The sequence below is a fragment of the Aegilops tauschii genome, chromosome 3 (assembly GCF_002575655.3).
Source record: "Aegilops tauschii subsp. strangulata cultivar AL8/78 chromosome 3, Aet v6.0, whole genome shotgun sequence".
Lineage (NCBI taxonomy): Eukaryota > Viridiplantae > Streptophyta > Magnoliopsida > Poales > Poaceae > Aegilops > Aegilops tauschii.
Window position 1 is genome coordinate 610,531,583 of NC_053037.3, and position 72,089 is coordinate 610,603,671.

Genomic DNA, 72,089 nt, shown 5'->3' on the forward strand with positions numbered 1-72,089 from the left:
TGCCACGACCGGTTTATATACCCGCATCGTCGCCGTCTCACAAGCTCACTGCAGACAACTTCAATGAATGCCGTGTTGTGCGCCGTGTACTCCCCGCTCGCCAGCCGAAAGGCCTTCCCAAAGGCGTTCTAGTAAACTGTCCATGCGCGCGCCCATCCACGGCTGGGCCATTTTTTTAATATGTTTTTTTCACATAGATTAATTTTTTTAAATGTTAAACAGTCGAGAAAGTCATGACAGCAGTAACACATATTTCACACATAACAATTAAATGCCATGTCTCATAACCTTGAACAAGGTGGCATAAGGAATAAACTGAAATTGCCATAGCTCATATCCTTTAACAAAGTAGGATAACAAATAAACTGAAAGTGCCATGTCACATTACAATCGAACAAAGTACCCAACAACGGCAAGGAAACCTTCTACGGGACTAAAACCCTACCGATGCTAATACCTATTCCTTCTCCATGATTTTAACAATTTTCATCTTGACCTTCTCTAATTTGTTCACCTCTGAAAAAATAATTTCCGCGACAATACGTGGCCTTGACGCATTAATCTCTTCCTGGTCAAATTCATATGTCCAGCGATCTCCGTCCTAGTGTTTTATGCACCACATCACAAAAAGTCCACAAGACACTCTGCAATAAACACGTGCGATCAGCTTAGGACGTAGCATGCACTTGCTTGTACTAGTTGTATGCAGTATTAACTTACCCATCTTTTTGTCTCGGCATTTCATACTCATTTATTGGCCATGAAAAGTAGAGTTGGCCTCCATAATATCCTTAGAAATTTCAGCTCTCTGAAATAAATTAACGAAACCAGAAGTTAATGTATGAGCACCCAATATTTTTCTTAATGCGAGTGCGAAAATTATAGCGTACCAGGGTGGCAATCATATTGTGAATTCTTTGGCTAATTGCGCCATTAGAATTTGAGTCAAGAACTTGAAACTCCTCCTTGACCGTGTGCATCACTATGGTTATCCAATGAATCTCGTTAACGTGCATAGGAAAATACGCCTACATAGCAACCAAATTATGTTAGTGCAATTAAACACTGCACTCCTCTAAACACTATTGACTAAGAAAAACTAATACATATGAAAGCAATACCTTGTCCCGTCTGAAATACTCATCCATTACTCTCGTGAGCACTTTTGTTTTCTTTGTAAGGTTCTCTGAGTTTAGATTATTTACTGACTTGGTCTTTCCCCTTTCCCTATTCAACATAAATTTGGGGAACCACGTTGTTGATATGTAACGATCAACAAAATCACAGTGTTGTAGGTGTTTGCAATATGCATTGATGATCTGCATACATAAACAACAAAATTCTGTCAACTTCTGAAGTACAAATAAGGGTTTTGTTAAAAACAAATTCGTACTTACAGCGCCATTCAACCATTTAAACGTCAGGACATCATGAAGCATAGCTGGCGTGCACGTGTCCCCATCCGGTGGCGGCACATCAACCATGGTTCGGTCCGCATGCTTCTTTGACGATGCAAGAGTCTCAACAAAAACTTTGGCTGCCTCTATGTGATCCGGAGTATTATTAAGAGAACTTGCTAGAATTGAATGTGGTGACGATGCAAACAGATCTAAAGCAATGTAGTTACGGTCAGTTAAATAATAAAAAATTACATAACGCGTGAATGAATAATAAGTAGTATTTGACTTACTTTTTTTAACACGTTTCTTGCGGGTAATGAGAAGGTCGTAGGGGGATTGGCAATATTTTGATGGATTTCGTTTGCGTTTACCTTCATTGTCCTGACTGCCTTCACCATTACCTATGTTGCTCTTTGCCGGGAAACTCTCAAACGTTTCTTCGGACTTTGTTGGTGACAAACCACCTATAGACTCACCAGAAATATAAGCAATCTGCGGGGTTCGGGACATAGACGGAAAGTCTTTTGTCCGTACAGTTGATGCCGAAGATGGAGAGTTTCCATTATCGTCTATAATGAAAGGATCAGTAGCTTCACCTTTACCGGGTGTCGTCGCCGGAGCACCCGTGTCATCAACGGGCACGGAGGTATCATTCATACCCGTGAAAGATGTTCCTATCTTTACATCCGTAGGTGATTCAATATCTGGCCAATATTTTGATGACTTGTACTGGCCATTCTCCATTCCAACTCCTTCACCTACATCATCAAATTCGTCAACGTTGTCCCTCTTATTGGGTTTGTAAATCACACCTTCCGTGTTCAACCTTTCCATTACCATCTACAAACACAAATGAAACACGATAAGTAGTTGAACAATTAAAACACATTCAATACAACTTCTAAATTACCTGTCCACATCTTACGGGTATATTGAGAACCTCCTTGTGAAGCAGCTTTATGTATGTCATCACACGGTCCATACTATAATTCATGTTCGATGAAACCGCCGACGTGCTTGGCTTTCTACTCCTGCCACCACCTTTCCGTTTAGTTTTCTTCGTTTCTTCCTCTGGGACAGTCCCTTCACGTGCAACCTTAGCACGTCTGTACTCTTCGCTAATGCAGTTTTCAATCTGTACGACAAACAATAAAATGAATTAAATAACGAATATACTTATTCACACGTGAGCCCACGGTTCGTGAGCCCGGTTCGACCCACGAGGCCCCGGCCGGCCCCCTTGGCTCACGAACTGGGTCGAATGCCGCCATGGGTCCCGGTTCGTGGCCGAACCGGGACTAACGGGTTGGCCAGGCCCGAACGAAAGCCCTATTTTCTACTAGTGTTAATTACTATGTGGAACCAATAAGGACTATACTTATTGACTTACATTGCCGGTACCCCGCCCGTGTATGTTGTCATAGTCGTCTCGCTTTTTTCCTTCCGTTTCTGGCCAGTTAAGCATTAGTGGGTATTCACGAGACAAAGGATCAATTGCATCCACACCAGTTGGCTCAAGTTTTTTCCAGTATATATACTGCATGATAGTAAACACAATTAGTCAGATACATACATCACATAAAAAATAAATGTACATACAACTATTACGAAATGACTTTTACCTGAAGAAGAGCCAAGTTCCCAATAGGCCACTTGAATTTTTCAAGATCTTCGACCTTTTTTTAATAGCATCCATGCACACCCCCAACGTGAAACCGTTCCAATTGTATGACTTGATAGCATTGACGTCCTCCACCATTTTGTAATAACGATAAGGAACAAACTTGGTGGATTGTGGTGCTAAGACTGTACCCATAAGAACCAGTACGGCCCTTCTCACAAAATCATCATCATATGACTGACTATCAACAATATTTTTTATCAAGTCGTCGATGAGGATTAGGCCTGTTCTTTTGTCTAGAAACCGATTCGGAACAATTTTTTTGGCGTCTAGTTGTACTGTTGCTATCATGCTATTGACATCATCACACTCGTTACGTAGCCCGAATATGTCATAAACATCTTCATTAAGCACATTGATGCCGTCAGTATTTGGCCGAATAATAAATCGCTTTCTACTACTATCATACGTTGTAATCATAAATTCCAATAAATTTTTCCTCATTTTCACTGAAGGAATTCTCAACATACTGTCCAAATTTGTGCCACGTAGCATCATGCGTTGTCCACATGCACAGTGCGCCATTAGTGTCCATATTGGCTCCAGCTGTTTTTGTAGTAGTGTCTAGCCTATGTGAATATGGTAATGAATCTGTTCTATCCAGACTATGCTCTCCGGTTTATATAGACACCGGAGAGATGTAGGGTTACATGAGGTCAGTTACATAGGAGGAAATCTTCATAATAGGTCGCCTAGCTTGCCTTCCACGCCAAGTAGAGTCCAATCCGGACACGGGTATTGTCTTCGGCCTTCGTATCTTCACAGCCCATCGGTCCGGCCCACGGATAACAGGCCGGACGCCCGAGGACCCTTAGTCCAGGACTCCCTCACCCGCCGCGAGCCTCAACATTCATTAGACCACATACATCAGTATGTATGATTTCCAACAAATCTGTTGCTCTCTCCATTGTTCCGGAGAACGGCGTTCTAGTCATCTTGCCCATGAGGCATGGTTCGCAAGTACCAAGTGATTCATAATCAAGTGATTCCAAAAGTCCATCAGAATGGAGTTTCTTCATGCGCTTTACACCAATATGACCTAAACAGCAGGGCCACAAATAAGTTGTACTATCATTATCAACTCTGCATCTTTTGGCTTCAATATTATGAATATGTGTATCACTACTATCGAGATTCATCTAAAATAGACCACTCTTCAAGGGTGCATGACCATAAAAGATATTACTCATATAAATAGAACAACAATTATTCTCAGGTTTAAATGAATAACCCTCTCGCATCAAACAAGATCCAGATATAATGTTCATGCTCAACGCTGACACCAAATAACAATTATTCATGTCTAAAACTAATCCCGAAGGTAGATGTAGAGGTAGCGTGCCAACCGCGATCACATCGACTTTGAACCATTTCCCACGCGCATCGTCACCTCGTCCTTAGCCAATCTTCGCTTAATCTGTAGTCCCTATTTCGAGTTGCAAATATTAGCAACAGAACCAGTATCAAATACCCAGGTGCTACTGCGAGCATTAGTAAGGTACACATCAATAACATGTATATCACATATACCTTTGTTCACCTTGCCATCCTTCTTATCTGCCAAATACTTGGGGCAGTTCCGCTTCCAGTGACCAGTCCCTTGGCAGTAGAAGCCCTCAGTCTCAGGCTTAGGTCCAGACTTGGGCTTCTTCACTTGAACAGCAACTTGCTTGCCATTCTTCTTGAAGTTCCCCTTCTTCCCTTTACCCTTTTTCTTGAAACTAGTGGTCTTGTTGACCATCAACAATTGATGCTCCTTCTTGATTTCTACCTCCGTAGCGTTTAGCATCGCGAAGAGCTCGGAGGACCAAAATTGTCTTATCCATCCCTTGCATATTATAGTTCATCACAAAGCTCTTGTAGCTTGGTGGCAGTGATTGAAGAATTCTGTCAATGACACTATCATCCGGAAGACTAACTCCTAGTTGAATCAAGTGATTGTTATACCCAGACATTTTGAGCATATGCTCACTGACAGAACTATTCTCCTCCATCTTGCAGCTGTAGAACTTATTGGAGACTTCATATCTCTCAATCCGGCCATTTGCTTGAAATATTAACATGAACTCCTGGAACATCTCATATGCTCCATGACGTTCGAAACGTCGTTGAAGTCCCAGCTCTAAGCCCTAAAGCATGGCACACTGAACTATCGAGTGGTCATCAGCTTTGCTCTGCCAGATGTTCATAACATCTGGCGTTGCTCCTGCAGCGGGTTTGGCACCTAGCGGTGCTTCCAGGACGTAATTCTTCCCTGCAACAATGAGGATAATCCTCAAGTTACGGACCCGGTCCGTGTAATTGCTACCGTCATCTTTCAACTTTGCTTTCTCAATGAACGCATTAAAATTCAACGGAACAACAGCACGGGCCATCTATCTACAACAACATAGACATGCAAAATACTATCAGGTACTAAGTTCATTATAGATTAAAGTTCAATTAATCAAATTACTAAAGAACTCCCACTTAGACAGACATCCCTCTAATCATCTAAGTGATCACGTGATCCATATAAACTAAACCATGTCCGATCATCACGTGTGATACGTCTTCAACGTATCTATAATTTTTGATTGCTCCATGCTATATTATCTTCTGTTTTGGACATTATTGGGCTTTATTATTCACTTTTATATTATTTTTGGGACTAACGTATTAACCGGAGGGCCAACCCAGAATTGCTGTTTTTTGCCCATTTTAGAGTTTCGCGGAAAAATAATATCAAACGGAGTCCAAACGGAATGAAACCTTCGGGAACGTGATTTTCAGAACGAACATGATCCAGGAGACTTGGACCCTACGTCAAGGAAGCTTCCAGGAAGCCACGAGGTAGGGGGCGCGCCTACCCCCCCCCCCCCCGAGGCGCGCCCTCCACCCTCGTGGGCCCTACGTTGCTCCACCGACGTACTCCTTCCTCCTATATATACCTACGTACCCACAAATGATCAGATACGGAGCCAAAAACCTAATTCCACCGCCACAACCTTCTGTACCCACGAGATCCCATCTTGGGGCCTGTTCCGGAGCTCCGCCGGAGGGGGCATCGATCACGGAGGGCTCCTACATCAACACCATAGCCTCTCCGATGATGTGTGAGTAGTTTACCTCAGACCTTCGGGTCCATAGTTATTAGCTAGATGGCTTCTTCTCTCTTTTTGGATCTCAATACAATGTTCTCTCCCTCTCTCGTGGAGATCTATTCGATGTAATCTTCTTTTGCGGTGTGTTTGTTGAGACCGATGAATTGTGGGTTTATGATCAAGTTTATCTATGAACAATATTTGAATCTTCTGAATTCTTTTATGTATGATTGGTTATCTTTGCAAGTCTCTTCGAATTATCAGTTTGGTTTGGCCTACTAGATTGATCTTTCTTGCAATGGAAGAAGTGCTTAGCTTTGGGTTCAGTCTCGCGGTGTCTTTTCCCAGTGACAGTAGGGGCAGCAAGGCATGTATTGTATTGTTGCCATCGAGGATAACAAGATGGGGTTTTATCATATTGCATGAATTTATCCCTCTATATCAAGTCATCTTGCTTAAGGCGTTACTCTGTTCTTATGAACTTAATACTCTAGATGCATGCTGGATAGCGGTCGATGTGTGGAGTAATAGTAGTAGATGCAAGCAGGAGTCGGTCTACTTGTCTCGGACGTGATGCCTATATACATGATCATACCTAGATATTCTCATAACTATGCTCAATTCTGTCAATTGCTCAACAGTAATTTGTTCACCCACCGTAAAATACTTATGCTCTTGAGAGAAGCCACTAGTGAAACCTATGGCCCCCGGGTCTATCTTCATCATATTAATCTTCCAACACTTAGTTATTTCCGTTGCCTTTTATTTTACTTTGCATCTTTATCATAAAAATACCAAAAATATTATCCTATCATATCTATCAGATCTCACTCTCGTAAGTGACCGTGTAGGGATTAACAACCCCTTATCGCGTTGGTTGCGAGGATTTATTTGTTTTGTGTAGGTGCGAGGGACTCGCGCGTAGCCTCCTACTGGGTTGATACCTTGGTTCTCAACAACTGAGGGAAATACTTACGCTACTTTGCTGCATCACCCTTTCCTCTTCAAGGGAAAACCAACGCAATGCTCAAGAGGTAGAGACATGGAGTAGTTTTCAACGGTGAACATCACTATGTTGATCATATCTACTATATGATTTACGCTCGACCTTTCGGTCTCGGTGTTCCGAGGCCATATCTGCATATACTAGGCTCATTAGGTTTAACCCGCGTATTGTGCGTGTGCAAAACATGCTTGCACCCGTTGTATGTGAACGTAGAGCTTATCACACCCGATCATCACGTGGTGTCTCGGTACGACGAACTTTCGCAACGGTGCATACTCAGGGAGAACACTTATACCTTGAAATTTAGTGAGAGATCATCTTATAATGCTACCATCGATCTAAGCAAAATAAGATGCATAAAATATAAACATCACATGCAATCAATATAAGTGATATGATATGGCCATCATCATCTTGTGCCTTTGATCTCCATCTCCAAAGCACCGTCATGATCACCATCGTCACCGGCGCGACACCTTGATCTCCATCATAGCATCGTTGTCGTCTCGCCAACTATTGCTTCATACAATAAAGTAAAGCAATTACATGGCGAATGCATTTCATACAATAAAGCGACAACCATATGGCTCCTGCCAGTTGCCGATAACTCTGTTACAAAACATGATCATCTCATACAATAAAATTTAGCATCATGTCTTGACCATATCACATCACAACATGCCCTGCAAAAACAAGTTAGACGTCCTCTACTTTGTTGTTGCAAGTTTTACGTGGCTGCTACGGGCTGAGCAATAACCGTTCTTACCTACCCATCAAAACCACTACGATATTTCGGCAAGTATGTGATGTTTTAACCTTCATAAGGACCGGGTGTAGCCACACTCGATTCAACTAAAGTTGGAGAAACAGACACTCCCCAGCCACCTATGTGCGAAGCACGTTGGTAGAACCAGTCTCGCGTAAGCGTACGTGTAATGTCGGTCCGGGCCGCTTCAGCCAACAATACCGCCGAATCAAAGTATGACATGCACTAGTAGAAAACAGGGCTTTGGTTCGGCCAGAAAAGAGCATTAATCCCGGTTGCATTACGAACCGGGACCATTAGTCCCGGTACGAGCGGCTAGGGCACCGTACATGCATTAGTCCCGGTTCAAATGGGACCTTTAGTCCCGGTTGGTGCCACGAACCGGGACTAAAGGATGTGATGCCCATTAGTACCGGTTCGTGGCACCAACCGGTACTAAAGGTTAGACCTTTAGTCCCGGTTCGAGCCACCAACCGGTACTAATGGGGTTTGAGGCATTAGTACCGGTTCATGGCACGAACCGGTACTAAAGGTCCCATTTTCAAACTCTAACCCCCCCCCCCCCCGGGTGGATCGCCTTTTCAGTTTTGTAAAAAGCAAAAGAAAATGATAAAAACTTATGCTCAAATTTCATGGAGGGCCTTTAGTCCCGGTTCGTGTAAGAACCGGGACTAAAGGGGGATGCTTTAGTAACGACCCTTTAGTCCCGGTTCCAGAACCGGGACTAAAGGCCCTTATGAACCGGGACTAAAGGCCCGTTTTCTACTAGTGATGCTGGTAAGCAGTATGACTTGTATCGTCCACAACTCACTTGTGCTCTACTCATGCATATAACATCTACGCATAAACCTGACTCGGATGCCACTGGTGGGGAACGTAGTAATTTCAAAAAAAATCCTACGCACACGCAAGATCATGGTGATGCATAGCAACGAGAGGGGAGAGTGTCGTCCACGTACCCTCGTAGACCGTAAGCGGAAGCGTTGTGACAACGCAGTTGATGTAGTCGTACGTATTCACGATCGACCGATCCTAGTACCGAACGTACGGCACCTCCGCGATCTGCACACGTTCAGCTCGGTGACGTCCCACGAACTCACGATCCAGTAGAGCTTCGAGGGAGAGTTCCGTCAGCACGACGGCGTGATGACGGTGTTGATGAAGCTACCAACGCAGGGCTTCGCCTAAGCACCGCTACGATATGACCGAGGTGGATTATGGTGGAGGGAGCACCGCACACGGCTAAAAGATGAATTATCAACTTGTGTGTCTATGGGGTGCCCCCTCCCCCGTATATAAAGGAGTGGAGGAGGGGGAAGAGGTCGGGCTCCTAGGCGCGCCCCAAGGGGAGTCCTACTCCCACCGGGAGTAGGATTCCCCCCTTCCAAGATTAGGAGTAGGAGGGAAGGAAGGAGGAGAGAAGGGGAAGGAAAAAGGGGGGGCGCCGCCCCCCTTCCTTGTCCAATTAGGACTAGATGGGGAGGGGGCGCGCGGCCTTCCCTGGACGCCCCTTCCTCTCTCCACCAAGGCCCATGAGGCCCATTACACTCCCCGGGGGGTTCCGGTAACCCCCCGGTACTCCGGTATTTGTCCGAACTCATCCGGAACCCTTCCAAAGTCCAAACATAGTCATCCAATATATCGATCTTTATGTCTCGACCATTTAGAGACTCCTCTTCATGTCCGTGATCATATACGGGACTCCGAACTACCTTCGGTACATCAAAATACGTAAACTCATATTACCGATCGTCACCGAACGTTAAGCGTGCGGACCCTACGGGTTCGAGAACTATGTAGACATGACCGAGACACGTCTCCGGTCAATAACCAATAGCGGAACCTGGATGCTCATATTGGTTCCAACATATTCTACGAAGATCTTTATCGGTCAAACCGCATAACAACATGCGTTGTTCCCTTTGTCATCGGTATGTTACTTGACCGAGATTTGATCGTCGGTATCTCAATACCTAGTTCAATCTCATTATCGGCAAGTCTCTTAACTCGTTCCGTAATACATCATCCCGCAACTAACTCATTAGTTACACTGCTTGCAAGGCTTATAGTGATGTGCATTACCGAGAGGGCCCAGAGATACCTCTCCGACAATCGCAGTGACAAATCCTAGTCTTGATCTATGCCAACTCAACAAGTACCATCGGAGACACCTGTAGAGCACCTTTATAATCACCCAGTTACCTTGTGATGTTTGGTAGCACACAAAGTGTTCCTCCGGTATTCGGGAGTTGCATAATCTCATAGTCATAGGAACATGTATAAGTCATGAAGAAAGCAATAGCAATATACTAAACGATCAAATGCTAAGCTAACGGAATGGGTTAAAACAATCACATCATTCCCTAATGATCTGATCCCGTTAATCAAATGACAACTCATGTCTATGGCTAGGAAACTTAACCATCTTTGATTCAACGAGCTAGTCAAGTAGAGGCATACCAGTGACACTTTGTTTGTCTATGTATTCACACATGTACTAAGTTTCCGGTTAATACAATTCTACCATGAATAATAAACATTTATCATGATATAAGGAAATATAAATAATAACTTTACTAAGGTTTATCAATCCGTGGGAGGCGTAGGATGAAGATGGTCTCTCTCAAACAACCCTGCAACCAAATAACAAAGAGTCTCTTGTGTCCCCAACACACCCAATACAATGGTAAATTGTATAGGTGCACTAGTTCGGCCAAGAGATGGTGATACAAGTGCAATATGGATGGTAGATATAGGTTTTTGTAATCTGAAAATATAAAAACAGCAAGGTAGCAAGCCATAAAAGTGAGGGTAAACGGTATTGCAATGCTAGGAAACAAGGCCTAGGGTTCATACTTTCACTAGTGCAAGTTCTCTCAATAATAATAACATAATTGGATCATATAACTATCCCTCAACATGCAGCAAAGAGTCACTCCAAAGTCACTAATAGCAGAGAACAAACGAAGAGATTATTGTAGGGTACGAAACCACCTCAAAGTTATCCTTTCTGATCGATCTATTCAAGACTCCGTAGTAAAATAACACGAAGCTATTCTTTCCGTTCGATCTATCCTAGAGTTCGTAGTAGAATAACACCTTAAGACACAAATCAACCAAAACCCTAATGTCACCTAGATACTCCAATGTCACCTCAAGTATCTGTGGGTATGATTATACGATATGCATCACACAATCTCAGATTCATCTATTCAACCAACATAAAAAACTTCAAAGAGTGCCCCAAAGTTTCTACCGGAGAGTCGAGACGAAAACGTGTGCCAACCGCTATGCAGAAGTTCACAAGATCACTGAACCCGCAAGTTGATCACCAAAACATACTTAAAGTAGATCGCGTGAATATCCCATTGTCACCACAGATAAGCACATGCAAGACATACATCAAGTGTTCTCAAATCCTTAAAGACTCAATCCGATAAGATAACTTCAAAAGGAAAACTCAATCCATTACAAGAGAGTAGAGGGGGAGAAACATCATAAGGTCCAACTATAATAGTAAAGCTCGCGATACATCAAGATCGTGCCACATCAAGAACACGAAAGAGAGATCAAACACATAGCTACTTGTACATACCCTCAGCCCCGAGGGTTAACTACTCCCTCCTCATCATGGAGAGCGCCGGGATGATGAAGATGGCCACCGGTGAAGGATTCCCCCTTCGGCACGGTGCCGGAACATGGTCACGATTGGTTTTTGGTGGCTAGAGAGGCTTGCGGCGGCAGAACTCCCGATCTAGGTTTCTTTCTGGGGGTTTCTGTATTTATAGGAATTTTTGGCGTAGGTCTGATGTCAGGGGGGTCTCCGAGTCGTCTACGAGGCAGGGGGCGCGCCCAGGGAGGTTGGCCGCGCCCTCCACCCTCGTGGACGGCCCGGGACTCATCTGGCCCAACTCTTTTACTCCGGGGGCTTCTTTTGGTCCATAAAATATCATAAAAAATTGGCACGTCAATTGGACTCCGTTTGGTATTCCTTTTCTGCGATACTCAAAAACAAGGAAAAACAGAAACTGGCACTGGGCTCTAGGTTAATAGGTTAGTCCCAAAAATCATATAAAATAGCATATAAATGCATATAAAACATTCTAGATGGATAATATGATAGCATGGAACAATAAAAAATTATAGATACGTTGGAGACGTATCAGAGACTTTGCTGCACCTCGCCGCCGAGATTCCACAACGTCGATGCGTCATAGGGAATGCCGCTCCACCGCCGAAGCAGTCCACTTGGTCTTTCGAGCCTATGCACACCTCCAAGAATGACGCCCTCAAGAGGGGCACGACACATGAGAGCCGCCATCATCCAATCGAGTGATCTAGGGTTTCCCCCAGAGGTAGCGGATAGCGGTCTAGAGCTTCTCAACGACGATGCCTTCAAGAAGGGGACGACGCAGAAAAACGCTGCCATCACCGACCATGGCAACGTGCCAAGAGTAGGGTTTTAACACGGATCCGCTCGCGGACCCTCCATCTAGGATCGTGTGCACGGGACTGCCATCGATCGCCGCCGCAGCACTTGGAATAGGCCGTACCGACCGAAGAAGGCCCAGCGTGTCGCCGCCGTAGTTCCGAAGTCAGATCTGATCTGACACGCCGCCGCCGCGGGCACGCAGCTAGCGTACAAGGGCCGCCCAAAGAGGACGCATGCCAAAGAGGACGCAGCCGCCGTGAGCCGCCGCCGCTGCGCCACCAATCCTCGCGCCCGCCCGACTTTGCCGCCTGGCGAGACCGCCCACACCGTTCCTCCCGAAACGCGAAGAACAGGGCCCCACCGCCGGCCATTGCAAAGGGCTTTGCCCTGGCGGACCCTGGCCGGTGGCGAGGGTGGAGGAAGGTAGTGAGGAGGCTAGGGGAAGGAGATGGGTGCCGCCGCCCGAGTCGTCTACTGCAACTATGAAAGAAGCGGGGGAGTGTGGATACTTGTCACTGTTGTCAAGTACAATACACATTTTTGAATTGGAATACATATATATTTATGTTTTGTGGCAACACACGTTTCATCATCTACTCCCTCTGACCCATAATATAAAACCATTTTGCAAGATATGGGACATAGGGAGTAGTATTGTATCCCTAGTGCAAAAAAGCCTAGTTGTGGCGTTGCAAAAAGACGACATCGGTGGCGTTTGCACCGAACACCATCATATGGCGCTAGTGTTAAAAATTAGTGGCGTTAGATGCCCACGTCAATAGTATCATATATACTGACGGTGTTGGACCTACCTGGATGACAGCAATGTCATATGTATAGCTGGCATTCGACATACTTTGACACCACAAACTACGCAAAAATTTAGAGGCATCGTATTTTCTCCACACACGATTACCTAGTTTGAAGGTAGCAAAAAAATGCTGCCATGACATCGTTTTTTATTATCTTTTTTTTGAACATCAGTACAAACGCAAGAGCTCATACATACACGCATACACCCATCCCTATGAACGCACACACACCCTACCCCTATGAGCACCTCTGAGAGACTGAGCCGGCATATCATCTTGAGATTTACAAAGTCACTGAAGGCGCCTCATCATCGACGGGAACGTCTCCTCCCACTTAAAGCGGATCGCCGAAAATTCTGAAATAAATCCAGGAACAATTCGAGCACCAGGACTTGAACCCTGATGGGCTGGGGATACCAATGTAAAAAGACGCTTGCATGCCTTAATTAGGAAATTGGTAAAGTTAACTAAAAGACATCGACAATAATTATGAAATATGTAGAGTACTTAGTTAAGATAGCTAGCTAGGCAAGTTTTGAAACAGAACGATACTAGTTGAGTACTGACTAGAGAACCACAATAGCATAGTTAGCTGCTACTCTCCTTTTATAATGCATCATCGTAAACAGAACGATACAAAAGCATTTTGGAGATTTGATTATTATTTTTTTGGCACGCTGAGCCATGGTCGGAACCATGTGTTTCTCGCATTTCCATTGAAATAGGTTTCAACTCTTGCAGCTCTTATGCCGTAACCCCTCCATCAGCCGAGGGAAGACTTCCATCAGACTCCAACTCCATCAATCTTCAATATGACTCCGTAGAGCTGGTCATGCTACTCGGCGCCATGTCGATTTCAAGCTCCCATATGTGCACCATATCGAATCAGCCCCGCGCCATCACCATGTTGAAGCACACAAGTCCTCATACCTGTGGCACGTGTTTCCACCTTACGCCGTATCAGCCCATCGTATCACAATGCATTGCTTGATGCCCTATAGAACATGATCCTCTGCGGCGTGTTCCAGACTCCATCGAAACGTGCATGCACGTCGCAATGCCGCCACGGATGTCTGAATACACACTTGTTAAGAACTATAACTTCAACCACAAGTATCCGAACCCACATATCATCATCGTGTGCAACTTGATGAACCATCAACATTGATAAAAAAACTGGCCACATTGATGCTCATACCATGCACCAGAAGCTCCCTGGTTTGCTACTGGCCCTTAAGCACCGTACGAACCTCTTATTGGGACCTCTTTTTTTTCATCCAAACAAATCTGACTTGCATTTGCAGCTTTTTCCTTCGGCCTAGGCCTTAGCTCACGCAGCCAGCTTTTCCAGGAGCCTCTCGGGAAATTCCTATAGGCCAATTATTGCGGCACCTAGCAGCGGCTTCGCACAGGGAGCAGCTCACACTGGGCCGGCCCATTCGTGTTTCGCTTCGCGAGATAAAAATATCTCATAAACAGCACGTGCCAGGTATCGAACAACCAACCTCCTGTTGATATGTACAGGCCGCACTAACAACCAAGACTAGCGCATCCAAGTGAGTGAGAGAAAAGCAACACGATACTTAAAGAGGTTCGCGAGCGAGGGATGATGTGGGCCGGCCCACCCACCGATTTTACGATCCCGGTTTTGGGAACCTTCCAAGAGGTTTCTGAACCGGTTTTTTTGGGTTTTGGGAACTTTCTTTGAAGTTCCTGAACCGGTTTTTTTGCTATTTCAATTTTTTTCTGTTTCTTTTTTCCTTTCTCTCCTTTTCCTGTTTCTTTTTCTTTTCTTTTTTATTTTCGTTTTTATTTCTAAAAATATTCATGTATCTTGAAAATTCTTCACATATTTATAAAAAAATTGCATTTTACAAAAATTTGCGAGTTTCAAAATGTTCTTGTTTTTCAAAAAATGCTTGGGTTTACAAAAATTGTTCTCGGTTTCAAATTTTTTCCGTAGTTTCAAAAATTGTGCGTGTTAAAAAAAACCTTTCCTTTTCGTATTTCTGTTTCTTCAGTTCATTTTTTTTCTATTTCTTTGTAATTCCTTTTTCTTCTCTTTCTTCTTCTTGAGAATTTTACATTTTGATCAAAAATTCAAAAGTTCAAAAATGCTCCTGTTATTATCTTTGTTCAAAAATTCAAAAAAAAATCTCCATTTTTTATGAAAATGTTCGCATATTTAGAGAAAATGTTCACCTTTCAAATATTGTTCATAATATCAAAAAAATATTCACGTTTTCGAATTTTATTCTGGAGTTTGAAAAAATGTTTACATTTCAAAAAAAATCGCAATTTTCAAAAATGTGTCTGTTTCTTATTTTGTTTGGTAGTTTCAAAAATTGTTTGAAAATTTTTATAAATGTTTACATTTTCCAATTTTGTACAGGAGTTTCCATTTTTTTAAATGGTCAGGTATCAAAAAAAAATCTTGTAATTTGAAAAATGTTCATCTTCTTTTATCGATTTTTCTTCTTATTTTCTTCTTTTCCCTTTTCGTTTTTAAGAATATTTTCATAGTTTTTTCGATTTCATAAAAACTGTCCATTTTTTCGAAAAATGTCCAAATTTTTTTCAAATTGTTCACGGATTCCAAAAAGAATGTGTTAATTTCTTATTTTGTTTGGTAGTTTCATAAAATGTTCCCTTTAATAAAAATTTGTTCACATATTAAAAAATGTTCATCATTTTCAAAAAAGTGTTCAGTTTATAAAAACATTGTTCACATATCCAAAAAATGTTCGAGCTTTTTAGTTTCTCTTCTCAAATTTGAAAAGTGGTCGCTTAAAAAAACACTTTTTCAAAACAATGTTCACGTTCGGAATTTGAGAAAATGTTCGGATCTACATTACCTTTAGCTTTGCGCGCCATAGTAAACTAAGAGAGCTTATCTATCGCGTTGGCTAGGCTCGTGCGTAAGTAACAGGAGATTCCTGGTGCGATCCCTCCCTCGACCAGACTTTTTTAGTTTTTCCATTGTGTTGTGCTGATGGGCCGGCCCAGCTGGAGTCGTGCCTGTGCGTTCGCTCGGCAATTCGCCGCAACGAGCGGCGCATAGGAGCTCCCTAGCCTCCCGCGCCTGCTGGCCTGCCCGCGCCCCCGCGCCTTGCGGCCGGCCCAGCTGCACAGCCCGTTGAACAAGGACTTCAAGCACACACAGGCCCGACTGGCAATGGGCCGTCTGCGAGCCGCTCGCTTAAATCGACGCACGCTTGCCTCTAATCAGATCGCCGCTGCACATTCGCGGCCTCCCCTGCTGCTTGCTTGCCTGCACTCCACTGCTCCTGATCAGTTTTTTTAGCATGCTCCTGATCACTTTTCGCACGACAATCTCCAACTGCTGCCGAGGTCCTTTCGGTAAAAGTATTCATTAGTGAATGGAGAATTGTATGTCCACCTACTACCTACAGAACAAAGAACAAAATTAGACATAAAAAAATATATCTCCCCTAATAATAAAGTCGGAGTGTTTCTGATCGCCCGCCATAAGATTTGCCCCTGAAGTTACCTTAAATTACCCACGATGCCACCTAAAGTTAAAACACGATTCAGTTTTTTCCTTCAAAAATCGCATTGGCTTTGGTTCATTAAAAAAAACGTAACTGTCACACAGGGATAAGTAGTGCAGTGGCTAGGGCGTACAGGATGTTCCTTGGAGATCCAGGTTTGATCCCCTTTTGTGCCTACTTTTCTCTTTTTCTCTCCTTTTCTCTCTGGTGATGCTGGTGGGCGTAGTATATAACTGCTCGCCCAAGCATCACTTGGCAGATGGGCTGCACGCAATTTCGGGCCGGCTACTCTATGTTTAGTCTTTCTGTTTTTAGCAGGTTCAAATATTTTTCAAAAAATCTTAACTTTCAAACCCTACCTCCAAATCTAACATGTTTTATATGAAAGTCGCTCAAAAATGTGTAGATTTTACATATACTATTATATTGCATGTTAATCATTTCTAAATTGCTTTAGGATGTAAATTTAATTAATATCTTCTCTATGTGGGGTATTTAATAAATGTCTATTATATATGTTTTCTACCCTATTCAAATTTAGTAGATATGACAGTTTGATGCTCGCACATAATCTATTATTGACACTCTAGGGGATGTTGATTCCTGTCAACTACCGTATTCTAAAGGTTAAAACAGGTACATGATCATCTTCTCTGTTTCGCACAATGCACTACCAACCCCTATACGATGATGCACCTTAAACTGTTGATACAAATTTTATGTAAACCAGTGGCTTAAAGTTGATTTTCTTATTGTTTGAAATTGTGTCAATAAAGACTTTTTTTAAGAATATTGTTTCCTGATGTGGTCGGATGTGTGTATGAGATATGCTTTTTTTCCTCCCTTTTTTTTGGAAGCTAATCATATTCTCTGCTTTAATGTTCGTGCATTATAAAAATAAAATCCTCCAATTTCAGAAAAAAAATGTCGTCTATTCTAGATTGTTCGCCGAGTCAAAAGAAAATGCTTAAAAACCATTCCCAATGTAAAAATATGTTTACAATTTCTAAAAATGTTTGCAAATAGTAAAAAATGTTCCCAAATTTGTAAAAATGTTCACAAATGATCGAAGGTATGTAGTTAAAAAATAATGCTTCTGAGTCTTTATGACTACATACCCGCATGAATTTTGAAGAATTAACTGCCAATGTGGATTGAAAAATTATAGTACATTTCAAAAAAATTCTTGAAATTCAGAATAATTCTTTGAATTACCAAGTTTTTTGACAACCATGATATTGTTTCAAAATTGTGAACATTGCTTCAATTTGTGAATAAAATTTAAAAAAGAAACAATTTCTTGCATTTGTGAAGAAATTTTCAAAATCATGCGATGAGATGTGAACAAAATGTGGCCATCGCAATTGGAGATTATGAGTTTTTTCTCCCGTTGCAACGCCCGGGCTCTTTTGGTAGTCTACCCCTAATAATAAAGGGCTATAGTTTCTGGTCGTACGTGATATAATTTACTCTATAAATTTGAAAAAAATTACCCCCCAATGCCACTACAAAGTCTTCCACGTGCGAAGTTGTTTTATAGATAAGATACCCAACATATTTCACAAACACGCGAGCAGTGCAGTGGCCGGCGGATGTCGCTTCCGCTTTGCAGGTCAGGGTTATACATTCGCCCTGGTTAGTCACGTTCTCGATGCCCCTTCCACCGAGGCGATGGCATTGAAAAATGGTACGATGCTTGTAGACCAACTTAGATGTTCCAATATCACTTTTGAATCAGTCTGCCTCGAAATTACCTTAGCATGCAAGGGGCAAGTGGACATTCTGTGTCCTTATTTGGCGAGTTTGAGTGACTGCTTTATATTAGCTCAAAGAATTGGGTCAGTATCTTATGCTCATTGCCAAGAGGGGCAAACCAAGTGGCACACAAGTTAGCTAGATGTTGTTGCGATTCTAATTCTGTAATCTCGTGGGATAATGATCCTCCACAGTTTATTCTAGCTGAACTTGTTTCTGATGTATACCTTATTTGAGTTGAATAAAGAGTGCCACAAAATAAAAATAAATACGTGATCAGTGCAGTGGTTGGGGCATGTCGCTTCCACTGCGCAGGCCAGGGTTCTATCCCCAGGATTTGCTAAATTTCCTTCTCCTATTTGTCGCACAGTGCGCATTCATGGGCCGGCCCACAGGGCGTAACCCCTCAGTCTTTTTTCATTTCGCCTTTTTTATTTCCCATCTTTTCTGATTTCTTTGTTGTTTTTTGTCCTTTAAATTAATTCGAGATTTCCATTTTGTAATTTTTTACAAATTTGGAAAAACCTGTTTGAGAAATTATAAAATGTTTGTGGATTCAAAAATGTGTGGGAAATCATAAAATTTTTACGCTTTCAAAAAATATTAGTGATTTCAAAAAACTGTTCACAAATTATTAAAAAATACAATTTGGAATAAAATGTTGGGAAATAAAACCATGTTCATTATTTTGAAAAAATAATTGTGTATTCAAAACAAATTCCTGAATCTGACAAAAATGTCCATGAAATTTAGAAAATACTCAAAAAACTCAACAAAATGCGAGTTTGTGGTCGAGAGATTTGTTTTAAAAGTTTAAGAAATACAAAAAGATAAGTGGCAACATGACGAGTCACCATGTTAAAAATAGATGACGCTAATATATCAGGGTATTGAGGCATACTTATTTGGCTAGCTTGTATTTTTCTCTCCCTTCTTTTGCAATGCACGGGCATGTTTGCTAGTATTAATAAAATAAAGCATTGTATATCTTTGTAGTACATAATAAATCAAGAAAAACATCCATGACACTAATTAGGTTGATCAGCAGAAAATAGTGTGGCAGAAAGCAAATCTATATCATTAAATGAGATCCACCTGGTCACATAGTTCTTTAGATTTTTTATATACGTAATTCTTTATTGATAATACTTATCATTTATAAATGCAGGATTGTATTTCCAGCTATCTATCTGCAGAATAAAGACAAAAGATTTCGTTAATAAGTGGAGCATTGTATATATGCCCACCTATGCATATAGTAAATTGATCAAATAAAAAAAATCTATAACACTAATGAGGCTTATTTACAGAAAATAGTGTTGCTGGAAGAGCCAAACCTATAACTTTAAATGAGGTCCACCTGCAATCACATATTTCTTTAGATTTTTTATATACATAATCCTTGCTTGATAAAACTTACCATTAATAAACGGAGGATTGCATATTCAACTATCTATCCACAGAATAAAGACAAAAGATTTTATTATTAAATGGAGCAATGTATATCTGCCTACCTATGCATGTAAAACAAAGGTTTTGGGGGAACTGGCTCAACCCTCTATGGGGTGGCCTATCACATATATATATATATATATAATGGTGGCATACAAGTCCTATACCAATATGGTATGGATTACACAGTAAGACTACAATACGAAGTTTAACACCCTCCCTCAATCTCAACTCACTCCTGAAGCATCTAGGAGGTTGAGATTGCGCCTACAGACCTCAAACATGGGAGAAGGTAGAGGCTTGGTGAAGATGTCTGCAAGTTGATCTTTTGAAGAGATAAACCTGACTTGTAGTAGCTTCTGTGCGACACGTTCCCTCACAAAATGATAGTCAATCTCAATATGCTTGGTCCATGCATGGAACACCGGGTTTGATGACAGAAATGTAGCACCGATGTTGTCACACCAAAGAACCGAAGGATGTGGCTGAGCAACTCCTAACTCTCGAAGTAAGGACTCGATCCATATGAGTTCGGCAGTGGCATTGGCAACTGACTTGTACTCAGTTTCTGTGCTGCTGCGGGAAACAGTGGCTTGCTTGCGTGCACTCCAGGCGATCAGATTAGGCCCCAAGAACACAGCATGTCCCCCCGTAGATCGCCTGTCATCTGGACACCCAGCCCAATTAGCATCTGAGAATGCAGAAAGAACTCCGGAGGAACTGGGGCGCAGGTGAAGACCGAAGGAGACAGTGAGACGCACATATCGCAGGATGCGCTTCACAGCAGACCAGTGCACATCAGTAGGCGCATGAAGATACTGGCACACTCTGTTGACCGCAAAGGAAAGATCAGGGCGCGTGATCGTCAGATACTGCAGGCCACCAACGATACTCCTGTACTCAGTAGCATCCTCAGGAGATAGAAGAGTACCATCCGCAGCTGAAAGTTTATCAGTGGAGGACATGGGCGTGGGCGAAGTCTTGCCCTTGAGCATACCAGCACGGCGCAAGAGATCAAGAGAGTACTTCTTCTGAGTGAGAGCCAAACTGCCACGAGACTGATGAGCGACTTCAATACCGAAGAAGAAATGAAGTTGTCCCAAATCCTTAACTGCAAAATCACGACCAAGCGCGGTCACAAGAGCATCAGCTGCCGTCGGAGAGGAGCTAACCAGGACAATATCATCCACGTACACAAGAAGGTACATGGTCAAACTCGGTCGCTGAAACAGAAAGAGCGAAGTATCAGCCGTCGAAGGAAGGAATCCATGAGTGCGTAGAGCTGAAGCCAGACGAGCATGCCAGACACGAGGCACCTGTTTCAGTCCATAGAGAGCCTTGGTCAGATGACAGAGATGATGAGGCTGAGTGTGATCAACAAATCCAGGAGGCTGCCTCATGTAAACTTCCTCTTCAAGCAATCCATGAAGAAAAGCGTTCTGCACATCAAGCTGGCGGAGAGACCATCCACGAGACACTGCCAGAGACAGAAGAAGTCGAATAGTGGTAGGCTTGACAACTGGGCTGAATGTATCCTCGTAATCCAGACCCTAACGCTGTTTAAAACCCTTAGCCAAAAGATGCGCTTTGTAGCGCTCGATGGAGCCATCTGCATGTTTCTTCACCTTGAAAACCCACTTCAAATCGATGATGTTGACACGAGGTGGAGGGGGAACAAGTGTCCAGGTCTTATTCTGCAAAAGAGCATGATATTCTTGTTCCATAGCAGCCCTCCAGTGTGGGATACTCATAGCGGCTTGATAGCTGCGTGGTTCAGCGGTTGGATTAGCCACAGCATGAGCCAGGCAAGCAGCCAGATATGTGGCCGTGCCATCAGTGCTTTCCTTGGGATGAACAATGCCACTGCGATTGCGTGTATGTGGACGTCGCGGAGCAGCAAACACCGGGGCAGGCGGGACATCTGGAGCAGGCGAGACCGAACCAGGGGACGCCGCCGCGGGCGAGGCCGGCCCAGAGGACGCCGACCAAGATGGACCGGGTGATGGCAGGCCAGGCGATGTTGGCCCGGGCGGCGTGGGAGTCGCTGCAGGCCCAGGCGAAGGAGGCGGCAGCGATGCCTGCGCAGATGGCGGGGGTGACGATGGAGGAGAAGCCAGGCGAGGAGACGGCGACGAGGGCCGCTCTGGTGCGGGCTCTGACCCAGCCACCACAGTGTCCGACGCAGGCTCCGACCCCGTCGGAGGGGTAGACAGGGCACCCGAGACGGAGTCAAGGACGGGAGGCGGTGCAGACGTATGCACCGACCGATCGTCGTGCGCCACGGGCGGCGTAGGGGGTCCGTCAGGTAGAAGTTCAAGGCGAGCTCCACGTCCAGTTCCTGCACCATGATTAGGTAACAACACAGGCGAATATGCAACATCTTCAAATTGGCCAGGCATGAGAGGAGATGAATGCAAAGATGGTGCTGTGATAGATGACTGAGGCATGGCAGAAAATGGGAAGACGTTCTCATCGAAAACAACATCCCGAGATATGTAGACTCGATTTGTTGGGACATGGAGACATTTGTAGCCTTTGTGGAGAGAACTATACCCTAAGAACACACACTTCTTGGAGCGAAACTCAAGTTTGCGATCATTATAAGGACGAAGATGAGGCCAGCAGGCACACCCAAACACCTTGAAAAAGGTATAGTCAGGAATTTCACCTAAGAGAAGCTCAACACGAGTTTTCATATTAAGAACATGCGTAGGTAATCTGTTAATAATAAAACACGCGGTGGCAAAAGCATCACTCCAAAAGCGAAAAGGTACAGAAGCATGAGCAAGAAGTGTGAGGCCGGTTTCAATGATATGGCGATGTTTGCGCTCAACAGCGCCATTCTGCTGATGTGTATGTGGGCATGACAAACGATGAGAGATCCCAAGCTTATTAAAGAAGGTGTTGAGGTTGCGATATTCGCCCCCCCAATCTGACTGAACATGGATAATTTTATGCTTGAGTAAACGTTCAACATGCAATTGAAACTGAATGAATATATCAAACACATCAGATTTGCGCTTAAGAAGATAAAGCCATGTGAAACGACTATAGGCATCAACAACACTGACATAGTAGTTGTGACCACTAATAGATGTTTGTGCAGGACCCCACACATCAGAAAACACAATTTCAAGAGGACTCTTTACTTCTCTAGTAGATGAAACAAAAGGTAGTTGATGACTTTTGCCTTGTTGACAGGCATCACACACAGACATCTCTTTATTGCTAGACTCTAAAGGCAGCTCATGGCGGTGGAGTATGTGGCGAACGATGGATGTGGCGGGATGACCAAAGCGAGAGTGCCACTGGGAAGGCGACACACGAACACCGGTGAAGACGCACGGGGCGGATGGATCCTCCAAACGGTACAAGCCTTGGCTCAAGCGGCCACTAAGCAGAACGTCCCGGGTTGCTCGGTCCTTAACAAAAAGATTAAACGGGTGAAATTCACATAGAACATGATTATCAAGGGTGAGCTTAGGGACAGATAAAAGATTACGAGTCACCGAGGGAACCCGCAAAACATTACGAAGATGAAGCTGCCTAGAAGGATGACTAGTTAAAAGAGATACTTGGCCAATGTGAGAGATGGGCATACCTACACCATTGGCGGTGTGAACCTGATCGTGCCCATACTAGGGCTGGTAGGTGGAGAGTTTATTGAGCTCGTTCGTCATGTGATCCGTGGCGCTGGTGTCCATGTACCAGGCTGGATCAACAGGATAGGACGGTGTGAAACCCTGGTCGACGCGCGGGTCCTTGCCCTTGGCGGCAATGTGGGCAGCCGGGGCGGTAGCGAGGTGGGCAGCCGGAGCGGCGGCGGGGGGCCCAAAGTCTGCCATGGCAAACTGGCGCTCATTGCCCTTGCCGTCGTTGCCGATGCCAAGGAAGCTTCTCTGAAAGCGACATTGACACTTAGAGGCGACATGGCGTTCACGCCCACATAGCTGGCACACCACCCGAGAGTTTGCACCCCCACTCACGGTTAATGCAGGGGTGGGGCGGCCTTGCCCGAGGACGGGGCGGGGGAGCGCTGGCCGCGAGAGGCCTAGAAGGCCGCCGGCTGCGCGGTGATGGTGGCGGAGGTGCGACGAGCCTCAACACGTTGCTTGGTGAAGAGGAGGCATGAGTAGAGCTCGTGCGGGGGCATCGCTGGCTTGGCGTTGTGAACAGCCTCGGCGAGATTGTCGTAGTCGGCGTCGAGACCTTTGATGACAAAGCCAGCGAACTCCTCGTCACTGAGCGGCCGATCGATGGAGGTGAGAGTGTCTGCTAACACCTTCATCTTGTTGAAGTAGGTCGTGGAGGAGTAGTCCAGCTTCTTGATGTCGGCGAGCTCGCTGCGAAGGGCCACCGAGCGGGAGGTAGAGACCTGGCCAAAGGCATGCTCCAGTGTCGTCCAAGCGTCCATAGAGGTGGCGGCGAAGAGGCAGAGGCCGGCGAACCCGTCGCCGAGGGAACCCTGGATGGCAGAAAGAATCGCCTGATCCTGCTGCACCCACATACGGTGTTCCGGGTTGATGGTCGGACCGTGGACGGTAGGGATGACCTGCGGAGGACACGGTAGAGAACCATCGACAAACCCTAGCAGAGACCGGCTGCGGAGCAGCGGTAAGACCTGCGCGCCAGAACAAGTAGTTGTCTAGCGTGAGGCGGATGGCTATCAAATTGTCGAAGTGGAACGGCCCGGTGGGCGTAATGACGCCAGCAGCAGGGGCGATGGGCGGCGGAACCGCGACAGGAACCACGACAGCGACCGACGCCGCGGGTGACGACGAGGCCGCGGGTGGCACCGCGGAAAGTACCTCCCCCAAGGCCGCCGGGATGATGGCGAGTGTCGGGGAGGAGCCGGTGGAGCCCGCGGGTGGCGCGGAAACACCCGTCGACGCGGCACCGGAGGTTGCGGGCGGCGGCGGCGGGATCGGCGCCGAAAACTTGGAGCCAACAGCAGTGGCGCCGAAGAACAGGGGCACCGACGGAGCCAGGGGATGGGGTGGTAGGTTCAGGAGGGCGGCAAGCGACGCGGGGATCGACCCGGAGCTGGCGGCGCCCGAGGCGGAAGCAGTCATGGCACCGGCGGCGCGGCCCTAGGGTTTAGGTATTCGGCGGCGGTGGCGGTGGGGTGGGGTGGAGGACCTAGGTTAGACTCGATACCATGTAAAACAAAGGTTTTGGGGGGGAACTGGCTCAACCCTCTATGGGGTGGCCTATCACACATATATATATAATGGTATGGATTACACAGTAAGACTATAATATGAGGCCTAACAATCAATGAAAAAAATAGCGTGCTACAAAATATAGCGAGCCCCTTCTCAAAATGCTACACAAGTTATAGCGCGCTAATAGCATGCTATATTTCAAAATAGCGTTTGCACAAAATGCTAAATATATCCACAAATAAAGTATTCCAGTACCTTAAGACACCATCGTAGATAGACATAATCTAGCCAAATAGGAAGCACAAATTTTAAACTGAATGTCAAACTATAGTCAATCTATTTAACATATATTAAGTCTGAACACCGAGCACCTAGCCTACATCTACCGTGCAATAACCACAAAATAAACCTGTCCTTCCCTATTTTCTGATATTTTTCATCATTTGAACGCTATAACGCTACACGCTACAACGTTATAACGCCCTGTAGCGCGCTAATTACGTGAATAGCGCCATAGCGGCTGAATTTGCCAAAATATAGCGTTTCCTTCTGAATACGCTATAACGGCGCTATAGCGTCGTTATAGCGCGCTATTTTTTTCGTTGCTAACAATGCACACAAAACAAATTGATCCAAGAATAAAAAATCTATTACACCAATGACTCTTATGACAGAAAACATTGTGGCAGAAAGAACCGAACCTGGGACATTGAATCAGGTCCATCTACAATCACATAATTCTTTTGATTCTCTATATACATAAATATTTCTACACAAAACCTATCATTAATAAGTGGAGGATTGTACTGTATATCGAACTATCTATCCGAGGAATAAAGAAGAAGAAAATCATTATTAAGAAGCATTGTATATCTCCCTACCTATGCACACACAATAAACTGATCGAAGAGAAAAAAACTATGACACTAATGAGGCTTGTATATAGTAATTGTTGCGGCAGAAAGAACCGAACCTTGGACATTGAATGAGATCTAACTACAATCTCGAAATACTATGCATATCTATCCGTTTTAAATGCTAGAAATTACTTGTTCCTCGCCACGCAATCTATATAATCCTACTCTCTGGATGCCGCTGAGCAGAACAACACAATCAACTTAATTACAAGTTTTTACTTTCATAGCAATGGAACACTTCTGTTTCACTCTCTGGCTTGGCCATGGCCTTGCAGCTGACCACCCCATGCAACGCTGCGCAAGCTCAGCCGCAGCCGATCTTCGACATAGATGGCCATGAGCTAACAGGCCACAACACGTACAACATCATGCCGGTGGGCCGCAATTTGAGCGACCAATGCATCTATGTTAGCTCATTACGGGACCCCAGATGTCGTATGCGTGCGATTCTGACACCGTGCAAGCAGTTTGGCGGGAATCCGGACGGGTATGTTTCGATCAAGCTGACGGAGGCGACCTCCGGCTCCGGCAAGGAGGCGTCACCCCGCCTCTCGACCGACGTCGTGATCGAGTTTCGCGGCATAATCACCTGGTGCATGCATCATCTCCAGTGGTACGTCCATGGAGGGATCACGAACCAGACGCACGTGACCGTCGGCCGCCCCGGAGGGGTGGAGGAGTGCCAAGCGCCGGCAGGCACATGCAAGAAGAGTTTCTTGTTTCGCGTCGAGAAGCACGGCACCGGGTACAAGCTGACGTCGTGCTTCCATGCGCCGTGCCGCGATCTGGTGTTGTTCGACTACAATGGACACAGGTGGCTGACCGTAGAGAAAGATGGGCGTGAGCCTCTAGTGGTTGTGTTCAAGAAGTTCCATCTCGGCAGCTTGCCTCCTGCAAATCCTCCCCAACTAGGCTAGTGCCGATGCTACTATGTATGTGTACTTGCTTAACCGTTTGATGCAAGGAATAAATTTCTAGTAGAAGCATGAAACAGTCCTATTTTGCTGGTCGTCCGGTATTGCTTTCTTTTATAGGGTCCTTCTAGTGCACCATGTATCAAAGTGTTTTGAGACCTTGATCGGAACATCATGTGCTCACGAGCCCATCATCAGCTGACCTAAAGGATAGCCAGAGAAATACACGAGCCCATCAGCAAAAGCAGAAAATTAAGCGATGTTTGCATCAGTCTATGCAGAGACCGAGGGATATACCCTTTTTTCAAAAAAAAAAAAATAGTGATGCCGGAGTAGGGAGATCGGCAACCATATCTTGAATATCAAGAAGTGGGGCTATCAAGAGGTTGACCGGTTGTTACAGTCATTCAGAGTATCAGGGTGCTCTCTTTTGCACTCATTCCGTGAACTTGTGAACTGCATGCATGCGAGCGAAACCATTTTTCTTATCATTTTTGCAAAATTTCAGTTGACTGATTTTGGATTGGCGTTCAGTCAAATTTTGGATTGTACGCTCGTGTTTGCAAGATTCATACATGAGCACTCGTTTTGTCAGGACCGGTTTGCCTCACTGGGTCTACCCGGACCCGTTTTTTCTTGGGAAACGTCCCAAAACGGGCGACCAGCGTGCGTGTTTGCATCGGTCACGCGCTGTCCACATGAGTTCCACTAGCACAAATGCCCGTGCGTTGCAACGGGGCATGCATATTCTACTGCACAATACCAATTTTGTGTGACAAATCTTTAGGATACATATTCTACGGTTCGATATCAATTGTGTCTATCACATATATTTCTTACTATCACGTACATCAGGCGACAATGCCGACCTTTTTTTTTTTTGGAAAAGGGGGGACTCCCCGGCCTCTGCATCAGAACGATGCATACGGTCACTTAGATAAATAAAATTGGTTCAACAATGTCGAAGAGTCGTAAAACAAAAGAAAGTCGAGCTCACATAGACCTCGACGCGAAAACAGAAAAAGGCCATAAAGCCACAACCGGCTGGCAGAAATAAAGATAGGAAAACTAATTGCCTATCCTATTACATGACCGCCATCCAAACCGGTTGAAGATATCCCGCGCTACCATCTCTCACCGGACAGATCCAGTAACCAAACGTTCCCTGGCCTCCGTCGGAGTGGGTAGGGACCACATACGGATCAACGCCGTAACACGGAATACAACCTGCAAAAAATGAATAGTAGTTATTCTGTTAAAAGCCAAATCATTTCTGCAGTTCCAAATTGCCCATAACAACGCACAAACTCCTACACGAATGTGTCTAGCTGTAACGGACTCTATCCCATCCAGCCACGTTCCAAATAACGACCCGACCGAACTCGGAAGAGTAATGTTAAAAGCAATTTGCACGGAGTGCCACAAAATTCTTGCCAACGGGCACTCAAAGAAGAGATGCTTGATGGTTTCATCCCGATCACAGAAACTACACCTAGTAGATCCTATCCAATTGCGCTTAACCAAGTTGTCCTTTGTTAGAATGACCTGTTTATGGACAAACCACATAAACACTTTAATTTTCAAAGGAACTTTGACTTTCCAAACATGTTTGGAGCTAGGAATGACACTCGAGTTAATAACATCGGTGTACATCGACTTAACGGTAAATTGTCCAGACCTAGTAAGTTTCCAACACAACTGATCGGGCTGTTGATGTAGCTAAACCTCCATCAGTCTACGCACCAGATGAAGCCAAGCTTCCCATCTATTACCAACAAGCACCCTCCTAAACTGAATATTAAGGGGGGTGGCCTGCATAATCGTTGCCACAAGCGCATCACGGCGATGTACAATACGATACAGAGTTGGGTACTGTAATGCCAAAGGTGTATCACCAAGCCAAGTGTCCTCCCAGAAGCGAGTATCGTTGCCATCTCCGACAATAAACTTTGTTCTATTAAAGAAGGCTGCCTTAACTCTCATAAGCCCCTTCCAAAATGGCGAATCAGTTGGTCTCACTGTCACCTGTGACAAAGTTTTGGATTGCAGATACTTGTTACGAAGAATCTGTGCCCAAGTCGCATCAGTCTCAACTGATAGCTTATATAGCCACTTACTAAGCAGGCATCTGTTCTTGACCTCAAGATTCTCGATACCCGGCCCCCCCTGATCCTTAGGACGACAAATAATATCCCACTTGGCAAGTCTATACTTTCTCTTAAGATCATCACTCTGCCAAAAAAATCTTGACCGATAGAAGTCCAGCCTTTTCCTAACCCCAACTGGAACCTCAAAGAAAGATAGGAGGAACATCGGCATACTTGTGAGCACCGGATTAATAAGAATTAACCGGCCTCCATAAGACAGAGGTTTGCCCTTCCAACAACTAAGTTTCTTTTCGAACCGATCTTCGATACATTTCCACTCTCTATTCGTGAGCTTACGATGATGAATGGGTATACCTAGGTAAGTAAAAGGTAAAGCCCCTAATTCACAACCAAACAATTGCCTATAAGCCTCTTGTTCCTCCTTGGCTCTACCAAAGCAGAACAACTCGCTTTTATGAAAGTTAATCTTTAAACCGGACAATTGTTCAAATAAACACAACACCAGCTTCATGTTTCTCGCTTTTGCCAAGTCATGCTCCAAGTCAATGCCGACCTATTTTACTGTTGAATTACTCCTTCCTCCATCCTACATATATGTCTCTGTGTTCTGCATCATCTTAGAACGACTCTCGTTTTCTACTGCGCGATCTTTCGATGACTCTCTAAAGAAGTTCATGTTACCTGGAGTTGCTCGTCTTGATTCGATATTGAATGATGGAGGTTGTCTCATGTTGTAAGAAATGTTAAAATTTCCATTATTTTAGTTTTGTTTTTGTCCGGGGGTGGTTGGTAAATGTGTACCATGTAGCAATCTTGAAAAACCGTCTGAGTATTGTAGGAGTTCCAAGGCACATCTATAATAGCTTTATGAGATAGTTTAAGCCACTATTGAATACAAAATAAAATTTGACAATCACTTTAATGGAAAATTTTACAAAAATGCACTGGCCCTTTAGAAATGTAAATATTCCCTCATACCATTTTTTGTGGGTCAAATATTCCCCCATACCTGGTGTAGAGTATGCAAAGTTCATACATTAAAAAAATAGGTTTCTACGTAAATTATTAAATATATAACCGAAACATTCATGTAATGAAATGCATGAAAAAATTTATACAATAGAGCGGGGGTGATCGATTGTCTCTTCAACTAAGGGAAAATGAGATAGCAAAGAGATAGATTCCCAAACTATGATTTTAGGCATAGAATGCTATTACTGTTCATCAGATAAAACAAAATTTCATATGATAATATAAAATCACAATAAGTAGCAAAATCTGTAAGTAAGAAGTGTTCTGATATTGTACAGATTTTTAATAATTGAAAATCATTCAGCAACAAACTTGTGTGCCTAAAACTCCATGCTTGTTCATTTTATAAGCTCTACGATTCAATTGCTCCTCATAGGCATGCGGCCCCAGCCTGAACTCTTTTGGCATGTGTGTATGTGCGCAGGCGATGCGTGTTTCTCGTCCTTCAATCTGAATCCATATTTGATCTTCTGATTGCTACTTGCTGATTCTAGTACAACTCATATGTATATAAATTGGTGGGATTTGATGTAAAAAAGTGATGTGGGACTAATTAATTTAGAAACGTGCATGTTTTTTAACATAATTGTAAGGCAGCTTAGTCAGCTTTGTCCTTCCTGCAGGAATAATTGTTTTTTGCTGCAGACCAGGCCCAACATCGGTCCATGTGCGGGATAGAGGGTCCATAAGTTTGTTTGCATTATGTATATACTAACTCTATTTTCCACCACTATTGCTTGATTGGTTGCGGTCACTATGAAAAAGTGGGAAGTCGGAAGTTCGACTCCCACCCTGCACCTTTTCTTTTTTCTATTTCGTACGCGCTCTATGCTCGAACAGCAGACGAAATCCGGTGCAGACAACGGACGAAAAATTAGCTGACTTACGAAAGGACCCGATGACGAAAAAAAAAGTGAAGAAACAATCCTTCCTTTAATATTAGATAGAGATAAGACACACCTGAAGCGGTTGCGCACTTCCCCTTCTTATCTCTTCCACTGGTTTAGATGTTTCTTGTTCGTTCCCCGTCTCTGAAGCCAGCGACGGCCATCCCCGCCTCTCCTCGGATCCATCGTCCTACTACACCAGCTAGCTTCCCCGCCACAATAATCTCTCCTCCTCCATGAGATCGTCCATTCTCCATGCCCTCCTTCCTACACAGCAGCCTCTCCTTGGTTTGCGCACTCGGTGCTGCGTGCAGTCACCGTTTGCTGCAAATAGCGAGCTGGGGTGCAAATAGCGAGCTGGGGGCGACACTAGGGTTGCGACTGGTGTCCGAGTTGATACAACCGTAGTTGCATAACGGCGCTGCTATGACCTCGACATCATGTTGCTACAACTGGTGAACGGCCGTACTAGAACCGGCGCATGGCAATGCTGCTGCACGCCCACTGCCTGCTAGTGTTGGAGACGACACGCACACCCAACACCTGATGTTGAAGACGACACACACACAACACCCCCGTGTGCTGGGACCAGCAACTCGGTGCTTGAGATGGCGTCGACAGTGCTGCAACTGGCAACCGCCGAGGCTGGTCCCGACATGGGATGTTGCAACCACGACCTCAGAAAGCTAGAACTAACAATAACCTATGTTGGAACCTTAACCAGTGATTGCTGGAACCAGTGTCAGGGTTTTCTCGAACCAGAGAGCACTTTGGGTTGCAACCAGCAAGCCAGTGAACTGGAACCAAAATGGCGGCGAGCTGCAATTGGCGGGCGCTGATTTTGGAACCATCTCCGCGGTGAGCTACAAACTACGGGCACTGATGCTAGAATCATCTATCGGCGGTGCTGCGATCCCAGGTGACCACACCACAACCTAGAAGACTGTGATACAAGCCAACCTTGATTGTGGAGTTGCAACCGACAACACCAAAGGCTGCAAGCAGCAGACGAGATGTTGCGACCGGTATTATTGCACCCGCAGATGTTGTGTTGCGACGGAGCTGCGAGTCGTGGGATGCACACAAGGGGTGGCGGACGCGCGGAATTGTGTTGTAGCAGGCTGCAACTCGCTCAAGTCAATGCTCCATCCTCTCTCTCTGTTTCGTATCTGTTTCTTGGGACGAAGCTATGGGAAAGCGATGATGTGCGAGATTGCGATCGAACAGTTAAGGAGGGTTGCATCAAACGGTCGTGTGGCGACCACCGAAAATTTGGGCCGACCGAATTGCGCCTAGCGTCCGCCTTCTCTCTTTCTTTTGATTCGTTTCCTCTATATGTTGCATGTTTCTGTTGTAGGCGACGCGGACGACAACGGTGGACAACGCCCAGGTGTCGAGCCCCTAATCCATGTTCATTTCGATGTCCCTGGTGGTGGGGAGCTCCTCTGCCAGCACCCCACTAGTTATTCTTTTCCCTCGACCTGTGATGTGTTCGACGACGCTGTTGAAGAAGGACCTGACCATTGGCTGCGGTGCTTCCCCACCCCATAAGACCGGCCATCAGGGACCCTCGCCTTCCACCACGGGGAGATCACCATTTCAGTTTGGATCATAGGAAGAAGGGGAGGTGAGGAAAACGCTGGAGGTAGCGCTCAGGCGAAGGAGATCACAATTCGCTCGGTATGCTTTACCCTGTTGCCTCTCGTGCTCCGGTTGGTGTCTTTTCTCCCCTACGTCTGTAGACATGGATCTCACACCCGGGGAAAGGATGGGGATCGAGGTAGAATAGCCCCAGCGAGCGATCGACAAAATGTGGCGGTGGTTTTCCACGGGCCGATTGGCCTTGTGGACTATGCACCCTTCTTTTTAGCGGGGATCCCCCCGGGATCACGGGCTACCAAATGAGCCCTAAGAGAGTCTTTTTTCCCTTTCCTTCTGCCATCTATGCCTTCCTCATCGGCTATTTCATTGGTTGATTTGCTCTCTTGGCCCCACTCGATGTTGTTGCCGCCATCAACAGCAACAACATGGATCCTCTCGCGAGGCAGCTCCTGGAGCACCGGGGCTGGGGTTCTCTCTAGAAGAAGAACATGCTGCTGACCAAGATATTGAACGAGGATGAGAAGGACGACAAAGATGGGGGAAGAAAAGACGGTTACCACCACGGGAGAAGATGACTATGACAAACCCAAGTGATGTGCATGAGAATCCTAAGGTATATGTTAGTTTGTACCATATAATTGTCTGGATCATTACTCTCTATGTTTACATCATCGAGCTACATTGCAGTTGAAGTGCAGAATAAATCTATACATGTGAAATTTGATATGCATTGTATTCATAGGTGTAAGCGAAAAAAAAAGCCTATGGCAATGCAAGGGCGGGCGTTCTACTAGTATCAATTAATGAGGTCCACCTACAGTCACATAATTCCTTAGATTTTTGATATATAAAATTCTTTATTGATAATACTATCATTAATATATGCATGATTCTATATCCAGCTATCTATCTATCTGTGGAATAAAGACACAAGATTTCATTAATAAATGGAGCATTGTATATCTCCCTACCTCTGCACACAGAATAAATTGATAAAAAAAATCTATGGCACAAATGATGCTTATCTACAGAAAATGGTGTCGCGGAAAGAACCAAACATGTGACATTAAATGAGGTCGGCCTACAATGACATATTTCTTTAAAGTTTTGGTACACATAATTCTTTGATAAAAATTAACATTAATAATTGGATATTGCATATCTAACTATCTATATGCTATCTATACGCAGAATAAAGAAAAAGATTTCATTAATAAATGGAGCATTGTATATCTCCCTACCAATGCACACAAAATAAATTGATTGAAGAAAAAAAATCTATGTCACGAATGAGTCTTATCTACGGAAAATATTGTGGCAGAAAGATACGAACCTAGGACATTGAATTAGGTCCACTTATAATCATTAATAAATGGAGGATTGTATATCCAAGAATATATATGCGGAATAAAGAAAAAAAGATTTCATTGATAAATTGAACACTGTATATCTCCCTACCATGCACACACAATAAATTCACCGAAGAAAACAAAATCTATGACACTAATGAGGCTTATCTATAGAAATTATTGCGGCAGAAAGAACCAAACCTAGGACGTTGAATGAGGTCCACTTACAATCTTGAACTAATATGCATATCTTTTCTACTTAAATGCTAGCAATTAATTGTTGCTCACCGCACCATCTATATAATCCTACTATCTGGATGCCCCAAGCAACAACATCAACTTATTGTAAGTTAATACTTTCATAGACATGGAGCGCTTTTGTTTCTTGGTCATCCTCGCACTCTCTGGCTTGGCCATGGCCTTGCAGCTAACCACCCTGTGCTACGCTGCGCAAGCTCAGCCACAACCGATCTACGACATAGATGGCGACGAGCTAACAGGTAACAATACGTACACCATCATGGCAGCGGATCGCAATCTGAGCAACCATTGTGTTTCCGTTGGTTCATTTCGGAGGGAGGAATGTCATAAGCATGCGACCCTAACACCGTGCAAGCAATTTGGCGAGACGCGAGGCGTGCATGTGTCGATCAAGCCGGCGGAGGCGAGCGATGGCTCTGGCAAGGAAGCGTCAATCCGCCTCTCCACCGACGTCGTGGTCGAATTTAAAGGCGTGGTCACCTGGTGCAAGCACCATCTCCAGTGGTACGTCCATGGAGAGATCACGAACCAGACGCATGTGACTGCCAGCTGCTTCAGAGGGATGAAGGGATGTCAACCGTTCGGCAGGCACATGCAAGGAACAGAGTTTCCTGTTCCGCATCGAGAGGCACGAGAATGTATACAAGCTAACGTCGTGCTTCCATGCGCCGTGTCGCGATCTCGTGTTGTTCGAATACGCCGGCCAAAGGTGGCTGACCGTAGAGAAAGATGGGCGTGAGCCTCTGGTGGTCGTGTTCAAGAAGTTCCCTCTCGCCAGCTTGCCACCTGCGAGTGCTCCCCAACTAGGCTAGTGTGTATGCTACTATGTATGTGTACTTGCTTAACCGTTCGATGCGAGGAATAAATTTCAAGTAGAAGCATGAAACTGTCCTATTTTTGCTGGTCGTCCATGGTATTGCTTTCTCTTATTAGGTCGTCATTGTTAGGGTCCCAACTCCCAACTGCTAACCGATTAATCGCGCTGAATTATAGTGTTTGAGTAGCTAATTTGAGGTACAAATTGCAGCAAGCCTTCTGAAACAATTAAAGAATGAGAGAAATCAAGAAATAGTTCATGCTGTGAAGCCTGATATATTAGAAGGGATAGCTGTTTGGGTAAGAGGATGGAAGGAGGAAGCCAGTAGGAGAAGACGAAGCCTCCGTTGCCGTTTGGATGATCCAGGCCCGGTTACGTACAGGCCCTGACATGCCCCTAAAGCTCCCGCCGTCGCGCTGCAGATGGCATTCCATCGGCACCGCCGCCCCCTGTCCAAGCTGCTCCTCCTCCTCACCTCGCAGCAGGCATCAAAGCCACGCCGGAGCCGGCTCGCGAGGACCCAGATCTGGGCAGGGTGCGCGCCGCCGGCCACCGCCTCCTGGTCGCCGGGCCGCCGCCGTCCCTGCCCCAGGAAGGAGAGCCGCGCACGGGTACAGAAGGTCCCACCGCCGTCGACAATACCCGGGCCAGATCCTGGGGCGCCCTCCAGCAGCGGTGGCGGGGGGGGGGGGGGGGGGGGGGGTGGGGGTGGATTGGGAGGAGGAGGGGGGCCGAAGGGAGGAAGTACGTGCGCCACCCCGGCCGCCTCACGGGGAGGTGGTGCTAGGACGGGGTCGGGATGCGTTGTGTGTAGAGGACGCTAGATGAGAGGCAAGATGTAGGCTTTCGTGTGTAGGCTCCATGGCACCTGGCGTGTGTAGCTAGAGGAGTTAGTGTGTGTGTGTGTGCAGTTAGTGTGTGCGAGCTATAGAGTGCCAAGAGATGGCGACTGGCCGTGACGGCGGCCAGGAGCTAGAGATGCAGCTGGTGTGTTGCCGAGACGAGTTTGAGCTCGAAGGATAAGAATCGCCATTCGTGCGGCAAGGGGCCGTTTATGCGGTGAGGCGTTTGTCGCCCGAATAATTTGTGTCCTGTTTTTTCCGAGAATACGAGTTCAGGACTCCTCTCCTTCCTTTCTCTAGCTTCCCTTCCCCACAATTGTGAATCCACTCCAATCGAATATTGAATAATCAAATTCTTCAATTCAAATTCAACATTTTTGAGATCCTTCAAAATGTAGATTAATCAGACGAGTACAAAGAGAGAGTCCCATTCTACATGTTAATACCGTCAACAATGAAACTTCTAGTAAAACGAAAATCCGTCGACTTTATAAGTCGTGAGGGTTCGTGAGGGTTCAAGTCCCTCTATCACCAAATCCACTTTTATTCCCTAACTATATTATTTATCCATTTCCATTGTGGATCACATTTATCTACCGTTAAGTTTGATGACTTCTCACTCTGATGGCTTCATAACATACTTAGCAAACCTAGTAAGGGATTTTGTACCTTAATCTAGTCAAAGGTGCACATCCATCCGATCCCTAATCTAGCTCTCTGTCCGTCAGAAACCCATTGTCAAAGAAAAGGGTTGATTATTCGGTTAAGTGATGGTGGGGGAGAAAGAGGAGTGGGTATGTATATTTCTAGTGCCAGTTGACTAGCTTGATAGAAAGAGGAATACTAGCTTGCTAAGGTAGTTAGTACATATGTATGTACCTGCCTAACTCATCGATCCATGTGACCAACAATAAATTTCAAGTAAAAGCGTGAGCTATTGTCAATCTGGTCAAGAGTTGCACGCCTCTTATACTTGCTTATCTACTCGTATAGTTTTTCTTTGATAAGATATATATCCATTAACCAACATGTGCAGCAAAGTCGCTAGCAACCAAACATGAAACAAAACCTGGGATATGCTCCATCGAAAAAGTGGTGGGCATAGAAGCACGATAACCATGCTGCACTAAAGAGTCAGCTACTGAATTACATGCACGGCGGCAAACACAAATTCAAACGAATCAAAATGGATGATGCAATTGCTTCGGGCTTCCCGGAACAGAACTCTCAGCTCTTGTTTGCCAGAATCTTCTGAGTTGAGGGGCTTGCACCAGAGATATGGAATCTGACTCCAGAATGATTTCGTGGACACCACAGCTAGCCGCTAGCCACACCCTCAATCGCCGCAAGACAAGCCATGTCCTCAGCCTGCAATACACTCTTAACATGCGCCGTCTTACCTGCCCCCGCTGCACAAAACTCGCCGGTGTGCGGTCACAGAATATAACCAAAGCCCCGTCAGCGGAATCTGGTTTGAAGGCCGCATCAAAATTTACCTTAATGAAATCCGGCTTTGGTTTCTCCCATCTTGGCCCAGGACTAACACATTCGGTGAGAGTCCCGAAAGATGCAGGGATGGATGTAACAGTGGCAGAAAAACAATAGAGAAAACAGAGTGTGAAATAGCAGCAGAAAATATATAATCCAAGTCTTTAATTTGTTGGTAGTGATCAATCATTGTGCGGCCAAGACAGAATAATTAACTAGGAGTCTCCATGGCATCCATTATTACTACTGTGGGTTAGAAGGGTCAAGGACATGACCGGCAAAGACCACGGCCCCGGATACCTCCTCGACGATATAAAACGCGAACGGGTGGTCGGCGACGAACTCCATCGGCTTCCTCGCACACTGCTTCACGCGTCCACTCGCGGCGGTGCAGGCCGCCGCCTCGGTGCCCTCCTCATTCACCTCGACCACCGCCTTGTGAAACACGTCGTCCAGGCGTACGTCGCAAACGCGCTTCTCCACCAGACCGGACAGGTCGGCCTCCTCGGTGAACGCCTCCCGGAGGCCCAAGCCTTTTGAGGACTTTGGCAAGGCTGCAAAAGAATGACAGCTTGAACTTGAGCAGAAGAAGCTTCCGGGCTTCACTCCGGTCATTTGGGATGTAGTCGAGCAGGGACTCGTCTGCTGCCGGCAGAGCGTCTACCATTGCGCGCAGCCCGTCGCGCTCGTATGGTAGAAACACACACATTGAGTACTGCATGCCGCCGCTCTCATCGCCTTCGTACGGGAGCTTGAGCACCTGGAAGTCATCTTCTTGGGAGAGGAAGAGCTTTTGCGTTTTCCGGACTCGAGGGTCATGAATGGAACTTCGACGGGGTCGGCTCCGTCGAGGCGATGGAACTCGTGGTCCTCCGTCAGGTCCTTGGGGAACTGGGTCTCCCACACGCCCTTGAAGTAGATGGCGTTGGTGAGCACGAACCTCGAGAGGTCGGTGAATGACCCCTCTGGCAGGATCTCCGAGATGAGATTATTCGTTGCGGCCGCCGCCCAATCGTTGATCTCCTCCCTGATCTTCTCCGTATCACCATGCAAGAACCCACGCAAACCTTGTATAACAGTTTGACAAGTCTATGACATACCAATGTCAACCCGTGATCGAACGGCAGTGAAGAAGGAAAATATTAAGTGGTATCTCTGCTGACCTCGGCGATGTCGACGGCGCGTATCTCAGCGTTGTAAGACTCGGCGGCGGAGTGGAGGTAGGCCGGCGTCAGCTCCATGTGTTTCTGGTGGAACAAGCCATAGGCGTAGGTTATGAGCGGCCCGCCGGAGCCGGACGGGTCGGCGACGAGGCCGCGCACGAATCTGGCCACCTCGTCGGCCGAGGCGGCGCCGAGCAAGGCGAGGAGCTCGTCTAGGGTTTTGCCGCGTGCTCCCCCGGCTACCAAGCCGAGCGTGGTGTAGAGAGACAGCGGCGAGAAGGCGATGTTGCTGTCCCTGGTGTCGTCGCCCTCGGCGAGCTTCTTGGCCAGGCGGAGTGCAAACGCCGTCAGGCCGCCGGAGTCCATGGCGGGTGGCGGCGACGACCCACGTGCCTTCTTGCTTGGCCTCTCCGTCTCCTCGTCTCCCATGGCGTCCTAGCTTGCCGGCCGATACGATTGACGATGTTTCCAAGTGTTTGCGTAAATTACTTGTATATATAAATAATGTCGACAAACCCTAATCTGAAGATGTTTTGGCAGCAGCCTACCGTCCGATTGTGATTGTCAAACAATGGGATAGGACCCACCGTTGGATCCAATCTTATCAATCGGATCACATCATCAGACTCGATAATCACCATCTGAGTAAGTCGACAGCAGCTAGATCGGTTCAGAGTCTTCAGACTTGGGAGTTTCAGAAAAGAAAAGGTTCAGGCTTTGGAATGCAGAGCACCTGGCCGAACACAATCAACCAACCGCAGATGCAACTATTTTGGATTATACCAGGTGAGTACATCAGAAAACGTGCAACGCTTATACAGGCAGCACATGGATGCTAAGTCACAGTGTCAAACAGATCTATATATCTACCGATCAAACATTCTACATTGAAATGGCATGACAATTTCGGCCCCTAATAAGACCCTAACCCAGCACTATGCATGAGCTCGATGGTTCGTGCGTATGTTATCTACCAGAACCAGATTACCTCCCAAAGTATATACAGTATGTTGTATACGTCACTCACTGTGTAGCTTACCAAGTTCAGGTCCCCTTTGTCTGTCAGTAACTGCTAGCATCATATTCATACCTTCTAAATAGTGCACGTGGCCAGGCGAGTACGTCCTGGTAGGCGGTAGAGATGAAGGCGTACGCGACGATGAGGACCAAGATGTCGTCCAGTAAGCCACGGTACCCCAGGAAAGCTGGAAACAAAACAAACATCACCATAGAGAAACGCTCTTGGAATTCATGGAGATTGTTTGTCGGAAGGAGATGGCTAAATCAACTGGCCGCCTTACCTTCGAGAATAATGTCCATAGGGCTCACGAGGTACAACAGAGCCAGGGTTGCCTGCAAGCCATCCATCAACGTCGGTTCAGAACTTCAGAATGATGTTATTGGCTAGACTGAAACATTACTAACTGTTAAATCAGTGGCCGAAACTAAACAAGTAGAAGGTTCATACTGAAGTAACCGGAGCACACAGTATAGCTATACTATCTAATCTGGGCATCTAGCTGATAAAACCAACATGCTACACTGTCCTAAGCAGAACACCACCGAGAAAATCCGGCAATGGTTGTTTGTATGATTCTTCAACACTTCATAATCGTTCATCTCGTCTTCAAGACAGTCTAAACCTTCACAACAACATGCTATTCTATATTCATTTTCAAAAGCTTTGCATGGAGGGTTTTCGATTGTCTATGCTATTACCGGGTTGGGGGTCATGTAGTTGCAGTCGAATTAAATGCTTACAGAGGGAGTCCTGGATTAGGCGGGTCCTCGGGTGCCCGGCCTGTTTAATATGGGTTGGACTGATGGGCCGTGAAGATAGAAGCCGAAGATTATCTCCCGTGTCCGGTTAGGACTCCTATATACGTGGACGGCAAGTTTTGGTGTCCGGATGTATTTTCCTTCCTCTGCAAACCGACTTTGCACAACCCTAGGTCTCTCCGGCGTGTATATAAACCGGAGGGTTTAGTCCGTAGAGTTCATGAGAATTCTCATAGGCTATCCAGCTAGGGTTTAGCCATTACGATCTCGAGGTAGATCAACTCTTGTAACCCCTATACTCATTGAATACAATCAAGCAGGACGTAGGGTTTTACCTCCTTTAAGAGGGCCCGAACCTGGGTAAACATTGTGTCCCCACCGTCCGTTGTTACCATTGATCCTCAAACGCACAGTTCGGGACCCCTACCCGAGATCTGCCGGTTTTGAAACCGACATTGGTGCTTTCATTGAGAGTTCCACTATGTTGTCGATAGAAGGATCGATGGCTCACCTTGTCATCAACAACGATATCACTTCTGGAAGGAGCCTAACTTCGAGGCAGGTCCTCCAGCTCGGTGGTTTCATTGTGGGCACCCACACGGCCATCAAGCCGACGGCGCCCTCCGCGATCACCAGGCATTGCCTCCGCATCGATCTCAAACACTCCAAAAAGATGGATCCGGTGGACATCTCGTCCTTGAACGAACTGCTAGGTCGCATCGCCGCCCTGGGGATTTCAACGTACTATGATCGGATCGGGTTTAAACCCGACCAGAGGGAAATCAATCTCCCACCGATCACCCACCTCGTGGCGGTCGTCGAGGAACGAGACAAGAACACTTCTTCCCCTAAGTTGAAAACCAGCTATGTTCGGATCTCCGAACCCATTGAACCGGATACACTTCCTTCGGAGGAGATCCCGCGCCCCCCCAACTCAGGGTTGGACTTAGGGTCCGGGGAGCACTTAGATCTTCCCAGACCCGAACCGGTGACCTCGGAGATTTTACAGGCTCCGAACACAATTTTGGGTCGGGATTCAAGTTTTAGCCCACCCGCCCACCACAATCAATACTCTCCAAGCAATTCAGGCCCTCCAGACATATACGACCTGATGTATGTACGGTAGCAACGTCCGGAAACGGTCCATCACTTTTGGGCCAGGTTTCTTCTTGTTAAAAACAAGATTAAAGATTGCTGCGACGACAATGCGGTCTCGGTTTTTTATCACAATTGCACCGATAAGGGAATTCGGAATACCCTCGACCGCCGTCGCATACAAAATTTCATGGAGCTATCACACGTAGTATGGAAGTACTGTGCGATGGAAAGCACATGAAAGGCCCGAAAAACCCAACTGGAACCCGCCGCCTTTAAGCAGTGCACTGCCCGGGCAAAACGGGTACACCCTTACGAGGTATCCGATCATAAGCCGTCAGCAAGAGAAACAAACCCTTTGTAGGGCACAGGTCCGTTCTTGACGAATTGCTTGACAAACCTTGTCAGATACATGCAACGCTGAACACCGAACCAACTCACAGCCTTCGGGCATGTTGGGTACTCCGGCAGGTGGCTAAAAGCGGTGACACTATCCTCACCACCGCTACTCCAGAGAAGCATTCTCCGGAGGATGACGATCTTAACATCTTTACGGTCTTCGACACCTTCTGCTCAAATAATCGGCGCAAAAGGGCACACCACGACCTCACCGATACTAACTAAGTAGCCGCAATGATTCCATGGAACGACGCGGCAATAACTTTCACCGCCGCCGACGAACCAAGGACCCGATCAGTCCGAGCACCCGCTGTTGGGGAACGTAGTATTTCAAAATTTTCCTACGATCACGCAAGATCTATGTAGGAGAGCATAGCAACGAGCATGGAGAGTGTGTCCACGTACCCTCGTAGACCAAAAGCGGAGGCGTTAAGTAACGCGGTTGACGTAGTCGAACGTCTTCGCGATCCAACCGATCAAGTACCAAACGCACGGCACCTCTGCGATCTGCACACGTTCAGCTCGGTGACGTCCCTCGAACTTCTAGATCCAGCTGAGGTCGAGGGAGAGTTTCGTCAGCACGACGGCGTGTTGAAGGTGATGATGAAGTTATCGACGCAGGGCTTCGCCTAAGCACTACGACAATATGAACGAGGTGGAAATATGTGGAGGGGGGCACCACACACGGCTAAGAATCAACTTGTGTCTATGGGGTGCCCCCCTCCCCCGTATATAAAGGAGTGGAGGAGGGGGTCGGCCGGCCTCCTATGGCGCGCCCCAAGGGGGGATTCCTACTCCTACTAGGAGTAGGTTTCCCCCCTTTCCTAGTCCAACTAGGAGGGGGAAGGAAGGGGAAGAGGGGCCGACCCCCTCCCAATTCGGATCGGGCTTGGGAGGGCACCTCTTGGCCACCTCCTCTCTCTTCCACTAAAGCCCATGTATGCCCATTAAGTCCCCGGGGGGTTCCAGTAACCCCCCGATACTCCGGTAAATGCCTGAACTGATCCGAAGCCATTCCGGTGTCCAAACATAACCTTCCAATATATCAATCTTCATGTCTCGAACATTTCGAGACTCCTCGTCATGTCCATGATCACATCCGGGACTCCGAACTACCTTCGGTACATCAAAACACATAAACTCATAATACCGATCGTCACAGAACGTTAAGCGTGCGGACCCTACGGGTTCGAGAACTATGTAGACATGACCGAGACTCACTTCCGGTCAATAACCAATAGCGGAACCTGGATGCTCATATTGGTTCCTACATTTTCTACGAAGATCTTTATCGGTCAAACCGCATAACAACATACGTTGTTCCCTTTGTCATCGGTATGTTACTTGCCCGAGATTCGATCGTCAGTATCATCATACCTAGTTCAATCTCGTTACCGACAAGTCTCTTTACTCGTTCTGTAAATAACTCATTAGTCACATTGCTTGCAAGCCTTATAGTGATGTACATTACCGAGAGGGTCCAGAGATACCTCTCCGACAATCGGAGTGACAAATCCTAATCTCGATCTATGCCAACTCAACAAACACCATCGGAGACACCTGTAGATCATCTTTATAATCACCCAGTTACGTTGTGACGTTTGATAGCACACTAAGTGTTCCTCCGGTATTCAGGAGTTGCATAATCTCATAGTCATAGGAACATGTATAAGTTATGAAGAAAGTGATAGCAATAAACTAAAGGATCATAGTGCTAAGCTAACAGATGGGTCAAGTCAATCACATCATTCTCTAACTATGTGATCCCGTTCATCAAATGACAACTCTTGTCTATGGCTAGGAAACTTAACCATCTATGACGAGCTAGTCAAGTAGAGGCATACTAGTGACACTTCGTTTGTCTATGTATTCACACATGTACTAAGTTTCCGGTTAATACAATTCTAGCATGAATAATAAACATTAATCATGATATAAGGAAATATTAAATAACAATTTTATTATTGCCTCTAGGGCATATTTCCTTCACCCGCCTCCTTGGCCTTAAACCCAATTGTGGACGGCTTCTGACTTACCAAAATGCTCATGGACGGTGGTAGTGGGCTCAACCTCATCTACGAGGACACTCGACAAAATGCATATTGACATAGCACGCATCGAGCAAAGCAGTATCACCTTTCGAGGCATATCGAGCAAAGCCCGGTCAATTAACCGGGACCTCTCCACCCGGTTGTGTTAGGTCATCCCAGAGGGACACCTGGGAGCAACATCCGGGCCAAACCCACAGCTACATCCCCTCCGTCTAGACCCGATGCGTCCGTTTCCCCCCTCTAGGTGCCGGCGGCGGGGCCGTCCGTGAGGGGGGCCACACCCAGGAGACGCGTGCTGGGCGTTTGCAACCGCGACAACACTTTCAGACTACTGAGAGGCCGCGTACACAAGATTGGCGGCATGCTAGCCCCCGGAGGCCGCTGGCCACAGTCGTAGACATGCGAAGGGCAATCCGCGTAGAGGAAATTGTTCGGATACTTCTCCATCACCAACAATTATGAAAAATTACCATCATTCCTATGTGCCTATAGCACATGTGCCCATGTCGTGTAAAAAACTGATGATTTTATCGCGCTCCGAGTAATTAATAATATTCACGCCGCACCGTTACCGCAGAACTTCTACTACTGTGTCATCGCCGTCCGTGAGGGAGGCCACACCCCGAAGATGCGTGGTGCCTCTTCAGACATGCCACCACACCACCCGGCATGTATGAGGACCCGGTACGACGCACCGGTGACATTGCTACCCCCAGGGCCCCCGTCCCGCCTACCCTTGGAGCGGTTGACCACGAGATCTAGCCCTTTGACTTCCTACAGACAGGCTTTGACCAGTGGACCTCTCCATCCGGTTGTGTTAGGTCAGCCTAGAGGGACACCTGGGAGCAACATCCGGGCCAAACCCACAGCTACATCCCGTCCGTGTAGACCCGACGCGTCAGTTTCCCTCCTCCAGGTGCCGGCGGCGGCGCCTTCCGTGAGGGGGGCCACACCCCGGAGATGCATGCCGCCTCTTCAGACATGCCACCACACCACCCCGCATGTATGAGGGTTGGTGCGACGCTCCGGTGGCATTGCTACCCCATAGGGCCCCCATCCCGCCTAACCCTGGAGCGGTAGACCACGAGATCTAGCCCTTTGACTTCCCACACATGGGCTTTGACCAGTGGTCCTCTCCACCCCATTGTGTTAGGTCAGCCCAGAGGGACACCTGGGAGCAACATCTGGGCCAAACCCACAGCAACATCCCCTCCGTGTAGACCTAACGCGTCCGTTTCCCCCCTCCAGGTGTCGGCGGCGGCACCGTCCGTGAGGGGGGCCACACCCTGGAGACGCGTGTCGCCTCTTCAGACATGCCACCACACCACCCGGTTGTGGTAGGTCATCCCATATAAACACTTGGGAGCAACGTCCCGTCCGTATAGACCCGATGCGGCTGTTTCCCCCCTCCAGGTGTCGGCCGCCGCCGGCGGCGCCGTCCGTGAGGGGGGACACACCCCTCTATATAGATTCGAAAAGTATGGTATTTATGCTTATATTAACACATGCTACATGTAAGTTAATTAAATAACAACACGTAAAAGAACAAAAATTTTCTATATGAAATGCAAAAAAAATACTATGCGGACGGCAAAGCCGTCGGCATAGCCGGGGCCAGGGGCAGATGGACGGCGCGCCCCGGATCAATGCCCTGGCATCTATGCCGTCGGCAGCCGTCGACATAGGTGGTGGTCGGTGCGCCTCGGATCGATGACGTGGCACGCGCATCTATGCCGACGGCCGCCCGTCTCTGCCGTCGGCATAGATCGGACGCCGTTAGTCGCACGTCACGAGTGGGGCCGCCGGGCCCGCATCTATGCCGACGGCTGCTGTAGGCGTAGGCTGGGGCTAGGCCGACGGCCGATGTGTGCCGACGGGGGCCGTCGGCATAGCTCGGGATAGCCCGACGGCCTCGCTACGCCGACGGCCTGGATTCGGCTGTCGACATATCCAGGAGTAGGCCGAAGGTGGCCGTCGGCATCGGCCCCTGTTCCGGTAGTGATTGTACTATTCTTTGTGGAAACTTTACTTGTGTTACTTTTATCCATTGTCAACCACTAGTAGAAAAATGGCCTTTAGTCCCGGTTCATAAGGGCCTTTAGTCCCGGTTCTGGAACCGGGACTAAAGGGTCGTTACTAAAGCCTCCCCCTTTAGTCCCGGTTCTTACACGAACCGGGACTAAAGGCCCTCCACGTGGCCGCTGCCTGGAGGTCCACCTTTAGTCCCAGTTGGTAACACCAACCGGTACTAAAGGAAATTTTATGATTTTTTTTTACTAGTGAACATGGCTGCTGATATCTTGGCCAGTAGGTCTGAGGGCTCAGAAACTACTGTTTTGGGAAACTAAGACACCAGATTTCCTGTCCGATATATTTTCAGACGATATATATAGGCTTTCGCTAAAAAGAAAAGAGAAAACAAGGGGCAGGTAGGTAGCCAAGTACATAAAATTACATTCATATTCCAATTGTCAAAAAATTAGAAATTACATGCATATTCCCGCAAAAACGATGTAGTTTCGACCTGTTTCAAACTTTGAAGATATAGTAACTGTGCAACCTTTTTTTTCCTCAGAAAGATTATATCTGTGTGTAAGCTGTTGATATTCGTGTAGGCCACTCTGCCCCTAGTTAGTTCTTGGGAGAAGTGACATCCGAGGAGACATATCGCTTTGTGTACTGGTGGCAAGCTCTTAACCCTGATTCTGACTTGTAACATGCAGACAGACCAGCCCCAGCCAATGCAAGCGCTGCGTAGGGAGCACATCTCCTGGCAGTCAATCAAAAAGAAGAAGAAACTGTTTAGCTGAGAAAACGGAGAAGAATCAATCAAGAGTTAGAAAATACAAGTAGTAGTAGGAAGCTGCAGAGTACGTACCTGCAGGCGCGGAGGATTACTTGACCGGGCTTTATGCCAGGCCTCGAAAACAAATTGTACCAGACCCCCGCCGCGCACAGACCCCCTGCTTTCACATCACAGCTTGGATCAACCACGTATGACGAACCCCGGGAAATCATTAGAGCATCTCTAAAAGTGAAAGGAAGGCTGTAAGGTACTCCCTTCGTTTTAAAATAGATGAACAAACTTTAATACAAAATTAGTATAAAGTTGGGTTATATATTTTGAAACGGAGGGAGTAGCTAGTACGTACCGGCGCGCGGCGGCGGGCTTGTGGTGCTCGACCCAATCCAGCGCCGACTCAAGCGCCGTCTTCCTCACCACCCCGTTCCTTCGGTCTTCCTCACGTTCGTTTAGTTCACAGAGGTACGCCCCGTAATCACCCAGCCCGTGCCGTTCGCTGCGCACCATCGCCGATCGATCTCTCTCTTGTTAGACTGATTGATTGATTTTCTCGGCTGACAAGAGAGAGACGTCTTGTTCGATTGATTGATTTTCTCGGCTGAAAAGAGGTGTCACTTTATTGAGGGGGTGTGGTGAGAAGAGACGTCCTACTCGTCCAACAACACCGGGAGGGAGAAACAACGCGACTGGCCGTCGGACTCGGACCGCTGTTCTTGGCTAAACATACTGCGCCGGAAACTCTGTTTGCGGTTTGCCACTCTCTTCCGTCCGTCCAGCCCAGGCCCGTACCCTTCAGTCAGCCCATGGCAAGTGAAAAAAATGCCCATTGCCGAGTCTATCCTCTCGCCGGAGGGCGCCAAAAAAACAGAGGCACGCTCCTCCTCCCCGCCGTCGACGGCGACGGCTTGGACACCCGGAGCACTAACAGGATGCACGGCGACCCTTCGCCGGAGCTCGCCGAGGCGCCGCAGCCTCGATACGGGAACGGAGCCCACGAGGTACATCTCGTCATATATCAATTTTCAGTATGTTCGATGCCGCTAGTTAATCAGTTTTGTCGTCGATTGATTTAGTTTCCGTCAATTTACTGAACGGGAGATGGAGGAGGAGGGGGCGGATGTGGCCGAACTGAAAGGGCAGTTCGTCGGAACTAGGATGGTCCTACGAGCATATGGAGCATATACTGAAACAACTCGTGCAGCTATCCAGAATCAGATAGCTAGTAATGAAGCTTTCGTGTTTGATCTTTCAGCATTTTACGGAGCGCACGAAACCACTTGACACCAATAGACTTAAAAAACAGAACAATCCCACGTCAGTTTCAGAGTTGCGATCCAAAACTGTGTTTACAATTTTTTTTTGCAAATCTTTGTTTTATAGTTGACCGGGAATACAACAAGTCTCTGAACTCATATCCAGAACACAAGCACAGAAGCTGCCATGACAATCACAATGATACCAGGATCTAAATTTCTGAATCAAGCTGTGTTTGTTTCTGTTTGGTGTTATTGCCTATTATTAGAGTAGTCAAGTAGAGCAACCTCCTGTTAACATGGTGCATCGAGTCAGCATAATTCAGACAAAATGTTCATCTTTGGCCTGTACAAAATGTCAGTACAAAACTAGAGCTCGTTTTTCAATCAGGGGAGGGTGAGGAATGAGGAAGGCTAGATAAAGAGGCCACGAATCCACGGGTATCGTGCTGACCAATAACGGGCCACAGCTGGAATCAAGACTAGGAAGGGGTGATGAGACTGCTACGGGGACTGCAGCCATGGCTGTGGGAGATCTGCAAATGGACGTCAGAGCTGCAAGATGCAGCACTGCCATGGCATTAGTATCATAGGCAGGAAAGCAGGACAGATCGTTGATGACAGTCTTACAGTTTCTGTATAAGCATCACAGTATGCTAACAATATTACATAAGCATCACAATACACAAATTATGATACATGATAATGTAGAAGTACAAGCATAGGGTGACTTATTACAACTTAAACTTATAGCTCCCTCCAGCAATAGCATAAGTTTACTGACTCTCAATCTTGTGTCTTCAGATCATGTTCACAAAACCCGAAACCATTTGCCGATTTTCCTCCATTTCATCAAAATACCGGCAGTGAATCCAACGCCGAAACCCACCCCAACAAAGAGAAACAAGATAATATCAACATGATCCCCAGATGGTGCCTCATTTGGTTTACTTGAATTGACACATGGTTTGGACAAAGGCGGTCCACAGAGCCTTGCATTCCCTTCATATGAAGTGTTATCAAATGTGAAAAACTGACGTGACTGGTATCCTTCCATCCAACTTGTTTTCGCTCAAGTTTAGAGTACCAAGAAATGTTAAATTTGTTAACTCTTGTGGAATCTCCCCAGAAAGCTCATTCCAGGACAGGTCTAGTGATTCCAACTGACTCATCTCGCCAATTTGTAATGGAATCCTCCCTTTAAATGCATTGTGTGACATGCTCAGGATATGCAGTGAAACTAGCCTTCCAATAGATTAAGGAATGTCACCATCCAGTGCATTATTTGAGAAGTCAACTATAGTTAAGGTAGACAAGATTTTCTCAAATGTCACATACTGCCCTTTGTATGTAATTGCAAGAGTATCATGGTAGTAGGAAGAACTGTGTGACATTTGACGGCCTAGGACATATCCAGTGTTATTTGACTTTGCCATCATAGATGACAAACTCTTAAACCACTGTGCATCCAAACCACCGGAGAAGTTATTTGAGGATATATCAATGATTTGTAACTTTGGGAAGTATTCCCGAATTTTTTCATCTCTGGGAGGATAAGCAAGTGAACCATAAAACTGGTTGGATCTTAATACAAGGACACGAAGATTGGAAAGCCTACGCAGCCAAGATGGGAAAGTATCAACCATCTGATTCTTTCCAATGTCAAGAACCTCCATGTCGACGCAGGTGGAAAGAGACCTAGGCAGTCTACCTTCAAACTTGTTGCCATGTAAGCCTATTGTCTGAAGATTACAATTCTCATTAACATAGTAAGGCAATGTTCCTTCAAAGTCATTCTCCCTCAAATTTAATATGGCTAAGCTTCTACCCTCAATCAGGCAGGATGGCATTAACCCATTGAAGTTGTTATGTGACAGGTCAAGGACTTCTAGCTTTCTTGCATCGCAAATAGAATATGGTATACTCCCACTTATGTTATTTTTTGACAACTTGAGATAAGCAGTTTGGCCAAGATAAGCAGTGAAGTTTGGCATAGTAGAAGAGAATGTGTTGTTTGAATAATCCAGGACTTGCCCCTGGTTTTTACAGTAGTTGGCATTTTTTGAAGCCGTTCGTTTGTCTCGATCTAACGGCGCATACATACGTAGTACTCAAAAGTACACAGATGAAAGTACTCGAAAGTACTCAAAAGTACTAATGACAAGGTGGGGACGCCTTTTAATCTAGGGGCATTTTAGTACGAAATATATGACAAGGTGGGGCCCTCTCGTCCAATGCAAAACCTCTGCCCCTCTCGTCCAATGCAAAACCGCCGCCCCTCTCGTCCAATGCAAAGCCGCCGCCGTGGTCCTTCCCCTCTTCCATCTCCATTACAATTGCGGCCATCTCCTAGCCTTCTTCTCCTTCTCGCGGCCGCAACTTTGCTCTTCTCAGCTTCCACATCCACCCCCCTCTTACATCCACGCAAAATCCTCGATGGAGCAGCAGATCGAGCACATCGGCGGCGGCGAGAACGCCGACTTCGTGGAGATCGCCGGCGGCGAGAACGCCGACTTCATCGAGATCGCCGGCGGCGACCAGGTCAAGATGGCCAGGTTGACGGAGATCTGTTCTTGGTTTCACAACATATTGCAGATGAACCCGACGGCAATGGCCACTTTGAACCAATTGACGAGGAGGGAGAGGGCAAAGCTTCCCCCCCACCTGCACAACCGATGCACAAGGTCGAGATCCTCCTCTGGGCGATGGAGCAGGCCGATTCATCCAGCCCGTGGACCAGGCGGAGGTGGTGGGCATTCAGATCCAGGGTAGAGCATCCACTGGATCAGGAACCCACGATGCACGAGGTGCCATTGCAGATTGTGGAGCCTCCAACCGAGTCGGAGATGACTCCGAAGCGCAAGAGGAGGAGGACAGTGGTCGCGGCATCGCTTCCCCGTAGTTCTCCACGTTTCCCTCGTCGCTCTCCTTGTCTGAACGGCGGCCGTAGCTATGTTTAGGGTAAGATTGCTGAATTTCATTCATCATTATTTGCCACTTGCTTAATTTGATTCTCTGCAATATGTTCTTGCTACTTGTGTACTTGAATCTGTAGCCTCTGGATGGCAGCTTAGTTTGATCGACGACACTGGAATGAGTCTAGGCATATAGCATTGCTAAGTTTACTTGCTATGTGTTGATGTGCTGGAGTGGTATCCATGATAGGAAATTTTGTCTGTCACCTCAAGAGTTGTGTTCAAATTACGTGATGCAATATGTGTAAATTGAACTTGCAATATTTTGGCTAAGAAGTGCCTCCAGACAAGTTCAGTACACAGTTTTAGAGTGATAGACTCTGGGTTGACACTGAAATATTTCAATACTGCAAGTTCAGTAGATAGATGTAGGCATTGAAATATTTCCGTACTAACCGGTTCTCACTGAAATATTTGAGTAGTGCAATTGCAGTACACACGGGTACACTCTGAAATATTTCAGTAGTGCAATGCAATTTCAGTACACACGGGTAGACACTGAAATATTTCAGTACTGCTGTTTCAGTACACGCACACAACCCCTGAAATATTTTGGTGTAGCAGTTTCAGTACACGCGCGTAGCCACTGAAATATTTCTGGGGTGCTGTTTCAGTACAAGCACGTAGCCGCTGAAATATTTCGGTGGTGCACTTCCAGTACACGCAGGTACCCACTGAAATATTTCAGTGGTTCACTTTCAGTACACGCACGTACCAACTGAAATATTTCAGTGGTGCTGTTTCAGTACACGCATGTAGCAACTGAAATATTTCAGTGGTGCTGTTTCAGTACACACACGTAGCCACTGAAATATTTCAGTAATGCACTTTCAGTAGAGAGATGTAGACACTGAAATATTTCAGTAGTGCCCTGTCGGCGATCTTGCATCAAAATATTTAGGGCTTCCTAATGATTCAACAAAAAAATAGACATAAGCAGTGAAATAATTTTAGTAGGGATGTTGGCTTACTCATGTTGCCGTGATGTACAACCTTTTGCTTCACTTCCTGTAAGTGTTTCTTGCATGTGCTATGGCCTACATGCTGTTTACTCTCATCACAGCAGTGATTTTGCATCTTGCAAAGGTCTTATTAATTCAACATTGACTTCTATGAACTTTGTATTCAAATTCGTATCCTCCTACAGTTGTTGTGACAGATTTCCTTGGCATCTTCAAATTACCGTACTGTTATTTTTCCAATACCAACTGTATTCAATCTGAAACTTTCAGTTACTTATATGCTACAGGTGGGATCATGGATAGGTTGCTGAAGATGCTGCGCCTCACAATAAAAGTCCCTTGCTCAACCTCAACATCAGAAGTTGTTTTGCATTTCTAGTTGTCTCAATATTTCATGTGATGTATTTGAATACCAGAAGTAGTTATGCATTACAAGTTCAATCTGCAGTCTGTGTGTTATCTGTTTTGTATGTGTGGGATCAAAATCTAATACGGTTCTGATTCCTGTTTTCATGGCGTTGATGCTAAGTTAAGTACATGTTGGTCAGAGTGATCGGAGGGAAGGGTGGCGCTGGTGGGAAATATTTTAGAGTTTTATCGTCATGATAACCCTAGAAAATTAATAAAAACGTCGAAAATCAATGGAACTAGTCATGGATGCTTCTCATGTTGGTACAAGGGTGAAGAAAGAATATAGGTACATTTGAAGCAAGTTGAGAAAAACCCGTCCTTCCACACGGACCCTTACCTCCTACGGGAACGGCCGCCGGTGAAGGATCGACAACGTTCGCTTCTCGCGTCACCTCTGAGAAGTATTTTAAGCATTTAATCGTTTTTAATAAAAATGCGTACAAATGCCGACAACCTTACCAAACTAGTCATGCTTCCTTCTCATGTTTATACAAAGAAGTAGAAACTTTTTGGGTCCATTTAAATCATGTCCGGCAAGTTTGTTTGTTTGTACGTGTTCTCCGTGTGTGTGAATTACATGTGGGATTCACATGTAAAAAACCCATAGGCAAAGGTGGTCGAAAAAATCACCGCATTCCGGAGGGACCATTTACTTAAGCCATTTTTTGAACAAAGGTGATTTTCTCCACCACCTCCAAATCACCCACATTTTCTTTTACACGGTGACCCATATGTGCCAAATATGTCTATGAAAGAAAATTTGGAATTTTTTTTTACAATGCCCCCCATGAGGTATAGACCGATGTTTTGATCGGTCAGTCTAGAGGGCAGTATAAATTAAAAAAATATAAAACCTTGGAAACCTAGCTTGGTTTGCGCAAGAGATCATTTGTGCCAAAATTGAGGTGATTTGGAGGTGGTCGAAAAAATCACCGCATTCCGGAGGGACCATTTGGTCTAACTTAAGCCATTTTTTGAACAAAGGTAATTTTTTCCACCACCTCCAAATCACCCACATTTTATTTTACACGGTGACCCACATGTGCCAAACATGTCTATGAAAGAAAATTTGGAAAAAATATATTCTACATTGCCCCCTTGAGGTATAGAACGATGTTTTGAATGTGATTTCCATTTCCGACGCGACATGCATGTGTTTATACCCAACTGTACACTCCCTCCGTTCCTAAATACTCCTATATGTCTTTTAAGATATTTCAATATGAACTACATACGGATGTATATAGACATATTTTAAAGTGTAGATTCACTCATTTTGCTCCGTACGTATTTCATACTGAAATCTCAAAAAAAGACTTATATTTACGAACGAAGGGAGTAGTTGTTAGTGAGCAGGTGCTGCAGGATCATGTACAACTGCGACTGAATTTTTTTTGCTGCAAAACGGTTCAGGAAATAAACTAAACGGACATTTTATGCGGCACAACGTGACTAAAGTGCTGGCGAATCATCCTCGGGATCCGTGGAGTCAGACCTGATGAGATCTGCTCCGGGATCGGTGCGGTGTCAGGGCGCATCGAAGCGCAGGCGGATCCCCGCCAGAGCGCACGAGAAAGGACCGTCGCACGCGCGCGCGTCGTCACCCGAAGACAGGCCGACCCAATTAATCGATGCGGGCCCCGCACATGTACGCCTGTCGGGCCCAGTTCGATAATGCCGCACGATCCGCGTGCTGTGCAGTTTCATGCATGCACGTAGGTTTCCCACGTCCGCCATGCCTCCTCCCCCAAAGCCCGACCCATTCAAGCAATTTAGGGCGGGCCGGCCCACGTCCCGCCGATCTCGTGCCAGGATCACATATTAATATTTTTAGTCCCACCTCGCCCCCGAGAAAGTGCTGCACCGGCTTAAATACCTTCATCTATTTGCTTATTACAAGCGTTGGCCTTCCTTGCACTCTACGTGGAGGATATGTAGGATGAGTATGATTAAGCATCTGTATTCATCCTGTATATTCTTCAATTGGAGAGCAAGGATGACGGATGTATTTTTCGGATTTACAGAAAATGCAAACCAAATATCGCAAACTCATACTGTTACAAGGGTGTGGACTATTAAAAATAGTGTGCGCAGAAAAGAGAATTTGAAATAAGATGTAATATATATTTTTAATAAAGTTATATTATCCTACATATTAGAATTTTGAAAATGTCACTTATTTATAAGAAGAGAAAATATAAATATTTAAAAAGCTGTGTTTGATAAAAATACCTTTTGAATTTTTTGTACGTTATTTTTCGAGGCGTCATGTAACTTTCATGTTATTTTTTGAGTGGTCAGGTAATTTTTATGTAAACAAAAGGAAAAGAAAAAAATAAACAAAAGGAAAAGCATGGGCCAGCCTAGACATCTAGACCCACACGTGGTCCAGCACGCGGGATAGGCTGGCCTGTGAAAGCCCATCTAATCTGGCCCATCGCATGGGCGCACCTGGGCAGAGCAGACGATGGTGGGAGTTTAGTCCCACCTCGCCGAGCGAGAGGGAGACACACCAGCTTATATACCCGGCTGTGCCTCCCCACTCAAGCTCTTCTCATATGCAGGCAGTACTTTGCCTAATGATCATGCTCTCTGCCCCGTTGGGCCTACTAGCAGAAGAGTAATCTGCACCACGGGCCTGCATCCTGGCCCATAAACTGTTGGGTTCGTAGTCTTATACAGGCCGTGGTGTATGAAATCTCCTACCTCTAGTAGGTGGGCATTTTTTTTGCATTCATATTGAAATTAGTTTTGATCTTCATATCACCAAAAACAATTAACACATGCTCACTGACTTACCTAGCTTTGTTTGTGCAAGAGATCATGTGTGCCAAAATTGAGGTGATTTGGAGGTGGTTGAACGAAGGTGATTTTTTACACCACTTCCAAATCACCCAATTTTTCTTTTACATGGTGACACACAAGTTCCAAACATGTCTATGAAAGAAAATTTGGAAAAAATATATTTTACAATGCCCCCTTGAGGTATAGACCGATGTTTTGATCAGTCAATCTAGAGGGCAGTATAAATTCAAAAAAATTCAAAAAAATATAAAACCTTGGAAACCTAGCTTTGTTTGTGCAAGAGATCATTTGTGCCAAAATTGAGATGATTTGGAGGTGGTTGAAAAAATCACCGCATTCCGGAGGGACCATTTGGTCTAACTTAAGCCATTTTTTGAACAAAGGTGATTTTTCCACGACCTCCAAATCACCCAAATTTTCTTTTACATGGTGACCCACATGTGCCAAACATGTCTATGAAAGAAAATTTGGAAAAAATATATTTTACAATGCCCCTTGAGGTATAGACCAATGTTTTGATCGGTCAGTCTAGAGGGCAGTATAAATTCAAAAAAATTCAAAAAAATATAAAACCTTGGAAACCTAGCTTTGTTTGTGCAAGAGATCATGTGTGCCAAAATTAAGGTGATTTGGAGGTGGTCGAAAAAATCACCGCATTCCGAAGGGACCATCTGGTCTAACTTAAGACATTTTTTGAACAAAGGTGATTTTTTCCACCACCTCCAAATCACCCAAATTTTCTTTTACACGGTGACCACATGTGCCAAACATGTCTATGAAAGAAAATTTGGAAAAGAATATTTTACAATGCCCCCTTGAGGTATAAACCGATGTTTTGTTCGGTCAGTCTAGAGGGCAGTATAAATTTAAAAAAATTCAAAAATATAAAACCTTGGAAACTTAGCTTTGTTTGTGCAAGGGATCAGGTGTGCCAAAATTGAGGTGATTTGGAGGTGGTCGAAAAAATCACCGCATTCCGGAGGGACCATTTGGTCTTAAACCAGTTTTTGAACAAAGGTGATTTTTTCCACCACCTCCAAATCACCCACATTTTCTTTTACCCGGTGACCCACATGTGCCAAACATGGCTATCAAAGACAATTTGGAAAATATATATTTTACAATGCCCCCTAGAGGTATAGACCGATGTTTTGATCAGTCAGTCTAGAGGGCAGTATAAATTCAAATAAATTCAAAAAATATAAAACCTTGGAGGAGTTGAAAAAAATCACCTTTTCTCGTGCCCGGACTTAACATTTTTAGTCCCACCTCGGCCCCCGAGCAAGTCCTGCACCTGCTTAAATACCTTCATCTATTTGATTATTACAAGCGTTGTTCTTCCTTGCACTCGACGTAGAGGATATGTAGGATTAGTATGATTCATCATCTGTATTCATCCTGTATATTCTTAAATTTGAGAGCATGGATGACTAATGTATTTTTTGGATTTATCGTCTTTTATTTTGTTTTCGGGAGCGAAATATAATTCCTCCATTACATCTATTTCCAAATTTTATCGTGCAACATAAACAAGCTACACGCTGGCCACGAAGAAACCAGGATTCTTGAGGTTGCACTTGAAAAACTCACATATAAAATGCAAAAAAAAAATATCCCAAACTCATACTGTTACAAGGGAGTGGACAACCAAATAGCTGAGTCATACATCATGAGGAAGTCACTAACTGACAGAATGAAGTATTTTAGAGAAAAGGTCACACGATACTAGACATAGACAACAATGCACACGCCAACATCAGGTTGATCGTCGACGTACTTGTTGTCCGACCGTGCGCACAATGTTGTAGCTATCATAGTTCTGCTTTGAGATCCTGCACATAAGGATATTATTAATGCCATGGAATATATTTGGACACATTAAAACATTAAATTACGGCATATTAGGTACCTTTGTTAATTTGGCGCGCATACGTCGATTGTGACCATCTGCCTCATGACAATAGCTACATCTACCCTTTGTTCTGGTTTTCTTCATGTTTGCCTGTAGCCTTTTCTTCGGAACACCTCGGGCTGGCACATGCACGGGATCCAGAACCTTTTCGAAACCTTCACCATCAAGGTTAGCCGATTGTGGCATCAACGGGCCAAACCTAATGCTGTTACCCAGAGCATTAGTTGATCCCTTGCTATCAGCTTGTTCACTTGTTGATCCCTTGCAAACATCTTGTCCTTCCAAAACCCTTTTTAGATGCTGAAACGCCTCATCAGAGTGGCATGCCTTGAAACATAATACGTGACTAAAATTCCTTAGCTTACGGTACCTTTGTAGGGCTGCAGAGTATGCATATATCTCGCTCTTTCCGGTCGGTGCGAATGCACATTTTGCACTCATTTTCCACCTAGTGGGAACACAACACCTGGGCAGTGTTTCTTCTTGTAAAATTCCCAAAATGTAAAATATGTGGGAACATGGCGTGCCTGCGCATTCCAATTTGTGGCAAAAACAACTGATACTGCGAAGCAGACCTTCCTTCGACTCCGTGCGCACTTCGATCTTTTTATCCATTCTTTCCTTCTTAGACACAACGTATGTGGTAACCTCTGCTGCATCAAGTACCTCTCTGATCTCACATTTGTTGACAGCATCTATGCTCCATAAGACCAACTTAAACACAGCAGGAGTGAAAACTTTCGCGGCGTGTTTCTCAAGAACTGAAGCATTTTCCTGTGTGAATGGAACGGACTGCAAGGCCTCGACGTCTTGGAGAGCCTCGTTCAAGCGTCGCGACGCAAGGCAACGCTCATAGTGCTCTAGCATTTGAAACAACGTCATCTTAGCCTCAAGATGCGTACGTAGCACCGAGTTTAAACTCTCACTCCGCTGATTGCTGCTCAATCCTAGGAAACAACGGCCCTCAAGATATGGAGCACACCACAATTTTCTCATCTTATACATCTGATGCAGCCAGGAGTCCTCACTTGTTACTTTATTCCGTTGTAAGAAGTGTAACCATTTTCTCTCATGCTCTTCAATGGAAGATGTATCATATATGAAAGATCTGAATTCCTCCTTTACCGCGTCATCATGCAGATGGCGTACAATGTTCTGCTGAATGTGCCATATACAGAGCCTATGGTTTGAGTCAGGCCACACCACCCTGATTGCTCTCTGCATTGCAAGGTCCCCATCCGTGATCACAGATATAGGATGCTTCTGTCCCATAGCATCAGAAAAGGTCTGTAACATCCACTCGTATGCCTGGCTTGTTTCATGTGAAATGATACCACATTCAAAAATAACGGTGTTGCGGTGGTGATTCAACCCGACAAACGGCACAAATGGATTGTACTTAGTGGTTCTGTATGTGCTATCAAAAACAATAACGTCTCCGAAAGCCTCGTAGTCAAGTCGGGATTGACTATCACACCAGAACAGTCCCTTTAGATCGCCAGCTTCATCAACCAAGTACCTGAAGAAAAAATCTGAATCTTGCTCTTGCCTCGCCACCATGTGATTGATCACCGTTTGAGCATCCCCAGAAGAAATTGTTTCCTGCTTATTAGCATGGCAGAAATTGTAAATGTCCCTCATAATGCATCCAACCTCATCATATCCACCGTATTGCATGCACATAATATCCATAATATGGTGTTTTCTGATCCCATATTTTTCCATGTCTGCAATGTCCGCTTTCTGCTCATCGCTAATTCTTCTTTGTGAACGCAAAAGACACAACAGATCCCATGGGGCTAGAGGATGGTTGTGTTCATCGATGAAATCCTTGACAAACCACTAACCTGTTTCCTCCTGTCTTGCAAGCACCAATTTAGCTTTACACCCTACACGAGTTATACTCCGTGGCCTCCTCTTTCTATCTTCCATCTTCCTCTTCATGTGCTTCTGTTCACGAACCCCTTCACGACTACACACAAATTTCCTTAAAATTATATGGCAGTTGGATCCATCCCACTCGACTTAGCTTCTCCGGACACTAAAACCTTTCTCAAGACCATATTTGTTATAGAATGTATAACCTTCATCCTCACTATTAAACATCTTGTTGGCAATATGATAGTACTCCATCATTGACTCATGACTTACATCCGCCATGTCTTCCTGCATCACAATTCGGACGAATAAAAATCTGAAAGGACAAACATAAATGCATGCAAAAACCAGTACGAAATCTTGCGTGGAATTTTAAACTTTGCTCCTTGTACATGTTATGGCAAGCGATCATAAACGTCCATAAACTGGGTCCCCCATAAACTAGTGAAGTGACCATGGATGATGAAAAATTCTAAATTGAATTGCATGCACTAGGGAAACCTAATTCGATGATGACTAAACAAATCTAAGTAGGAAGTGCAGGCTACGAATCAAAGTAAGTTTATGGTGATATCTCCCGCAGGCATTGGTATCTCCTGCTGCATCAAGAAAAACAAGCCTACTTTCAGAACAACCATGCTTCATATCTCCCGGCGGCCTAACCGAGGGGCCAACACTACTGGAATCAGCTTCTTTGCCGTCCGCCATGGCGGACGGCAAAGGCATAGATCACGGACGGCAAACTGTCCGGATGAACGCGTGCTAGCAAAGGCCTTCTTTGCCATCCGCTTGTTAGAAACGGACGACAAATGATTACGCCGTCCGCCATCCGAGGCCAGCAGACGGCAAAGACAGCCGATGGCAGTGCGGTGGCGTGAGAGCTGTTAGGGGGTTAACGGCGCTCTTTGCCGTCCGCCAGGGGACGACAAAGAGTCAAAGATCTTTGCCGTCCGCTGGCGGTCGGCAAAGAGCCCAACTAGGCAGCACTGGGAAGCTGCCACGTGTCCAGATATGCCGTCCGCTAGCAGACGGCAAAGAGGTTTGAATCATTGCCGTTTGCTGGCAGACGGCATAGCTGGTCACTTTGCCGTCCGCCAGCAGACGGCAAAATGACCAAATAGCCAGCCAGTGTTCCTAGTTTGCACAGGTGACTGCCATGTGTCCTCTTTGCCGTCTGCTAGCGAACGGCAAAGCTCTTTGCCGTTGTGACGCCCCCGATTTGACCGTACACTAATCATGCACGCAAATGTGTACGATCACGATCAGGGAATCACGGGAAGATATCACAACACAACTCTACAACATAAATAAGTCATACAAGCATCATAATACAAGCCAGGGGCCTCGAGGGCTCGAATACAACTGCTCGATCACAGACGAGTCAGCGGAAGCAACAATATCTGAGTACAGACATAAGTTAAACAAGTTTGCCTTAAGAAGGCTAGCACAAAAGTAGCAACGATCGAAAAGGCAAGGCCTCCTGCCTGGGACCTCCTAACTACTCCTGGTCGTCGTCAGCGGCCTGCACGTAGTAGTAGGCACCTCCAGTGTCGAAGGTGTCGTCGTCGACGGTGGCGTCTGGCTCCTGGACTCCAGCATCTGGTTGCGACAACCAGATAGAAAGGAAAAAGGGGGAAAAGAGGGAGAGAAGCAACCGTGAGTACTCATCCAAAGTACTCGCAAGCAAGGAGCTATACTACATATGCATGGGTATATGTGTAAAGGGGCATATCAGTGGATTGAACTGCAGAATGCCAGAATAAGAGGGGGATAGCTAGTCCTGTCGAAGACTACGCTTCTGGACATCTCCATCTTGCAGCATGTAGAAGAGAATAGAGTGAAGTCCTCCAAGTAGCATCGCATAGCATAATCCTACCCGGCAATCCCCTCCTCGTCGCCCTGTTAGAGAGCGATCACCGGGTTGTATCTGGCACTTGGAAGGGTGTATTTTATTCAGTATCCAGTTCTAGTTGTCATAAGCTCAAGGTACAACTCTGGGTCGTCCTTTTACCGAGGGACACGGCTATTCGAATAGATAAACTTCCCTGCAGGGGTGCACCACATAACCCAACACGCTCGATCCCATTTGGCCGGACACACTTTTCTGGGTCATGCCCGGCCTCGTAAGAACAACACGTCGCAGCCCCACCTAGGCTCAACAGAGAGGTCAGCACGCCGGTCTAAACCTATGCGCGCAGGGGTCTGGGCCCATCGCCCTATGCACACCTGCACGTTGCGTACGCGGCCGGAAGCAGACCTAGCCCCCTTAATACAAGCGCGAGCTTACGGTCCAATGCGGCGCGCGCCACTCAGTTGCTGATGTCAAAAGAGCTTCGGCTGATACCACGACGTCGGGATACCCATAACTACTCCCAAGTAGATGGTTAGTGCGTATAGACCAAATGGCCAGACTCAGATCAAATACCAAGATCTCGTTAAGCGTGTTAAGTAACCGCGAACGCCGACCAGGGCCAGGCCCACCTCTCACCTAGGCGGTCTCAACCTGCCCTGTCGCTTCGCCACAAAGATCCACTCGCGGGTACTCCTACGAGCCGACCCGACTTAAATCATCACATGTGTCATGTATATAGTATATAAGTATATACCCGTGATCACTGCCCAGGTGATCACGGCCCGATAGTATAGCACAGCAGACGGACAAGAATGTAGGGCCACTGATGGAAATCTAGCATCCTAGACTAAGCATGTAGGATTGCAGGTAAGGTAACAACAATAGTAGCAGGGATAGGCTATGCATCAGAATAGGATATCGGAAAGCAGTAACATGCTACACTACTCTAATGCAAGCAGTATAGAGAAGTATAGGCGATATCTGGTGATCAAGGGGGGGGCTTGCCTGGTTGCTCTGGCAAGTAGGAGGGGTCGTCGACTCCGTAGTCAAACTGGGCAGCAGCAGTGTCGGTCTCGTAGTCTACCGGAGAGAAGAGGGGGGAAGAAACAGTAAATACAATGCAAACATAAGCATGACGATGCGTGACATGACAATGAGCGGTGCTAGGTGTGTCCTAACGCGACAGTAGGTGGTACCGATGAAGGGGGGGGGGACATCCGGGAGGTATTCCCGATGTTTCGCGTTTTCGGACAGTTGGACCGGAGGGGGAAAGTTGCTAGTTCGATAGGTTAGGGAGGTGTGGTGGATGAACGGACTGTGTATTTGGATTCGTCTCGTCGATCTGAGCAACTTTCATATAGAAAACATTTTCATCCGAGTTACGGTTTAAAAGATATTAATTTTCAAAGTTTATTTGAATTTCTGGAATTATTTATATTCAGCAAAAATGAATTATGACGTCAGCATGAGGCAATGCTGACGTCAGCAGGTCAACAGGTCGGCTGACCAGTCAAACCAGACAGGTGGGTCCAGTGGGACCCACATGTCAGCCTCTGTTAGTCTAATATTTAGTTAAACTAATCTAATAGTCTAATTCGAGGGGTGGGCCCCATATGTCAGTGAGTGTTTAGTTAAACTAATTATTTTTATTTATAAAACATTTTCTTTTTCTTTTTTTTTATATTTTTGCGGCGGGGCCCGCATGTCAGTGACTGGGCCTGCCCAGTCAGCAGTTGACTGGGTCAACCCAGTCAACTAGGGCCCGTGGGGGCCACTGGCAGGGGCACTGGGGTGGCCCCAGGCCAGCCACGTCGGCGGCCGGCGCCGGAGCGGCTCCGGCGAGCCAAACGCGGCGGCGCGGCTCGGGAGGGGGTGCGGGTTTGCGCTACGGTGGATTTGCGGGGGCGTGGCTGGGCGCGTTCGACGCGGCTCGGCGTCGCGCGTCCAACGGCGGTGGTCGGAGGGGCTGGAACGGCCGGGGACGACCGCTACGAGCTCGCCAGCGGCGAGGTGCTACGGGTGCCCGACGGAAACGCGGCTACGGCGGGCTAACGAGCAAGCGGAGGGGCTGGGGGGCATCTACGTACGGCGGGGAGTGCAACGGGCTTGAGCCCGTGACCAAAAGGTCACCGGAGACCCGCCGGCGGCGAGCTCCGCGGCGCGGCGTTCGGGCGCGCGTGGGGGAGCAGCTACGGAACACGGGCGAGCTAACGGAGAGGGGGAGGAGAAGCGGGAGCTCACAGCGGAGCCGTAGGGAGTGGCAGTGAGCTCGGGGAGGGCGCGGGGTAGCCGGAGTCGGCGACGATCGACGGCGGCCGTGCGGGGAAGACGAGCTCGGGGAGGTCGGTGCAGTGGCGCTCGGCTCGTTCCCGATGGCGTAGTCGACGTAGTCGACGGCGGGGAGTCGTTCGGGCACGTCGTCGGGGCAATCGGGGCACGGTGGCCGCGGGAACGACGGTGAACGGCGGCGAGCGCGCTCGGGCAGAGGGGATCGAAGGGGAGAGGGAGGTGGATCTGACGGGGGAAGGCGCAGAGGCCGAGGGGAGAGCGGGGGCGAGTGGGAGAGAGGCCCGAGGAGGCGGGGGGAGCTGGCGCCCTTATCCTCCCCGTCGCCGGCGAGGGGGTGCGGCGGGGACGGCCACTGTTCGACCCCGGTCGAGGGAACATGGAAGGGGGCGAGGGGGAGAGTGGGCTGGGCCGGGGGTCGGGGGGGGGGGTGGCGGCCCAGTTTGGGCCGGGGGTTCGGTCCAGATGGGCCACGGGTCCAGTGGGGGGGGAAGGGCTTCTCCTTTTTCTTTTTCTGTCTGTTTGTTCTGTTTTCTGTTTTCTTTTTATTTGTTTATTTTCTTTTCTGTTTTATTTCATTTAAAAGTATTTAGGTGTTTTATAAAAATGTGTTTTCTCCACCATAATTACCAGTGTATTATTTAGCACCCACCGAACATTTTTGTTTAAATTTTTGAAAACTTTTATTTTCCACTTTTAAATTTAATTGAAGTTTGAACTAGGAGTTTGAAAAGGGTGTGATTCAAATGTGATCAAGCCCTGTTTAGCAACATGATTAGCTTAATCACAGGGGGTTACTGTAGCATGATTCTCAGGGTGTTATAAATCTCCTCCACTACAAGAAATCTCGTCCCGAGATTTAGGAGGTAGAAGGAAACAGTGCGGGGTATTCTTCGCGCAGACGATCCTCTCGTTCCCAAGTGGCCTCATCTTCAGAATGGTGCGACCACTGGACTTTGAGAAACTTGATCGCCTTCTGACGTGTGCGGCGTTCAGCTTGGTCGAGAATGCGGACCGGATGCTCCTTATAGGAGAGGTCTTGCTGCAATTCGAGCACTTCATGATCCACATCTCGGATTGGATCCTTGAAGCAACGGCGGAGCTGTGACACATGGAACACATCGTGAACCTGAGAAAGGTTCGGCGGTAGCTCCAGTTGGTATGCCACTTTTCCACGCCTTTCGAGAATAGTGAATGGGCCAATATAGCGAGGAGCTAGTTTGCCCTTGATCCCGAAGCGGTGAGCACCCTTCATAGGTGTGACTCGAAGATAAGCCTTTTCGCCAGGTTGATAGACCATGTCTTTATGATGACGGTCATACTGACTCTTCTGACGTGACTGAGCAGTCTTGAGATTCTCGCGAATAATGCGGACTTGTTCTTCGGCATCTTGGATAATATCCGGACCGAAGAGTGGACGTTCCCCAGTTTCTGACCAGTTCAGAGGGGTTCGGCACTTTCGTCCATATAACACTTCGAAGGGGGCCATCTTCAGACTAGCTTGATAGCTATTATTATAAGAGAACTCAGCATACGGGAGAGATTCCTCCCATTTCTTGCCGAAGGAAATAACGCAAGATCGAAGCATGTCTTCGAGAACTTGATTGACGCGTTCAACTTGTCCTTGCGATTGAGGATGAAACGCAGTACTGAATGACAGATGAGTTCCCATAGCTTCTTGGAAACTTTCCCAGAATCTTGAAGTGAATAAGCTACCACGGTCTGAACTGATAACCAATGGAATACCGTGGAGTGAAACAATCCTGGACATATAGAGCGTTGCCAACTGGCTAGCAGTGATCGTTTCTTTGACTGCCAGAAAATGTGCAACTTTGGAAAGCCGGTCAATGACGACAAGAATAGCATCATTACCTTTCTGTGATTTGGGAAATCCAGTGACGAAGTCCATCTCAACATGGTCCCATTTCCATTCAGGAATAGAGATAGGTTGCAGAGTTCCAGCAGGCCTTTGATGTTCTGCTTTGATACGACGGCAAACGTCACACTCAGCAACATAACGAGCAATGTCTTGCTTCATATTAGACCACCAGAATCTCTGACGGATGTCTTGGTACATCTTTGTACTACCAGGATGGATACATAGAGGCGTATCATGAGCTTCTTTCATAACTTCCTGTGTCATATCCAGGTTTTTCTCTGCACATGGCACCACTAGGCGGCCCTTGAAGTATAAGGTGCCATCTTCAGCAATGGTGAAGAATGAGGGCTTTCCTTCTGCGAGGTAGCGCTTAATCTTGTGGGCTTCAGAGTCATACTTCTGTAGCCTTTTGATGCTGTCCTCGAGATCTGGTTTAGCAACTAGGGTATTGAGGGAACCCTGGGCAACAACGTGGAGGTTCACCTTGCCAAATTCCTTAGGAGGGGGAGCGAGTGCACCCGGAGGAACAATATGGAGGTTCAGCTTCCTGAATTCTTCAACAAGCGAGGGCTGAACTTTATGAACCTGGAGGTGGTTGCAGTAGGACTTGCGGCTCAAGGCATCAGCCATTACATTAGCCTTGCCTGGCGTATAGGAAATACCCAAGTCAAAGTCTGCAACGAGCTCCATCCATCTCTGCTGACGGAGGTTCAGATCTGGCTGAGTAAACAGATACTTCAGACTTTGGTGGTTAGTGAAGATCTCGCAACGATTACCGAGAAGGTAATGTCGCCACTGCTTCAGCGCATGAATGACAGCAGCAAGTTCGAGGTCGTGAACTGGGTAGTTCTCCTCGTGCGGGCGCAATTGTCGAGAGGCATAAGCAATCACTTTGCGGTCTTGCATTAGGACACAGCCTAATCCTTGACGGGAAGCGTCGGAGTAAATGACAAAGTCCCTCTTAGTATCAGGTGGAGCTAGAACTGGGGCAGAAGTCAACTTGTCTTTGAGTGCCTGGAAACTTTCCTGACACTTGTCTGTCCATTGGAACTTGACGCCCTTATGTAACAGGTTAGTCAGAGGCCTGGCGATCTTGGAGAAGTTCTCGACGAATCGACGGCAATAGCTGGCGAGACCGAGAAAACTTCTGACTTGCTTAACGTTCTTGGGAGGAGTCCAATCAAGAATAGCCTGAACTCGCTCGGGGTTGACGGCAATACCATCCTTAGAGATGACATGCCCAAGATAGGTTACTTCCGGTAGCCAGAATTCACATTTGGAGAACTTGGCATATAGTTGATGTTCTCGTAGCTTTTCCAGCACGAGTCGAAGATGTTCAGCATGTTCTTCTTCGTTCTTGGAAAATATCAGGATATCATCCAGATAAACCACGACGAACTTGTCGAGGTAATCCATGAATATGTAGTTCATCAGACGAGAGAAGGTGGCTGGAGCATTGGTTAAACCGAAAGACATGACGGTGTACTCGTATGAACCATAGCGAGTCACGAAGGCGGTCTTTGGGATATCCTCTTCGCGAACACGGATCTGGTGGTAGCCCAACCTCAAGTCGAGCTTAGAGAACACTGACGAACCCGCCAGTTGATCATACAGATCATTGATCCGAGGAAGAGGGTATTTATTCTGAATGGTAGCTTGGTTTATAGGACGGTAGTCTTGAACTAACCGGTTTGTCCCATCCTTCTTCTTGACAAAGAGAGAAGGTGCTCCCCAAGGAGAGCAACTTGGGCGAATGAATCCTTTGCGAAGAGATTTGTCGATTTCCTCCTTAAGCTCAAGGAGTTCATGCGGCGGCATTTTGTAGGGTCGCTTGGCTATAGGAGTGGTGCCTGGTTTCAAGTCGATGATGAATTCGACAGCTCTAGCAGGGGGAATCCCCGGAAGTTCTTCAGGGAAGACGTCGAGGAATTCACGCACGACGGGAATGATTTCTATGCCCTCGAGTGGTGCAGCGTTCAATGCTTTCAATGCATAGAGCCTTGCCTCGGCATTTTGCACCAGATGAGCTTGGTAAGCAAATATTTCATCAGAAGGGTGTAGCAGATGGACGGTCTTAGTGGCGCAAACTATAGAAACAGTATGCGCTTTCAACCAATCCATACCCAAAATGAGGTCGATGTTAGACGACTTCAGGATAATGGGAGAGGCATAGAATTCCAGCCCTTCGATTTCCACGGGGACATCGATGCCAACCAAGGAGGTTTGACACTGTCCCACGGGGGTTTTGACCAATACAGAGGTGTTCATCTCCTCACATTTAACGTCGTGCTTGTATGCAAAATCTTCTGACATGAATGAATGCGATGCACCTGTATCAAATAAAACGGATGCTGGTACTGAATTTACGAGGAGTGTACCCATCACAGTAGCAGGCTGGTCTTGAGCTTCGTTGAGATCAACGTGGTTGGCATGAGCACGACCATAAGACTTAGCATTGTTGTTGCGGGGCTGATTGTTACCACGGCCCATTGCTGGAAGGGCAAGTTGATTCTGATTCTGATGGCAGTCCCTGGCACGGTGACCTGGTTGTCCACACTTGTAGCACAGACCATTATTGGGAGTGGGAACCGGAGCTTGGGATGGTGGAGCTGGAAGTCTTGACTGCCTAGATGGTGGTGGAGGCAGACGAGGTGCAGCATAGGTCTGCCATGGGGCAGATGCATTTGGACGGTACATGCTGTTCGGGATCCATATCTTACGCTTCTGTGCGGGCGAACCCGAAGATGAGCCCGTGTCACGGTTGCGCCTGTGAGAGCTCTGGTATTCCTGCAGACCAGTTTCGACATTGATGGCCTTGTTCACCAAGGTGGCGAAATCAGCAAAGTCATGCACTAGAAGTGCGAGCTTGATGTCAGCTTGAAGGCCATCACGGAACTTCTCCTGTCTGCGTGCATCAGTTGCAATGTCTTCTTCAGCATAGCGGGACAAGTCCAGAAACTCCCGCTGATAAGCTTCGACAGATTTGTTGCCTTGGGTGAGGTTGCGGAACTCACGCTTCTTCCGGTCCATGACTCCCTGAGGAATAAAGCGGGCACGGAAAGCTGCTTGGAAGTCTGGCCAGGTGATGATTGTTCCAGCTGGCAGAGTACGCCTGTGGCTGTCCCACCATTGAGCTGCGGGTCCCTTCAGAAAGAAGGAAGCAAAATTGACATAGCTGGCAGGGGCTACATCAGCAGACTCCAACTCATAGGTGATGTCACGGAGCCAGTCATCAGCATCCAGAGGCTGAGTTGAGCTGTGGTAGATGGTTGGGTTGAGGCGTATGAAATCTTGAAGAGTCACTTGGGCTGGCTGCTGGTTCATATTGGGGCGAGGAAACTGAGCCATCATATTTTCCATGAATTGGCGGTTCAGTTCAAACTATTGGATCATACCAGCCATGTACTCAGGTGGTGGTGGGGCATCGCCACCACGACCACGACCACCTGGTCTAACCATCCTGCTAATATATAACAGGGGTGGTTCAGCATTGAGAAATTCTTACAAAGACAAGAATCATTCATGATGAAACATGCATAACGAAAGGAGCACGATAGCTACTACATAGTAGTCGGCATAGCTTACAAAAGGGGTCATGCATAGAGTTCAGTACATAGAGTTCAGTACATGGACTAAAACATCATAGGCGGCACATAGGCTCGCGGCGACTGCAACTAATACTACAAGCAAGCCTACATCAGTCCCAAGAGGTACTGTGGAGGTAATCGTAGCCCGACAGCTGGTAGTGAGGCAACGGATAGCCCTCCACGTCAGCAGACTGGGAGCCGCGGATACTCAGGTGTAGAGCCCGACGCTCAGGTGGCAGAAGAGGACCAAGTGCGGGAGAGTAGCCTCCCACCTCTGGCCAACCGACACCGTGGGGCATCACGGTCCTGGCTGGGTAGATCGCAGTACGCGGTACCTGTCCAGACCGGACAAAAGGGTGCAGCAGCGTCAGAGCACGGTAAAGGTGCTGACGGGTGGTGTACATCTCGTGGCGAAGAGCTCGGTTAGCTCGATCCAGCCCATCAGCATGCAGAACCAGGTGCTGATGGTAGAAGGGCTCTCGGGTGACAGTGGAGTAGGCAGCAATATAGTACCCCTCCGCACCAACATCAGAGGCGATAGCAATGTGCCTGAAAGGGGAGGTGTCCAACTCCCGATACTCTCCACGAAGACGTGTCAGAGCAGCATAGGCAGCATCGTGGACAGCCATATCGATGGTCACACCAACACCATGTGCGGTGTGCAGCACAGTAATGGAGTCATACTCCGGAGAGTAGAGGTGGACGATGGCACGGTACTGCTCCTGGTTAAAGTCCTGGTACTCCTCGTAGACGGTGTACTCAGGGTGCCAGCGATAACCCAGATAGGTCATCATCTCAGCTAGTACCGCAGGTGATCCCGAGGCACCAATGGCCATCGTGTGGCGAACGACCTGCCTCGTGGGTTCCATCTGAAAGCAAAGACGTTACAAAGGAGTCAAATGACAGTGTGTGAATTGTTCTAAATACTAATTTGAGAAACATCTATGGCTTATCCATCTTTGGGGTGAACGCGGTCACGGGATCCTAGTGTTAGAGTTAGTAAATTCGTTTAACCCGAGTAGAAGAGAGTTCAGAGTCCCAGAGTAAAGGTCGAGGAGTAAAAGATCCTAGTACCACCCAATGGCGACGTGGGCCCGTAAGACACACAGCCATCTTAGTAAAAGTTTTTGTAATGTCTAGACTCGACTTCGGCCAAGGAGTGTGGAAAGGGGGATTCCTACAGGCAGTCGGCTCTGATACCAACTTGTGACGCCCCCGATTTGACCGTACACTAATCATGCACGCAAATGTGTACGATCACGATCAGGGACTCACGGGAAGATATCACAACACAACTCTACAACATAAATAAGTCATACAAGCATCATAATACAAGCCAGGGGCCTCGAGGGCTCGAATACAACTGCTCGATCACAGACGAGTCAGCGGAAGCAACAATATCTGAGTACAGACATAAGTTAAACAAGTTTGCCTTAAGAAGGCTAGCACAAAAGTAGCAACGATCGAAAAGGCAAGGCCTCCTGCCTGGGACCTCCTAACTACTCCTGGTCGTCGTCAGCGGCCTGCACGTAGTAGTAGGCACCTCCAGTGTCGAAGGTGTCGTCGTCGACGGTGGCGTCTGGCTCCTGGACTCCAGCATCTGGTTGCGACAACCAGATAGAAAGGAAAAAGGGGGAAAAGAGGGAGAGAAGCAACCGTGAGTACTCATCCAAAGTACTCGCAAGCAAGGAGCTATACTACATATGCATGGGTATATGTGTAAAGGGGCATATCAGTGGACTGAACTGCAGAATGCCAGAATAAGAGGGGGATAGCTAGTCCTGTCGAAGACTACGCTTCTGGACATCTCCATCTTGCAGCATGTAGAAGAGAATAGAGTGAAGTCCTCCAAGTAGCATCGCATAGCATAATCCTACCCGGCAATCCCCTCCTCGTCGCCCTGTTAGAGAGCGATCACCGGGTTGTATCTGGCACTTGGAAGGGTGTATTTTATTCAGTATCCAGTTCTAGTTGTCATAAGCTCAAGGTACAACTCTGGGTCGTCCTTTTACCGAGGGACACGGCTATTCGAATAGATAAACTTCCCTGCAGGGGTGCACCACATAACCCAACACGCTCGATCCCATTTGGCCGGACACACTTTTCTGGGTCATGCCCGGCCTCGTAAGATCAACACGTCGCAGCCCCACCTAGGCTCAACAGAGAGGTCAGCACGCCGGTCTAAACCTATGCGCGCAGGGGTCTGGGCCCATCGCCCTATGCACACCTGCACGTTGCGTACGCGGCCGGAAGCAGACCTAGCCCCCTTAATACAAGCGCGAGCTTACGGTCCAATGCGGCGCGCGCCACTCAGTTGCTGACGTCAAAAGAGCTTCGGCTGATACCACGACGTCAGGATACCCATAACTACTCCCACGTAGATGGTTAGTGCGTATAGACCAAATGGCCAGACTCAGATCAAATACCAAGATCTCGTTAAGCGTGTTAAGTAACCGCGAACGCCGACCAGGGCCAGGCCCACCTCTCACCTAGGCGGTCTCAACCTGCCCTGTCGCTTCACCACAAAGATCCACTCGCGGGTACTCCTACGAGCCGACCCGACTTAAATCATCACATGTGTCATGTATATAGTATATAAGTATATACCCGTGATCACCGCCCAGGTGATCACGGCCCGATAGTATAGCACAGCAGACGGACAAGAATGTAGGGCCACTGATGGAAATCTAGCATCCTAGACTAAGCATGTAGGATTGCAGGTAAGGTAACAACAATAGTAGCAGGGATAGGCTATGCATCAGAATAGGATATCGGAAAGCAGTAACATGCTACACTACTCTAATGCAAGTAGTATAGAGAAGTATAGGCGATATCTGGTGATCAAGGGGGGGGGCTTGCCTGGTTGCTCTGGCAAGTAGGAGGGGTCGTCGACTCCGTAGTCGAACTGGGCAGCAGCAGTGTCGGTCTCGTAGTCTACCGGAGAGAAGAGGGGGAAGAAACAGTAAATACAATGCAAACATAAGCATGACGATGCGTGACATGACAATGAGCGGTGCTAGGTGTGTCCTAACGCGACAGTAGGTGGTACCGATGAAGGGGGGGAACATCCGGGAGGTATTCCCGATGTTTCGCGTTTTCGGACAGTCGGACCGGAGGGGGAAAGTTGCTAGTTCGATAGGTTAGGGAGGTGTGGTGGATGAACGGACTGCGTATTTGGATTCGTCTCGTCGATCTGAGCAACTTTCATATAGAAAACATTTTCATCCGAGTTACGGTTTAAAAGATATGAATTTTCAAAGTTTATTTGAATTTCTGGAATTATTTATATTCAGCAAAAATGAATTATGACGTCAGCATAAGGCAATGCTGACGTCAGCAGGTCAACAGGTCGGCTGACCAGTCAAACCAGACAGGTGGGTCCAGTGGGACCCACATGTCAGCCTCTGTTAGTCTAATATTTAGTTAAACTAATCTAACGGTCTAATTCGAGGGGTGGGCCCCATATGTCAGTGAGTGTTTAGTTAAACTAATTATTTTTATTTATAAAACATTTTCTTTTTCTTTTCTTTTTTATATTTTTGCGGCGGGGTCCGCATGTCAGTGACTGGGCCTGCCCAGTCAGCAGTTGACTGGGTCAACCCAGTCAACTGGGGCCCGTGGGGGCCACTGGCAGGGGCACTGGGGTGGCCCCAGGCCAGCCACGTCGGCGGCCGGCGCCGGAGCGGCTCCGGCGAGCCAAACGCGGCGGCGCGGCTCG

General features: G+C 46.7%; 1 protein-coding gene and 4 pseudogenes across 1 annotated transcript; 2 read left to right on the forward strand and 3 right to left on the reverse strand.

Annotated features, from left to right (window-relative positions):
- Positions 1-751: 751 nt before the first annotated feature.
- Positions 752-2,394, reverse strand: LOC141020832 (uncharacterized). Its single transcript, XM_073495778.1, has 6 exons — positions 2,311-2,394; positions 1,772-2,240; positions 1,398-1,609; positions 1,122-1,319; positions 891-1,028; positions 752-808 (listed from the first exon to the last, which is right to left on the reverse strand). Exons 1-6 carry the CDS (start codon positions 2,392-2,394, stop codon positions 752-754), a joined length of 1,158 nt encoding a protein of 385 aa, XP_073351879.1.
- Positions 2,395-26,210: 23,816 nt separating this feature from the next.
- On the forward strand, positions 26,211-26,994 carry LOC109761777 (alpha-amylase/subtilisin inhibitor-like; annotated as a pseudogene).
- A 7,210-nt stretch (positions 26,995-34,204) lies between these two features.
- On the forward strand, positions 34,205-35,020 carry LOC109761780 (endogenous alpha-amylase/subtilisin inhibitor-like; annotated as a pseudogene).
- Positions 35,021-37,256: 2,236 nt separating this feature from the next.
- On the reverse strand, positions 37,257-38,522 carry LOC109761778 (serpin-Z2A-like; annotated as a pseudogene).
- A 10,113-nt stretch (positions 38,523-48,635) lies between these two features.
- On the reverse strand, positions 48,636-50,170 carry LOC109761779 (receptor like protein 22-like; annotated as a pseudogene).
- Positions 50,171-72,089: the final 21,919 nt, after the last annotated feature.

What these genes read in the sequence shown, in the direction of transcription:
- LOC141020832 (XM_073495778.1), bottom strand. Translation starts at nt 2,394, where the DNA reads ATGAATTATAGTATGGACCGTGTGATGACATACATAAAGCTGCTTCAC. An exon ending in AGGCAGTCAGGACAATGAAG is followed by an intron (nt 1,610 to 1,771) that starts GTAAACGCAAAC and finishes ACATTGCTTTAG; the next exon opens with ATCTGTTTGCATCGTCACCA. An exon ending in ACAATATGATTGCCACCCTG is followed by an intron (nt 809 to 890) that starts GTACGCTATAAT and finishes AATTTATTTCAG; the next exon opens with AGAGCTGAAATTTCTAAGGA.